The sequence below is a fragment of the Amaranthus tricolor genome, chromosome 12 (assembly GCF_026212465.1).
Source record: "Amaranthus tricolor cultivar Red isolate AtriRed21 chromosome 12, ASM2621246v1, whole genome shotgun sequence".
NCBI classification, from domain to species: Eukaryota; Viridiplantae; Streptophyta; class Magnoliopsida; order Caryophyllales; family Amaranthaceae; genus Amaranthus; species Amaranthus tricolor.
Window position 1 is genome coordinate 13,092,688 of NC_080058.1, and position 72,043 is coordinate 13,164,730.

Genomic DNA, 72,043 nt, shown 5'->3' on the forward strand with positions numbered 1-72,043 from the left:
GTCTTGTAAATTGTTCAAGTTGCTATACCACATTCAAATTAGACAAAGCAATCCAATTCAATAGCATGTGAATAAGCAATTAGAGAACCTATTTGCAACTAAGCATTCCAATTAACCCAATTCAATTCATATTCAAAAGCAAAGAGATTATCAAAGATGATTGTATTAATAAAAGAGAAAGACTTACAATCAATGACAAAAGAGGACACTAACTTACTCAAGATGAGTACTTTAACCGACAATGGCCATCTCCAACAAAAGCATGAGGAAGAATGAGTTTTAAAGATTTTCCCAATTTACAACCCTAATACAAATTCAGCTAAAGTTTCTTGATTGCAAAAACTACCCCTAAACTATTACAATCCATCCCTTTTATATTTGTTTACAAAAGTTTACTTGCATAAGAGGAGAAGAGAAGAAATCATTACTCTGATTTTCGCCATTTCTTCGTCAACCATGCTGCTTCGTTTATCCAATCGCATCCCCAAAAGTGAAGGCGGCAAGATTCAAATCATATAAAGCTGGGGCGCTCAGGTCACGGGCCGCGACTAAACTCACGAGCCGCGAGTTGCTGCTGTTTCATTTTCTGCTTTAATTCTTTCCCTCTTTCTTGATTCTAATACTAATAATATTAAAACCAATAATAATAATTAATAATAATAATAATAATAATAATAATAATAATAATAATAATAATAATAATAATAATAATAATAATAATAATAAATTATACTAATAATAATATTAATGATAATATATACATATATAGTAATAACAGTAGAAGATGGTAATATTAAGCTAATAAAAACTTTAATAAAAAGAAAATAAAGATAATAAAATAATATAAAAATAAAGCTCTATCTGCCTTCATTCATTTTGGAGTTAATTAAATCTATAATATGTAAGTTCTATGGATAATAATCAACATGGAAAAATACTTACAAACTGTGTCATTGTCGGTGCTGCGGGAGCGTACTGGGCTGCTGCGATGATACCTTGTGGTGTCATCCATCGACTAGCGATGGAGAGGAACCACAACATGTAATCCGCCGAAGTAGGTGCGCCTACAGCATCGATCGGCGCACCTTGGGCCAACAGCTTTAGCCTGTGATCCCAACGAGCTATATGGCGCCAGTTGATCTCCAACTAGTTCTTGGGTTCCTGACCCTTGCGTGAGCTGTGATGGAGATCCGCCACTGTGTCACAAGGCGACAGGATGCCCTGTACCATCCCAAATTGGCGCAGTACGCGCTCAGGGAGATGCACTTCGACTATGTCGAAGCATATCCAAGGTACAGATGCTCTCTACGCCCCCTACAATATCCCTGAGTGCTGAGGCAATGTTGCGTATGCCTCAACGGGATAAGGGTCCCATCGAAACTACACGTGAAAATGTAATTAATAAATTACACAATGTGATAGTTACAAGACTAGTAAGTGAAGCCTTTACCTGGTCAGCTCGAAGCAAATCCAATTGATTGCGGTAGAAGCCCACGCCAGATCCTGTGTGGGTCCTTGTACGTCTATCAAAGGACCACCACGATCCATACGGCATATGTGGGGGTGGAAGAATTGGTGGCGCAAATGCACCACGTCCCACAGTCCTCATTGGCTGCCTCATTGGCACCTTCAGGGAGGTGCGAGAAGTTCTGCGCAAGCCATGTTACGCGCAATCCACTCCCTTTGGATACTTTTGGGGGGCAGGGGGGGGGGGGGGGGGGGGGGGGGAGGTCGGACTCCTAAGACCCTGTGAACTATAGCCTTCACATTACCCATTTGACAACACCAATAGCCTTCAATTCTTCGATGACCTTATGTGGATGTATTTGCTCTGCTGTCCTACCATACAACTTCTTCAACTTCACATTCCCCATTTGAAGGTTGAAGTTACTTAACAAATGCCGCAAGCAAAACGTATGATGGGCATTTGGAGGTTGCCATTCCGGCTCCTCCATGGTTGCTAGAATGCCCGCATGTCTATCAGAATTAACAATTAAACCTGGACTATGCATCACATGCTTACGAACACACGCCATAAACCAAGACTACGCAGCTATGCATTCTTTCTCTACCAAAGAAAAGGCAAGCGAGAAGATTTCCTTGTTCCCATTTTGAGCAATCGCAATCAATAATGTATGGCGATACTTACCATACATGTGTGCTCCGTCAATGGCAATAAGGGGTTTGCAATACTTGAACCCCTCAATACTAGGTTTAAAAGCCCATAACACACGTTGGAAAGTTCTAATACTAGGACGGACGTACACACCAACATCATTATCTTCCTTAAAGAACCATTCAACTACAGTCCCGGGGTTAGAAACTTGCATTGCTTTCAAGAAGCGTGGAAGGAGAGGATAAGAGTTTTCCCATGTCCCATAGATGGAGAGAAGGGCTTGCTGTTTAGCACACCATGCCCGCTTAAAGGTCACTTCGACACCAAATTGGTCTTTCACCATTTGTCGCATCACAGAGACCTTAATTGATGGGTCTTCGGCAACACAATTTCTAATAACATTGTTAATCACGGAAGATGTCAAATGAATGTGTCCAGCTGACACATTTTCAGTACTTAATACACAACTCACATGCTTCCTTTTATATGTAACAATCTCCCATGAAGTTGAATAGGAGCTCTTCCTAGCCCTTAGCCTCCAAGCACACCCGCTCTTACACTTCAAGGTAAGCACTGTTTGATTTGAAGTCTCAGTTCGGCACTCAACGTTCCTATGAATATGATACAATCTAACAGCGTCCAACAAGGCATCTTTGTTATCAAACATCATACCCTTTTAAAACTCTCCTTCATCGGTGTAGGTTGTATTACATGCCCAAGACCTCCAAGAGTTGTCCTCAACGTGTTCATCTAGAGGGGAAACTAGTGCATAAGGTGTAGGAGCAACGATTGTTGGAATGTTGCCTAAGGTCATGTCATTAGCTAGAGCCTCCTCATCAACACCCACATCGTCCTCAGAAGAAGCTTCAACGAATTCATTACTCTCATTATTAACATCATCTCAAGGCTCATTTGTATCTTCTAAGTTAAAAGTATCATCATTTGAGACTTGAATTTGAAGTTGATTGGGTTCATTAGAAGGAGAAGAGGAAGATGGCATAATAGGATTTTGGGTTTCTTGGGTAGGAAAGGGGGTAAGAGAAGGAGCAGAAGAAGTTACATTCAGGAATGCATTTGTTTCTACAACATTGACATCTTGATTCCCTAGGGGTACCTCTTCTACATATAACTCTAAAGAAGGAATAGAGGTAGACTTTGAATACTCCCACATTGCATCTATAGCCTCCTCATCCTCAACCAAAAGGGCTAACAGTTCTCCATTCATATTGTATTTGAAACTTACATTAACAGTACTTCTTCTAGTGTCAATGCCAATCTTAGAGCATATAAGATGTTTAAATTCATTCAAATCCATGTTTGAGTTGCATGCAAACAATTTACGTCTTCCCCCAACATACTTAACATTGCTACTACTTAATCGAATTGAACAATTCCAAAAACATACAACAGTCACACGAAATGAAGCCATTTCTACAAGAATACGTACAAAATCAACATCACCATCAAGTTCATAAGAAAGCAAGTACATTGTTCAACAACCCTCACAACTAGAGTTCACAACATTTATAACAACACTTAAAAACAAGGCACATTGATTATTGACTGCATAAATATATATTGAAACAGTTATAAAAACGTCTTTGTTAAAAAGTACTATTATAATAAGTAAAATGAGTTTGTCATTTTAAAAGTAAAATTTTACTACGATTTTTAGATATCAAATTTAGTTTTTTTTGGGGACAAAATAATTTATACGACGAAAAATACAGGAATATTAACCACCTCATATTTGATGAATATGTGTAGGAAGTCATATTACTCTTACTTTGCCATGCGCACCTTAGGACTCATCTAAGTAAATCACTCATCATCTCACCCAAGTAGATAAAAATTAGAAATTAGGGTTCTTAAGGTTTTTATTTTTAGGTGAGACTACCTTGCCATACATTTTGGGATAAAATAAAAACGCACAAACCCTTCCCTCCTTCCCTCCTTTCTTTCCCTTGCCTGCTGGACCATCTTCTACCGGCTGCTGCGCCACCTGAACCACCGCCTCCTGGCTGCTTGCTTCCTCCTCCTCCAGCCGCCAGCAGCCACGGCTGAGACAACCAACCTGTGCAACCATCAAGCACACCATCACCATGAATTTCACTTATTTCTTCACCCTCTTCTAATTCCATCTTTATTTTGTTGGGGTAGAAGAATCCAAGTAGTCATCACCATCTTCCCTCCCTTTTGTGTTAAAGACTTTTTGGTAACTCTTCTTTTGGTGTTTGAAGTTGGATTATGAATTTTGATTGAAGAATTTCTCATCAAGGTAATCCACAAACTATTTTATTTAAGTATAAATTTAATGTTTTAAAGTAGTTTTATGTTCTTAAGTATAAGCAATGATTGTTTAATTTTGGTAGTAGTTTAGTATTTATGGTTTAATTTGGGTCTTTAATTCAAATTTAAGCATCAACTTGAGTATAATTGGAGTATATGAGTTCAATTGGTAATTGGGTTCTTGCTAGTGTTGATTAGTATTGGTTGTTTGGGTTATTTGATTTCTAGTATAAAACTTGGTATTTTGGATATTTAAAATTCAGTTCCGAAACTGAACTTTCTGTTTTGGCTATTTTGGGGCGGTTCTGATTGTTTTTGGATTCTGGTGTCTTCATAAGATTTTTAGAGCTCTGAATCACGGTCACGTGGGCACTTGAATAGCCCCAAAATGAGTTTGTATGAGGGAGTTATGTCCAAAATACTTGTACGCTGTCATTAGGCATGGCCACGGTCCGGGTTGGTCCGGTTCCGTTCCGGTTCCGGTTCCACCCGGTTCCGGTTCCATTTGGAACCTGTCGCGACCGGTTCCGGTTCCGGGCAGTTCCAAACGGTTCCTTGGCGGTTCATGAGGCGGTTCCGGCGGTTCCAACTCACGGGACGGGCGGGTCGGACCATCGGTTCCATTTTTATTTTTTCTTTAAATATTTATATAATAAAAAAATACTATAATATTACGGACGTACCTTTGATGATTACTTGATTATTAGCGAAATTCATTGCTTGTCAAGTTGTCATCGTTATTAAAATATTTACTAAAAAGAATGAAAAAAATAAATTAATAAGAAACGAATCAATGATAATGTCAATAAAGATGATTAATAAAAAAAGAGGGAGAAAATGGACTTGAACCTAGTACCCAAAGGAATACTAAGCTGCCTACGTATCCCGAAGAAATCAAAGCCCACGTAGTTCTTTGTCATACCTTTTATTTATAGTTGTTGAATGTTGATTTATCGTTGTCCGATTGATCCTATTGGTCTTCGTCACCATCATCTGGTTGGTTAGATACTTCCGCTGACTCTCCTCCTGACGATGATGCAGATGTATCCATCATCATCCATGGATCATCATCGTCGTCTTGATCATCATCGTTCCTTAGTCCTTGTGTTCGAATCTCCGCTTGATCCCAATCTTTCTTGCAAACACATATTTGAATACTATGTGGAGCAAGACGAGATCTCTTTTCGTCCAAAACTCTTCTACCTGCACTAAAAGCAGACTCCGACGCAATTTTTGACGCAGGAATTGCAAGGATATCATTTGCAATTCTCGATAAAATGGGAATTTTTACAGATTTTTCTTTCCACCACTCTAAAATATTATAGCTACCTTGGTCAATTTCAAAGTGGTGTTTAAGATAACTATCTAATTCTAAATATGAGGTGGAGGGTGAAGAAGAAGATGATCCTACAATACTATCATCTTGACTCATTATATTAGCTATTACCGAATTATAATAAGACGGACGTGCCAAAACGCTAGCACGCCTAGACGTATCGCGTTTTGGGTTATATACACTAGCGTAATAATCATAGAGTTCTGCTAAATATTTTTTACATGTTCCAACATAATTATGTACATCAGTAGGCGGGCGATCTAACGATTGGTAGTAAAATCCTATTACTTTAGTAAGGACTTCAGTTTTAAAACATAGGTCTAAAATGGTTGCAATTCCATAAATATAAGGAAAATCGGTAAAATATGTCTTCCATTTTTCCATCATATCTGCAAGAATCAGCTTCAAATATGGGTTAGTATCATCATGCGTATGTTTAAGGAGATGATAAAAAATAGTAATACACTCACTTATTACTAAGTGAACATTCGGTTCATAAGCATATGAAAAAATCTTAGTTGCGTGGTCATACGCTTCTAATATATTATGTACACCTATAGCTAATTCCCAAGTGTCATCAGCTATATAGCTATCTGTACACTCACTATACAGCTGTGTTATAACTGGACGATAAGCAATCGCCTTTCTTAATAAATCGTTGGTTGAGCCCCAACGTGTAGGAGTCTCTAATGACCAATACACTTTTTTTAGTTGATATTGGTCACATAATTGTTTATATCGTCTCTTTATCTTTCCAATCCTAAGCCACTTCACTATATCTCTAATTGGTTCTAATAAATCGCTTAATTGTTTTATACCTGCTTGGCAAGATAAGTTAACTATATGCGCACAACAACGTATGTGTAATAAGCTACCCCCAAGGATAAAACTAAATGCAGGTTCGTTATACAAAAGTTCTATACATTTAATGTTAGCGGTTGCATTATCAGTTGAACAACAAAATATCTTATCTAATAAGTTCCATTCTCTACATATCTCTACTAATCTATATTTGATGTTTTCACCGGTATATCTTTCTGGCATTGTCTCAAAAGCAATTATTCTTTTTTGAATAATCCAATTTTGATCTATCCAATGTGTTGTTACACACATATAAGATTCTAAATGTGGGGGAGCAGACCAAATGTCAGTTGTTATGCTAACCCTACCATTAAAAGATTTAAACATTTCAACTAATTCATAGCGCATTGATTCATATAATTTAATTGTGCGTCTTTTAAGAGTGCTCCTAGGGATTGCTCTATATTGTGGTTGCAAAGTTTTTCTAGTGTAGGGCTCGTATGCCCTACTTTCACCATAGTTAAATGGCAATTCATCACAAATTACATACTTAGAAAATTCATCAATCATATCATTACGATTATATTTAAAAGGCATACCTGTGCTGGGAATGTCCCACTGTCGGCTTCCACTTGTGGTCCCGCTGCCGCTTGCTGCATGAGTTTCTTTTGTGATTCCATGCTTCTTTGCCAAATGTTTGTTAAAAGATCCCGTACCACCACCTAACACGTATTCACAAAACACAATAAATAAATTTTTATAAAATATGAATATATAATGTATGTATAAAAAATTTAAAAAGTATTTACCTCTGGCGAAACTATATGAAACTAAGGGCTTTACTCCTTGACTTTCAAAAATTTGACAAGTGCATAAGAAAATATCTGGATTGTCGGTTGGTTCTTTTGTGAAATACGACCACACATGTGAAACAGCTCTACCACTAGGAGGTGGCATTGCCGGAAAAGGTTGTCTTACTGGTTCATCTTCATCTAAATAAATAATTTAAAATTATAAAACTATAATTAAATAAATAAATAATTTAAAATTTAATTAATTTGAAGAATAAAATTATAAAACTAACCGATAGTTTGGAAATTGACTCGTTTACCACGAGCTTGACTTTGTTGTTGTTCTTGTAGTTGTTCTTCATGTGATCTTGTTGATGACTGTCGAGATACATGTATCCCAATAGGGGTCGTTGGTTCCTCTTCTTGTTCTTCTTCTTCATCAATTTATATTTCTCTTTCCACTTCTTCTGCATAATTATGTAATTCTGGGCCGTACCCTTCTGGATAATTTGGTTCATAATTATAATTACTAATCGAAGGTGTTGTTGATACCGACGGAGTAGAAGTGGCCTTTCTTTTGGAGGAGCTGGAACCTCCCAATGATTTTGCCACTTTAGTAACTTTTTTTGAGGCTTTTTTCAAAAATGAAGACATGATTGATAATATTGAAATAATAATAGAATTAAGAAATAAATAAATCTTTAATAGACTAATTATGTAACTAACTAAATTAAGAAATAATTAAAAGACTAATTATGTCATTAAGAGAATAATTGCGTAATTAAAGAATTAAGTAGAGAGAGTAAGTAGAGAGAGTAGGAGAAGAGATGAGTTGTGAATGAAAATGATTGAAAGTGATGAGTATTTATAGGAAAAATGGCAACGGCTATATAACGGCTACTTTTCACGGTTCCGATTCCATGGAACCGTTAGGCCGGTTCACCCGGACCGGTCCCGGTTCCGGTTCCATGGAACCGTTGGACCAGTTCACCCGGACCGGTTCCGGTTCCGAACCGCGGTTTTTAGGTCCGGTTCATGAAGTTTTTTTCCGGCGGTTCCGCGGTTCGGGGCGGTTCGGAACCTGTCGCAAACAGTTCCGGTTCCGGATCCGGTTCCAAGCGGTTCGGGACCGGTTCGGTTCCGGGTAACCCGCCCCGTGGCCATGCCCAGCTGTCATGAAAATCGACAATGAGGTTTCTGCTTTGTTCTGTTCGAATCTGTTTGGCTATTGTTGAGATAGTTAGAGTCATTTCTGGGTTTTAGTGTCTTCATAATAATTGTAGACCTCTGAGTCAGGGTCGCGTAGCCACTTGAATCGCCCCAAAATGAGTTCGCATGAGGGAGTTATGTCCTAAATACTAGTAGGCTGTCATGAAAATCGACAATAACCAATCATGAGATTAATTGTTCAAATTGGGATCAATTTACGGTTATTATTCTTTCTTTATTGATTGGTATTGTTGAGTTATGGTCCTTAGTTGATTATTATGGGTGTTGGTACAAGTATCAAATTTGGGAATATAAGTATCAATTGGGTATTTGATTAGTTGATATTATTTGGATATAATATAAGTTGCATATTGGGATTTAAGATTGGTGAAAAATTAGTTTAACTCCATTGATAGTAACTCAAGTTCTTATATGTTGATGGTTCATGATGAATTGATTTATATTTATGTAATGATTGTTGATTTCAAAAGAAAATTTAATGATTTATTGTTTTGTTTATACTGAAATCGACATTATAAAAATGTCCATTTTGGGAATTGCAACGGATATTTATATCCGGATTGTTGTGAAATCCTATAGCTTGATAATAGGTAATGGTTATTCGGATCGGTCTCGAGCCCCCGATCCCGTTTCGTTCTTGCAAGAACCGTATTTTCGATGATGACGATCACCCGTGTTCTCAGGATTTAGATCAAGCCTACTTCATGACGGTCCATTATATTCCAACATTTTAAATTGTGAGTACATTATTGTTTTTAATGAGTTTTGAATAAATATGTTTGGTATATAAAGTTTTGTTTGTTTTGCAGTGAAAGCATATGTTTCATTTTTCATATTATTTCGCTATTAACTTGTAAAGTTATAGCCGTATTTGATTTGTTATGAACTAAAGGTTCATAGCCGTATTTATGTCGATATCAAACGGTCTTTTAAAAGAGTTTGGATTTGGATAAAACAATGTTTATAGATGGTTACCAAGTGAACAAGGAATTTGATTGGAGATGTTTGTTAATGACTTGTATATAAATGTAATAGTTTGTTGGATTACTCAACAATTCAATTGTTGACAGTTTATGATGGGGTCTATCTCTTACGGGGGATAGGTCCACTTTCAGGTTGCCAACTTTAGTGCGGATGGATGTGCTGTTCCTTTATGTGTCATGTGTTGCGATAGCGAGGACATCGTTTTTGGAAAGTTAACTTATCATGATATTTTGACAAATCATGTGTTGTAAAAATTTAAGAGTTTAGATACTCTATAATGTATTAACTTAGTTTATAACTGGTTTGTAATTAATTGTATTACAGTTATGTAAAGTTTTCAAATACTCTGATATTGGTTGTTGTGGCTATCGAGCCACAGATCGGATTCAACCCAGACTTCTATAAGTCTTCCGCTGTGCTTTGTAGACAATATTATTATATTGTTTACGCTGGTTTGGGCTGTTTCATATATATAATTTACAAATTTAGGGTTTGCATTCAAACATTCTCTACATTAAATTCAAGCATTTTCTACATTAATTTCATGAACAAACAACCTCATTATGAAGATCATGGCAAATAACAACTACATTTGACATATATGTAGAGTTTAAGTGTAAATGACCACTATAAATGACATACTTTTTAAAAACAAAAATTACTAAAAAATTTCTAATAAAAAGGTACCTTAATAAGTTGTAGATCACCAAGGAGTAGTAATTTGCAAGTTTATGAACCTGCATTTAGTTGAAAGTTCATGAAGAAACATAAACCTTAATTTTCAAAAAAAGATATAAAAAAACAAAAAAATTATTACCTGAAGTGAATGTAGGAAGATGACAGAACTAATTAGTAGTAGGAACTTGGAATTTGATGAGATTAATTGGAGGATTGAAGTTGATTTTAATGATGGAAATGAGAGGGAGATTTTCGTGGATTAGGGCTAATGCGAAATGAGGAAGGAGGAAGAAGACTGATGTATTTAGGCACGCCTAAAGTCGCTGTTAGTAACAGCGACATTAAGTTTTGACCAGTCAACCCTTAAGTCGTTGTTAGTAACAGCGACTTCACCGTTGACAAATTTTTGACCATTTGTAGGTTGGCATTAAGTCTGATGTAAGTTGACATTAAGTCTGATATAAGTTGGCATTAGTCTGATGTAAGTTAACATTAAATCTGATGTAAGTAGGCGTTTAGTATATTATAAGTACGTATTAATGATGATGTAAGTAGGCATTGAAACACAAAATCCTTAAAATGTAAAAGGATTTAATATACACAGAATCCTTGTCATAACACATACAAATAATAACAATAAAAGATATCACATAATTTAATACATCATAAATTTTCTTAATACACACAATTAAATTGTTTTTTATTCAATCAAAATGCAAGACCCACTCTTGCTTTTTACAACAACCTAGATCATTCCATACACACTACTTCTTTGAGATGGATTTTTTCTCAAATCATTAACAACCATTGAAGCCTATTCAATTCACAGTAGCAAATTGTGTAGATGTAAACTTGATCTTTTCTTTACCATCACACAAGAAGAGATGTGGTTTGCAATTAGTATATATGTCTTTGTCAACCCTGTGTATACAAAACAATCATAAAAACTAAGATTAAATGACATAAACAAATAATAATAAGAACAATCATTAATCTAATGACTAGGTACAATTGCTCAAAATCCAATTAGAAACATAGAATTAAATAAATACTAAAACACTACTGCACTAACTAAACACAACTTTAACCAGCATCAAAATCCTACTTTATTATGGTTAAATGCCTACTTACATAATCTTTATTGCCTACTTACAGTATGCTTAATACCCACTTACAATATAGTTAATGCCAACATACAGTATGCTTAATGCTTACTTGCGTCATCCTTAATGCCAACTTATATCATCCTTAATGCCAACTTACAGAATGCTTAATGCCTAGTAACAATATACTTAATGCCAACTCATAATATGCTTAATGCATACTTACTGTATACTTAATGCCAACTTATAGTATGCTTAATAGCTACTTACATCATTCTTAATGCCAACATATAGTATCCTTACATCAGACCTAATAAGTCATTATATCATACTTCATCCCAATTTACATCAGATTGAATACCAACTTATATAAGACCTAATACCAACTTATATGTGATTTAAAGTCAATTTACATTAGACCTAATGCCAGCTTACATCAACTTAATGCCAATTTAGATCAGACTCAATGTCAATTTATATTAGACTTAAAATCCACTTATATTAGACTTAATACCCACTTATATCAGAATTAATGTCAACTTACATTAGACTAATGCCAACTTGTAGCATTTATAATGCCAACCTATAACATATATAATGTCAACTTACAACAAACATAATCCCAACTTACATTAGATTTAATTGTCAGCTTACATCAACATAATGCCAACTTACATCGGACTCAATTCCAATTTATATTATACTTAAAATTCACTTATATCAGACTTAATACCCACTTATATCAGACATAATGTCAACTTACATCTGACTAATGCCAGCTTATAACAGTTATAGTGCCAACCTATAACATATATAATGTCAACAAACAATAAACATAATTCCAACTTACATCAGATTAAATGTCACTTTATGTCAGACCTAATGCCAACTTACATTATAATTAATGCCAACTTACATCAAACTCAATGCCAACTTATACTAAACTTAATACACACTTATATTAGACTTAATACCGATTTAACTTAGATTTAATGCCAATTTACATCATAACTAATGGCAACTTACATCATATCAAAAACACTAATATACATCAAAAGATTGAAAGTTCATGACTTCATGTTCTAATCATATTCACATTTTCAAGGCAATCGAACTACGAATAATTCTGTTTCAATCCTAACAATTCAGCAATTCAAAACTTCAACTAAAAATCAAATTGAAAAAGTTGGATTAAATTTAAATCCACCATATACATCACCAATACCTCCCCAAACAATAGTCATCAAATTTCTCTACTAACCCAAATTTTCTTTCAATACACTAAACCCAGAATTTCAACATTATATATAATCTTCATAAAACATAACTTGATAGAGAATATATACAAAAACAGAAAACGAAAAAATAATTCAACAAATAACTTGATAGTGAATATGTTTAATTATGTATTATTAAACAAATAATTACAAGAACAATCATAAATATGTTAATAATATCCTAAAAACGAATAAATGAATCAACGAATAAATGAATCAAACTTATTTACCTGTGAACAAAGAAGAATACAAAAGATGAAAAGATGAAATTAATTCAACAAGTAATGGCTTGAATTTTGAGAAAATATGAGAAGGAAAAGCTTGAGAATGAAGATTATAGGAAGAAGAAAGGTAAAAGAAAGATAAAAGAGGTTAATAAAGGCAAATTAGAACTAACATAAATAATGCACAAATAATGAGATGAACTTTTAGAAATTTACAATTTCAATTTTTAACGAAAACTCAACTTCTATTTTTTGTAAAAAAAATATTAAATAAGCTGGTTGATGAAAGATGGACTATCTTTCATGAGAATTTGTGTTTTTCCAAAAATAAAGTATTTCATAGGATAGTTGTTACAAAGCTAGAAAATAACATTGATAACGTACAAACTTTTGAAATTAAAAACTCCTTTATTTATCGATAAATCTATTGAGAAAAATGCTCAAGTATGAAAGTGTATTACATTTTTTTTGAAAGGATGAAAGTGTTATACATTTTATCATTCAAAATCAAAGTTCTACTGATCTTGGGTGTGTTTCTCCCATTTTTATTTTTGATCACTATTCATAATATTTTAATTTTATTCACATTTAACTTACTTTTTTCATGTGATTTATATATTTTTTCCGCTTTTCCCTGAAGTACTATTTTATGATTTTATCCCCTTTTCTTAATTTTTCCATTCAATTACCAATGGGGTACAATTTACATGTTACTTAAAAATACAATTTAGTTGTAACGGCGAAATGAAACTCACATACAATGTAGAAATTTGGAAAAATATCAGGACTAGATCAAGTTAGCCAGTAAAAGCTGATCTTTCAAACACAAAAATTCTCTCAAATTATGACATGTATCCAGGAGCACCTGTATTAACAAATTTGACATCTCTGCTTCACTTGGGTCTATATCTGAACTGGGTGATTCACCATCACATGCAAGGGTTTTCGCCCAGTTGTGGATCCGTAGAGTCAATGTCCAGAGATACGAAACTGCAGTGTGCGCAATGACACTCCATTCAATACTTGAAAGAAGAGAGGAAAGAGTGACAGGCAAGTCAAGTAGCACAGCTTTCGGTTCTAGAATGAGCAAAGGCATGTATTTACAGAAGCAACCGGAGAGCAGACCAACAAACTGCAGTGCCTGAAGAGCCAAAACAATACCAGTTTAGCAACATAAAATGATCAAGTAAAGTACATAAACATGAATATAAAGAGGTTTATGGACTTCAAAAATCTGATCTACTAGCACTGCAAGAGATCAATTGACGTTAATTACAAATATACTCTCAAAAACATGTCGATTGAAGTTGACGAAGATGAACACATGAGAACCAAGCTTAACCGTGAGAACCAAGTTACTTTTCAGCAAAAAAGCTGTTACTTTTCTGGCACAAAACTGTTAGCTTTGCCAAAAAATTGTTACTTCAAGACAAAAATAAACAACAAAAAACCATACAAAAAAGTTACTTTTTATATAAAAACATGGTACTTTTTGACAAAGATGTGTTACTTTCCAGACAATTTTTTTGCCCCAAAATAGAAATTTCAAAAAAACATATAAAAAAAGTTTTACATTATGCACAAAAGGTTACTTTTGGACAAGTCACAAAACAGCATCACTTTCTTGACAAAATTTTTTTTTCAGAAAAAAATATAAGATACATTGATAAAAAAAATGTTGGTTTATACATAAAAAGGTGTTAATTTTTGACAGAAATCCAAAATATTGCAGCAGTTTTCAGGCTGCATCATTATCAACAGCAACAACAACAATACCAGAGCCTTAATCCCAAAATATTGGCCACGAGTAGAAATCTTATAATGACCATTATGACAGAAACCCATCTTATGAAACAAAATTTCCACGAGCTCAAACGTTATGTCATCTTTCATAAGGCAAAAAGCTTCAACTGTGATTTTGATGCATCATTAGTATGCCAATAAATAGGGAAATTTCCTTAAAAATAACAAGTAGCATACCGTTGATGGATGTTTTGTTATGCAGCTGATTTCCAGCACATCAATTAGCCATTGTCTCCTTATACTTCCTTTGGAAGCCTTTAGCACTGCCATGAGTTCAACAAACAACTCCCACATTCCTGTGAACATCCAAAATTTAGCCATGCTCTAAGCAATTATCTCAAAAAGAAATTAAGAGTGATCATTTAACCAAAAGAAAACAAAAAAATGTCTAACCTTGTGATTGGGTGTTTAACATGCAACTTTTTAGTTTTGCAAGCTCAGTTAGTGGCAGAGAGCCAAATTTAACAAGTAGGGTTATCGTGAGTATCTTCTTACGTATTGCACCAAAATTCTCATCTCTTGGGACTAGATCACTAGGTGAAATCTGAGTAAAATACAATCATGAAAACTGATAAGTATGAGCACCAAAAATTATTTCAAATAAAAACTTCATTTCTTACGAATACCATGAAAAATATTATTAACGCAAACAAAAAATATACCTGTAAAAGATCTGATAACCAAACTTTTCTAGTTTTGCCCATGCAAGCAATTGACTCATTCCATTCCAGATAAGTCATACATTCTTGTTTTGAAAAAGAATCAATAGATTCTGCAGGCAATAATGCAAAAAGAATCTCCATGCATTTCTCCAACCCAGAAAGGTATTCAGAAGTATCAAGTGAATCATCGTTGAAACACTTAAATAGTCCTTTCCAACAGGACATCCGCAAAAACCTTTTCTGCCTTGTATTATACTTTTGGTATGAAGAATTTGGAGATACCAAGAACTCAGAGATGTCTTCTAGCAAAATTTGAGTTCTTGAGCTTGAGAAGATTCTTGATAGGTCTACTAGATTAAAGAGTAAACATGACTGTGTGACGAGATCAATAGTTCTGAACCTAGGCAAGCCTGTCAGTTCATCCAGCAACGAAATAAGTGAATCAAATTTATTAGCATGAGCTAGAGAGAAAAGCACACATTCTTTGACCAGGCTTGTCTTATCACACGATACTCTTTCAGGTAAGATCTCAGTAATATGAGCCTCATATTTCATACAGCGCTGGACAACTGTTCCCCAATAAAGGTTTGGCAATCTAGGGGCACTTGAAAGACACCTTAAAACAGAAGCTACCGTATTCACATCTGATGGATTTTTCTGCAATTATCATAAAAAATTGGTCGGTTAAAAAGAAATGAATACTAACACTTAATTTTTGAAAATATAAAGTCTAAAAATAACATGTTCAGTATTGGTTCTTTTAATACAAGTAATATTCTTTAGAAGATGTGTATATAACATAACTATTGTCCGTTTAATAAACGATCCCCGATTTCAAGGGTACATATGTCAATCTACACACTTCAATTACAATTTGATAATTGAGTTATATATCATTCGCGTCCCTTATAAGTACAAGCTTTAAAAATTTCATCACTATATAGAATTTCTATAATAAATGCCATGTGTTGCTATGTTTTGCCATGTTCTTAATTATGAAGATGAGATATGTGTGGGTGAGATGTCAGCATTTTCCTGGAATACTATATGTGTGTGTGAGAGATGAAGAATTCTATCAAGAAGCTCGATCATAATTCTAAAAAGAAAACCTCTATAATTATTCTACATTACAGAGAAAAACCTCCTTAAGTTCGGTGTTTTGGCATGCACTTGTGAAAATCAGCTATTTGAGAAACGTTATTGTTGCAAGTTTGTTTATCATTAAATGGATTTGATTCTCGAAAGAAAATATTATAATCCGACACCACATGAGGTTCCGGGGTCCGAGTCCGAGAATCCGAGTCGGAGCCAAGATTTGAATAAAGTCCGACATTTATTCGGAGCAAAGTTGGAGTAAGCGAAATCCGATCCGAGTTTGACTCATTGCCATCCCTAGTCAAAGATCTTCGTCTAAACAACTAAAGTTTGGATTATATAAATCCAATTTTTTTCTTAAAAAGTTAATTAAAAAAAAAGTATTACACGTACTGTCCTCTACAACTGCTTAAATATGACGTTTTTATGCAGAAAGCTGAATCAAGGGACTTACTCTGGAATAATCAATTTCCATCAGCCATGTAGAGAGCTTCACAACACTTGTATCCTTGGAAAAGCTTTGACTAACAGGCAAAGAGCTTGCCAATTCATCATGGTCTTCTTTAGATGATAGATGACTATAAAGAAATGTAATTGCCCATGATGCATACGCTTGAAGTTGACTGTCAGAAGAATCTTGCGCAACAAGAAACATATCTTGCAAGATTGCCAGCAGACCTTCTTCAAAACAAGAACATGCCAGTAGTGAAGCATTGATATGGGAAGACTCCTGAGACAAGAATGGAGAATAAACTTTCAGCAGATGAAACTCAATTAAAATACAGGCTCCCATATTTTATATAGTGCATAAAGCATACCTTTTTTTCAAAAAAGACAACAGGAACTTTAGAAGAACAGTGATGAGATATAATCCCAGTATCAGCGCCCATTGCATTAACCACGCCAAGGAAAGCACCTAAATGAACAAGGTGAGGATAGGTACCAGAGTATATCTTTTTAAACAATCCAAGCAAAGTTTTCACTCGCTGGACATCTAATGAGAGTAATCCTTCATCCAAAATAAAGGCAACCAAAGACCCTGCACCGACACAAGATGCCACTAGCCCATTGAAATGGAAAAAGTTGGAAGTTTTCTCCAATTGAAGCTTCAAAATGAGATCCTCATAACAAAAAAGCAAATCATCCAATTGCTTATCATGCATCAATTCTAATTTCCGACAAATTGATGCAACAGTTGGAAGTACTAAACAGGCCCCAATAGACAGCATCAAATTTGATTGTAAACGGCCAGAAGGTACAGTCTCTGCTGGTGCAATCCAGGATGTCAGCAGATCTTTAATATTGCATATTGCATCATATGATCCAGCTTTAGACAGTGCACCAACACACATACCCAAACCCATGATAAGGCCAGATACACCCCATGTATCATCCTCCACATCCTCGTCACTTTTTAAAATCAATCCAGAAGCCATCTGCGTATGCTTATCCTCCAAACCAGGGGCCTTGTATTCAGAAAGGGTCATCAAATGATCAGACGAAATATTAGTAAGTTGCCATATCATCAAGGATAAAGTCCTCACGATCATTCCCAAAAGAGCTTTCTCCTGTAGAACAAAGTTACCCTCATCTGATTCATTATCAGTGGCTACAACCCTGGTAAGAAGATCTTGACACGAATAACCCAAACCAATACCACAAGCCCCTTTTACAAGGCTATTTTTGCTGTCATGGGCCACCTAAAAAAAGAGAGTACAAAGGAGTCACTATAAACACGTACCATCTAATCTTTACCTGACATCCACTCAACTCAATGGAAACCCAAAAAGTTGTAGATTATGGTTAGATTTTGTTATTAATACTAGATAGGGCTTAATAATCCATCGCTATAAGCTGATTTATTATGGTTCATGTAGTTGGTCCCATATATTGGCAATAAGGCTTATGCATTGTTGTGATAGCAGACCACAAGCATACCAAGGTTGTCAAGTTTCCTTCATGATTAAAGAGATTTCACAGTCCATGCACTAAAATTTATCTGTGTTAACATTCACACTTGCTATAATAAACAAAGAAAGATTCTTGAATTAACATTCATACAAAAAATATTTGGAACCGTTCAGGTTCATAACAAAGGTTACATGTACAGATTGATTAGTCACTAGACAAAAAACTGAATGGCCAAAGGAGAAAAAATATTAACACAAACTTATGGTCATTCAAACAAGTGGCTGAAAATGATGGGTTTAAGCATGGAGCCTGGAGGCATGAATTATATACCTTAAGAAGTCCATTCACACATTGGTGTTTCTGTCGACGATCAGTTGAATGCAGGCAAGTTGAAATCATACCAACCGCAATTGCAGCTGGCCACTGGCGATGCTCATGTTCATACTGGAAAAGCCAGTTCAATAGGAACTTTGATGCCATGACTTTGACAGTATGAGCAGATGCTGGCAAGATCTAAGAACATTACAAGTTAAGTAAGATTTGATATATACCTGGTAATGGATAATCAAAACAAGATTCTTAGATTATGTAAATAAACTTGATTTTTATGAGCTCTAGACAAAAAACAATTCACAAGAAATATGCCTGAGGAGCAAAATGGAATCAAAAAAATTATAGAACAATAATCTTGACCAAATCTACAGAAACATAGAAATTACAAGCTTGATCTGAAACATTGAAAGTACTGTAAAGCTATATATTTTTTTATGCACATCGTATCACAATATAAAAATTATCTTTTGGGTTATATAATTATAAGAAAAAACGAAAGGCTAATATAATATAAAAATATAAAAAAGTACGATAAGAAAATTGGTGGATGGAATATCTTGTAGCTTTAAGACATTAAAATATCTTTGACAAACTTTTGGGGGTCTTTATTAGATCATTATGCACTTTTTTGGCTAAATACACCAGCACTCATATTTTATAATCCCCATATGAAATATAGAAAATATTGATAAGGATTATTCATCCAATGGCCAGAAATCACAATATCAAAACCTTAATCTTAAGATAGAAAACAAATGCTTCTTGTATCTATATGAGCTTTTAAAGAGGTTTCTCACTCACAAAAGGTCAAATCAATTAAGATTGATCTAAGCTCAATTTCACAATGAAGGAATCAGCTTACCATACATAAAGCACCCATTGAAAGAGCAATATTTTCAGCCACCCTAGGGATAGTCATACAATCTTCAGCAACCTTCATTATACTCTGAAATGCAAATCAGACTAATCAATAAGCCAACTTAGACAATGTTTACCCATTTTATAGTTTTGTCTCTCGGTTCATCCTTGTTTTTCTGTTGTGTGACTATGTGTGCAGTGTTCATGTATACGTGTGTGATTGATTAATTAAAAATATGATTAGTTTAGGAGTGTGTTAACCAATAAATTTAAAACACAACAAAAAACCTTCAATATTTTATTGGCAGCCTTTGACATTCTATCAGATGGAGTGGATGATGCTTTTACATCAATGATTGATGCATAATCCATCAGCCAATTTTTCATTAAGGTCTTCCATGAGTGAAGTGAAAGAAGGGCAATAACAACATTCCTTGACAGATACAAAGATGCAGCAACAGCCATCAGCATGTTGTAATATTCAGAAAATAAATCAACAGCAATCTGGAAACAATAAACAATTTATTAAGAGTATGAATAACAATAAAACAATAATACAATGTACTATCTAAAATTAATGCGCTTACATTTGATTTTCCTTTGTTGGCCTCTTTTTGATTGAATTGAAGGTAAAAGAGAGCGGTACCAGGCATCATCTTCAGAGTTTCTATCTTACCTGAGATAGCATTACGGAAATTATGCAACATATAAGATAGGATGTATATTGAAACAGGATCCAAGAAGAAAATGGTGTTACATCACTTTGTACAGTGAGCTAGCAGTTATAATCCAATTATTTTTTATTACGCTTTGATCAATTATAAAACAATGTTGCTCATCCTTATGAAAATATATCCATGTCACCACTATAATATCAAAATATCACCATGTGGAGGGATCAACGCATAAAAATCATATACATCATCCCCATTTCACCCATTTAATTTAAATCAATAGTTGATGATAACACTACAAAAAATTAAGTTAGCCCACACAATCATCATACTAAATAGCATTTTGGCATTTGGTTTATCCAGACCAATGAAAATCATATGAACACACAAGACACAACAATGCCAAAGCCTTAATCCCCACTACATGGGTCGGCTACATAAACCAAAAAAAATCAATTTACTTGAGGATCCCCACTCTGCATATTTCAAACTTAAGGATCCCCAAGTGTTACCTGAAGAGCAAAAAACACGAGGAAATGCCTCTAAAAGCTTCTCAAATTTGCTTCTTGGGGCTCTATTCTCCTTCACCAACCTTCTCCTAGTACTGTCACAAACCAAATAAGTAACTAAGCAAACAAAATTTAGAAAAGGAAAAAAATAGAGCAAAAGTCAATTAGTTAACAGAAATTGAAACTTCAAGCGTTCACAAACCTATGCTCATAATTTATAACCTTTCTCTCAAGTTTTTCAATCACTTGGAGAACATGAATATCTATTTCATGAATCAACAAGCTACAAACTTTGTCTCTGAAATTTGGGATACTCCTTTCAATTTGAAATACCTTTTTAAACAAAGTATCAATAAGAGGATAAGTAAGGAAAAAATCAAACAAAATACGTAAACCGTAATTACATGGTAAATCAGAGCAAATTGAACTCATTAAATATATCACACTAACCTCAAAATAATTTAGGGCCTCAAGAGCCATTATTCGAGCCTTTCTCCAAATAGGATTTATGCTAGAGCAATTTGAAATTACAATATCCCATAACATTTGCAACACGGTAATAGAAGCTTCGATGTAAGCTTCACAATCCATAGCACCCCACCTCAATAATAAGCATAAGCTGCATTGTGAAATGCCAAGAAATGAAACTCAGACATATATTCATAGTTCTCGATTGACACTGTTCATAGCTCTTGGGACAAGAAATAATTCTTCAATCAAACAATACTAGGCCCGAAAAAAAAGCAATGTCTTTAGACCAGCAATTAACATAGTCTTAAACCTTAAATTAATTGCATTGCACGACTTGAGAGCAAACGACTTGAGACCACCAAAAGACGGCTGGACACAAACAAGTGCAAAAGAGAATAAAGGCATACAAGTCGAGAGATAGTTTGTTTAAAAACATCAAATCAACATTTGAAGGTGAAAATGGAAGAAGATGTCTTCCTAGATACTTCGTGGGAACATATTGCAAATTGTCACCGCATCACCGAATCACAGTATCACAAACGTATTGTAACATATTTGAGCTTGCCACGATAGAGACAATCGAATAAATAGTATCGTAAACGTTATAGCAACTGTCGCCATTCCCACATCTAGCACTTACCAACACATGACATTTAAGTCGGTAAATGCATGAAAGTAGTTCAAACTTCAAACATGATGACTTGACAAGACTTGACACTAATTAAAAACAGGATTTTCTCTTTTACATCATTCCCACTTTTCCTCAGGAAGCCCGGTACTACCAATACTCTTGTTTTAATATCCTCTAAACAAAAACTACAACCAAGATCCCACTACCCCTTGATTCTTTTTCCTCTAAATCAAAAACCAAACCTCTCCACCAAATAGCTAATATGGAAACACACAGGGGAAAGATTACAGAACTTGAGAATTACTATCATAATGTCAATTTCAGTTTCAATTTCAAATATTTTAATTTTCAAATTGACAAGTTTCAATTTAACTATTTTAATTTTCTAATCAAATTTATTCCATAATTTGAACTTATTTTGATTAAAAAGTTGACAAGTACAGTTTAATTTACAAAAATTGGTTTAGTATAAAATTAATTTGATGATTTCTTTCTCCTTTAATTTATTTGCTTGATTTAAATCACCCCAAGTGAATTAACTTATATTCAATTATAAGCTAAAAGAATGAATATGATGGAGAACAATGGTCACTGAAACCATAAGAGGGGAGACGGAGCATGTTGGTGGGGAATAAGCTATAGAGTTGACGTCAAGGCAGGGGATGTGGTGGTGAAGGCAAATGGTTGGAATGTGGATCATGTGGGTCATGTTTTCTAAATGGAGAGCAGAGGTGAGCACATGAAGGGGAGAAAGAAATAATCAGAAAAAAGCTTCTTTAATAGAATGGTTAATAAGAGCTTAACATGGCATACTTGCTATACCGGTTCCTTCCGATCACCACATCATATTGAGAAAGAACCTCATATAGTTAACGTTATACAGAATAACCCATAGTTGAATCATTTTAAGCAGAACTTCTATAGTTGGAATCATTCTTGTCATTATTTCTTCAATGTTATGCCTATTGTCAACCGCTATAGTTTGTTCTTTTTATCCATGACAATATAGGGTCTTGTGTGATTCATTACACATCTACAAAGGGTAATGCTCCCTTCTGTTGAATACGACCATGATTGATGAAGATTACCATGCCATAGAGAATCAAGTTTGAAAAACATCACTTACAAAATACCAACACTTAACTAGTATTCTCTTTAGGACCTATATGTTGTACTTACCAAATAACCAATTCTTAGCCTTTTTACAAATTCAAGATTGTTGAATATCCCTCATGCTTTTCACAATCATCTTGATAAGGAACAATGTGTAAAATGAGGAGAAATTCGTGGAGGACAGCTTGACAATGATCAAGCTAGTGAGCCGCCCATTAGGTAACCCTTTTCACAATTTGGAAATAAAGAGCAATGCTACAATGTCTTATTCAAGTTGACAAAGAAGGCATTAAAAGTTTAGAAAAAAGTAAAAGCCATTCAATAATAAACCAACAGCCATCGAAACAAACTTACCTAACAGCAATTACAGGATCTGTAGAATACCCCTTTCCATCTATTGCAATGACATCCCATGCCGTATAAAAATCTAAAAATATAAATACTCATTTAATCGACAACCGAAAGCTTTTAGATATTAGACTATAAATAAAACAAAACAGATATACGACTACCTTCCCTAATACAAGAACTTCCGCATGTAAATTCTAGATCACTCATGAAAAAATACTACTAATAAATATTAGCATGGTTACCATATAGCTCTTCCGTTATAGATTATATTAAATTATAGTAAAGTTGGGTCTATAAATCATGTGCACTTAATTATGTTAAGTTATAGATGATGTTTAGTTAAGGGTTCAATGGAGAACAACCTTAGTTTTTACAAGATAGACATCCAAAAATTATGGCTATCAATTAAAAAGTTTGGGTTCAAAGGTCATGTTAAAGACTCTTAATCTTTGTGCAGGTACAATTATTGCTAAAACTACCTAACTCAAAGGTTTAAGAAATTTCAATTCATATATGTTCCTAACACGAACTAATATATTTAGAGTAGTTAGTACAAACAAATAGAGCATTGACAATGATGCCAAAGTTGAAAGATCAGATGTATCAAACTGTTTAAGCAAGATAGGTGACTATGCTCCATAGAGTTCCATTTATTGGGAATACGTTAATTGTTCATGTGCTACGAACACATACGATTTGAATTTAGCTAGTCATTTGAAAATTATACAGGTCTCAGAATAGTCTAGCTTGGGGGCAAAGTAAACTTACCAACTACATCAGCTTCACAAAGATAGCCAAGGCTTTGAAATCCTAGAGCTCGAACTGTAGAATCAGAGCACTCAATGCATGCCTATTCAATCAACTTAGAAAAAAAGCATTGAGATAAAGAAGCCAACAGGGAAAAGATAAAAGGGTTTAGCTTTTAAAGTGAAAATTATAGAGAAAAAAACTAAATATCCATACCGCCACAGACAGAATGAGCTGGACACCTCTTTCTGGATTTCTTCTGCATATATCACGAAGTGAAGCAGCCATACTTGTAGCAATAGAATGATTACAATTGAATTCAACAAAACATTCTGGCAGCAGGAAACTCTGTATGATACAAGAAGCATCAGAAATCATGAGAAGTTCCAGAATTTGCAAGACGTTTATTCAGAAAAACAAGTAAACATGAGAATCACCCTCCATCAGCAACATCATAAAGTAATATGATGCACTTATCTTATAACATGAAGTAATTATACACTATTAACAAAACAAACATAAGTAAGGCACTGTTAACACCATTTATCTAGCAAAGAAAATAATAGTCCTTCATTATATAACAGTTTAAACACTAGCCTTCTTGGCAGTTTTGTTCAGTTACAACATTATTGTTTTAGGTTTATGCACCCTCTTACTCACCTCGTCTCATGTTTTTCTCTGATCACATGAGTATCCTTAAATATTGTGCCAACTTCCTATGTTAGAACCTAATCCTAATGAAGCATTGAGAAAGTTGCATAATCAAATAAAATTATTTTCTCAGACTATATTTGTGAGTACATACATATGTTTAAAGAAAATAGAAGACTTAATGTGTTTGAAGAAAAAAACTAAATGTATGAAGTAGTCATGTAACATAAAGATAGAAAATTATAGCTTTGTTGTCTTAATGTATACCATATATCAAGGGAAACTTGAAAAGCTACATGTGCCATTGATAAGCAATTACATAAGATGGTAAAGGTTGAAGAAAAGCATTATGAGGAAGATTTGTAGCATCACTACCTCATTTAAAAGCCACAAATAAGGCAAAGGTTGAAGAAAAGGATTATGATGAGTCGGATAGAATCTTTCGAGATTAAGGCTCTGAAATTGTTGAAATAAGAAAACAAACTTCCATTGGTTTATATTCTGAAACCAATCATATAGTGGACAACTAGTTGCACCTTATTAGCTAAAAAACTATATGCTATTTGCTTTCTACCAAATCTAATCCCCGACCCATCATTAATATTGCTCATTCTCATTGACAGGTAAGAATCATAGCTTATCAAAAATATTCCTTTCTTCGTGCTTTCTACTCTATTGACCCAATCACACTATGTCAACTTGAGTGCACTATCAAGTTGGAAAATAATCAACAAAACCCTCCAACCAAATTCATGCTTGACCATAGAAATTTGCCTCTCCCAAACAAATATTTCATTGACCCTTTCTACCAAATTTTACATATTTATTCACATCCAAAAAATTGAATAAAAAACCTCCTCAAAGAGCTACGCACTTACATGAATTCTAAAATATCATAGATCCTCTTATGTTAGCTACATAATTTTAGTTGGATGCTTCAAAACATTATTTGGTGGAAAAGAACAATGACAAAACATTCTTACACGCAGAGTCCCAAACACCCTATCATTCATCTCCCAAGCCTTGCAAAGCAAACGAAGTGCAGTTGCGTACAATATCCTGTAGATTAAGTAAACTATCAGGACAAGTGTAATTTGAGCTTTGTGAAAACGAAAAACATAATAGTAATTACATAGCAACAGATCCAAGACAACAATAAGAAATAACATGATATATAAAGTATCAAACTAAACTTATTTTTGAAAAACCTTCGGGTCAAAGGAAGAAAACCCATCCAAAACAGCCTAGAATATCCAAGAAATTGGAGAAGTGGGAGCAACAAAGATATCAGATATGTTTTCCTTTTTCTTTGATTTTTAATCACTTGTAAATTTAGGTATCCTTTCACATTGGCCCAATACCACTAAAATGGCTCCAACCAAGAATAAGGGGCGAAACAGAAAAAGAGGTCATTTTCAATTGATCCTTTCTTGCAAACACTATTTATTGCTTCATATATACAAGAAGGATGCATTTTGATAAGCCATTTTACTTTACTTATTCTTTACATAATAATTGAGTTTCATGAGTTCCTAAGGACATATATGCGCGACCAACAGAAAATTTTCTATTTTGGAAGAACAATTTACTTATAAATGTAAGCCACAAACTGTAACCAAGAAATTCACTTTCGATGTAGCAATAATTTAATGAACATCTTACGGATTTGATTCCCTCTGCAGCATTGGTAATATGGTTTGGAATATCAATGGTAGCATTGCAGAGTCAAAAGCAAGTGAAGATATCATTTTCAAAAGTTTCAACTGCAATTGTTCAAAACATTCTAAAAATTGTTTTAAGGTCGTATCTACAAAATTGAAAAACAAGTTATAGCTATAGGCTTCAAGACACTCACCAACATATCTTTACCACATTTAACATTACACCTTAGTAAATTGCAGTAATACAGAACAGCTAGAAACAGTGCAACATCGAGTTTAGGGTCCATCTGGCTTAGGCTAGCTAATGTTTCCACTGCATAGCTTCCTAAAGACTGATGTATAACCAGACTTCCAGCAAGTGAATCCATTAAAAAAGGGATCTCTACATGAATTAAAAAAAGAAAAATCTTGTTATACAAGCAAAAGTAGATTTTACAATCACCACTTCAGTTCAATATTTTACCAGCTGACATGACTTCTTGAGATGAGATTGAATCGCAAGATTTATTCTTCTCAGCAATTGACAAAGCATATTTCCCTAGTTGAGATATCCAAAATTTTGATCCACTTTCTGGTATATTCCCATTGGTAGAATATATGTTTAGATAATAAGAATGGGGGGATAAATCCTGCAAAGAAGGAAATACATGTACTGATTTCATCAGGAACAATATTAGTCATTACTCTTTCCTCCAACACCATGCCTAATATTTTTACTTATGTTGTTTTGAACAAGCATTATCATACCATAGAATCTTAAGCTAAAGTATTCTTTCTTAATTGTGATGAGGAATAAATATGTATAGAAAGCCAATGATAGAGTCTCACATATACAAAACAAGGAATAAGGATATAAAACTGAAGCCTGCCAGACATTAAAAGAGCAATTTATACAAAATATTTAAAAACATTACAGTAAAAAATCAAATCCATCTCTAAAAAAGCGTCAAAAAGGAACATGAATCCTTGACCAAGGAAAGCCAAACCAAGTACCATAAAATTCTTTATTTTAAAGTACAATGTCAAAAGGCCTATAGTGCAGCGGTGGTAGAGATTGTTTAAGTTGTTTATATTTTATGGGAAAACCAATTGCAGTTGTAGGAGATTTTTTTAATTCAACGAATATTTTAATTATTATGCCAAACCAAATATGAGGTTAGACCTGTAACACTAAAACAACACTAAATTAATTTATGTTTCCTAATCCTAACACAATTAAGGGCATTGTTATATGTAGTCCTAATTATTGCATACCTTTTCTCACTGGGTATAAGTTTAGAAATGTATGACAGAATCACACACCAACATTCTTAATGTTTCCACTTTTCACTTCCTTATATGCAACCCTTAGGAAGTACATAGTTTTTTCCTTTTAAGTAAAATGTATCATACACATAAGAAGATGGGGTTTAAAGAAAAATAAGCTAAACACTCTACGCACCTTTTCTTATTGGCATTGCAATATAGGAAGCTGGTCACAGAAAGGAACTTTGAACTTCAGAGCATAAAATAAGAAAACATACTTAAATCTAATTTATTTTGAATTTTCCACCATGCCTTACAACCAAGCATGAACTATCACTCCCCTCTTCCATTTATCTTCTTTCATACCTGAAAAGAACTTAACAACCTCTCACCTCCAATTTTCAAGTATATACATTTAAAATAGCACGTGCTAATTGCTAACGTAGTAGAGGACACAATGTGGTGGAATGAGGAAGTAAAGATCACAATAAAAAAAAAAACACAACGAATGTTATTCAGCATTAAGAAAATGTAGGAGTGAGAAAAATATTGCAAAATACAAAAAGTCGAAACCAATACAAAATAAGCATATGTGAGGCGAAGTTAACAGTGCACAAATAGGTAAGAAACAAGTTGGACTCGAGAAGAGGAAAAATAAATCTTTAAATTAAGGGGACAATGCTTTCATGCATCACAAGAACCTCTTACCTACCATTTACTAATTCACTCACCTCCAAATCTTTCAAATATGAATTTGTCAATCGTCACTGAAACGTTAAATTTGCAATATTTCCATTTATGATTTGGTGCCCATTTTTCCACACACTAACAGAAATATTCCTTTACCCTTTTTTATTACAACTCCTTATCACTCTAAGTTTCTCACTTCGCCATAATCAACACAACACTGAAATTTTATTTTTTTTATTTGTTGATAAGGAAAAACTTCCACTGATGCAGAAATATGTCACACATTAATGGGATGATGAATCCCAAGAAGCAAATAAAGATAGCTACAATATTATATTCGAATCACTTCTATATAATTATCAAGAGAGCAATGTTTAAATAATCCATGTGCCTTACCCCAAAGTGACACCAAAAAGACCACCTTCTCCTAGCACCTCTACATTGAAGAAGTCAATCATCGAAAATTCTCCTATTCTTTTCTAACCATATAGACCATAGAATGTTAAAGGAAAAAAGCACCCACATCTTCTTAAGATCATTATGCCTTCCCAAACCACAATGATTAATCAAAAGAAAAACTCCAATCCTTCTCGTAGCACAACCCATTCTTTACCCCTGATCTTAAACAACCTTTGTCATAGTTCTCTTGCTATCTTGTAATGGAGAAGATAATGATCTCACAACATAAAATACACCAATAAGGATTTAATGCCTCAAAAGTTCTCCTTAACATAAGGTTATCCATCGTGTTCAACTTTCCTTTGGCTACGAGCTATGATACCCGAATCGCGAAACGAAGCCCCATTTTACGATTGGGAACGCCCGTCCCGAATCACGAGTCAAACGTGACCCAGATCGCTATCAATTCCGTTATGTTCAATTGGAACACTTATAGAGTGAAACTTATTGTTCTTAGCTGAGAAACTGAGGAAAAAAAAAGAAGCTTACCATTGCTTTAACGGAGAAAAGAAAAAAAAACGGAAGAAGATGAATAGATGCGCCACCTAAAATTAGGTTTAAAAATGTACACTTTTGTTGGGATGGACAAGACACATAGTAGTTTTAATTAATTAAAAATAAAAGAGGTAAAGAAGAGGGCCCACTACTTTACAATACTTTATTGTGCTTTTTACTATATTAAATTAAACTTGTACTACTACTTTTTATTTGACTGGTAGTTATTATTATAACTTTTAATCAAAAACAAAACACACTTGTCTTTTAACCCTTTTTCTCTTTTTAATGTATTACTATGATTTTGTATTTTGCTTTAACCTTTTTTTTACTTTTGTTGTTGCTTTTCCTTTTTTTTTTACTGTTAGTATTTCAATTGTATTATTTTTTTTATTTTCAATTTTTAAAATCTAATTATTTAGAGTAAATTATAATACTAAAAATATTCATTATTTCGGAGCCACCTTGGATAGCATCCCGCGTACCCGTTCCCGTCTCACGTCCCCAACCTTACGGCGTTCCGGGGCATAGGCTACGAACCACAAAAAATAAGCGCAAGAGATCTATGGGGACCTTAGCTTTCTAAATTCATTTAGCCAAAGGAAAGAAAGAGATATATGGGAATGGAAAACCAAGTTTGCATAAAAAGAAGCACAAGCGAAGGATTTTGATGAGTCAAGGATCCAAATTATTGAATCAGATTCAACTATCGGATTAAAATTTTGAAGAATATCTAATAGCTCAACCTCTGACTGCAAATCCCTCTCTAATGGTTCATGCCTAAAGGATAAGTTCCAGGCAATTTGATTGTTGACTCCCTCCAACGAATAAAATTCCATTATCAGAGAGTTGTGTTTTGATGAAAGATGATATAATCTAAGAAAAATTTCTTTAATAGAGTGTGCCCCAAATATCTTTCCTTTGTTTTGAAAATTGGTGAATATTATTGTAGAAATTAAAGGGACATCAAATGACCTCTCCGGTATCAGCAAAACCCATAAGGAAAAATTCATTGTAGCCAAAGGATGTAGGGAACCCTTTAATACAAGCAGACCAACACCATAAGTGGACTAGCCACTGAAGACACCTAAATCAAACACCACAAAGTACAGGCACAAAACACTTAGACCTATAAGGCAATACACCTGAAAGAGCCACAAGCGGCTTACAAAAAACATCAACACAATTAGTTCTAACATTAACAACCAAATGTTCTGGAAAAGGCCCAATATACACAACTAGGCCTCAAACAGCACCAAGAAGACATCTAAACCTATGGAAGCCCTAACCCTAGCACAACAGCCCCGCCATCTTGGATGCCCACCATACACCATCACGCCTACCATCAGATTCACCGTCCAAAGCAATCCTTAGCCACCGACCAAACCAGCAGGACTGCTCAACCGAAGTTTATCAAGGCAACGCATTGTCGTTGAGCAACAAACTACCACCAAGAAGCCGTATCCCCCCAACTACACGCGCCCTGCACACCTACCCCACCGAACCAAACAAAGAGCAGTGAGAACACATAACCAAATCAAACCCTGACAACCTAAAGAGAGGGCGTCCAACACCATCAGATCCTTACCAAGTGGGAGTGGCTGACACCACCAAGCCCATAACGAGGAGGCAATCAACACTATCAGAACCTCAAACACCAGATGTTAATGGATAATAAGGCGGATATCTCCACAACCACTTTCCTAATGACACCATATTTTTGCCCTCAAATTCCTTACAGCCAGTCCCCCTTGGTTAATAGGAAGCTTAATTTTATCCCAGCCGATCAAATGGCCCCTTTTTTAACCTCTCATTAATTCCGAAAGAGAATCCCTCATCATCCTTTACAAGCTTTCGACTTGGGTCTTATATAGGGACAAAAAATAGATAGGAATATTGCTCAAACATGATTTAACAATTGAAATCCTCTCTCTAAAAGAAAGCATCACCTTTTCCACCCATCAAATATCCTCGACACTTTCTCAATCATCGGGGCCCAAAAAACCTTAGAATGAGAACTGATGCCAATCAAAAGTCCTACGTATTCAATAGGAAATGCTGCAACTTGGTAGCCTGTCTATTAATCTCAAACTCCCCCACTTTAGTCCCTTTAACGAAAGCATTTTGTTCTATGGAAATCATCTCTGAGATGACAGTGCTTAATCTTTTCCCCAATACTGATATCAGAGATACTCCTCGAATCTTCCTTCTTTGGAATTAGATGAATGAAGTTCAAATTCATGCTTTGACTTATCTCCATGATTTCGTAAAACTCCATAAAAAATCTCATTACATTAACCCATCCCCAACATCTTTTAAAGAACTCCATAACCTAGTGATTTATCTCCCTCCAACTCAAACACTGCAGCATGGATTTCCTCAAGCTTGAACGGTCTTTCTTTCTAGCCCTGTCACACTATCTTGACAAATTAGGACCCATTCTAACCCCTCAAAAAAAGGTCTACATTAATCTTCTGAAAATAACCACTTGTAATAGCTTGAAATTTCTTTCTGAATGTGATCATCCTTTGGCACAGAATTATACTCGATCTTTATTTCCCAAATTGAATTTCTACTCCTGCCATTGACAAAGTGACAAAACTGAAGAATAGCTTAGAGTTTGCATCCCCTTTCGTTGCTTATCGTAAATTTAGCCTTTGTTGTCTCCCCTTTTACATCGTATTTTTATGTACCAATTAATCTCTCCAACTTTCCCTTTCTAATATCTCATCCCGGCTCAACATGTTTTACATCTCTTGAATATCCATTTTGTCCACCTTTTCCTTTAAGGCTTGTAGCTTCTATCTTAGATCCCCAAATACTTCTTCGTTCCAAATTTTTAGTCGTTTTGAGGCGCCCCATGATTTTATATCCCTCCTATCCCCCTTCTTAAAATTCTTCCCACTATTTTCCCCCTGTTTTTTGAATTTTTAGATGCTCAAGCACATGCTTTGAATCCGAAAAAAGTAGGTCCCCACTTTAAATCTTTGTATTCTAATAGGATGGGAAAATGATCAGACGTTACTCTCAATGTCAATGATAAGAAAGTTCTGGAAATGTTCAAGTCCACCCATATCGTGCTAATAATCTATCAATCCTAGTATCCTAATTGTTATGTCTCGGTCACCAGAAACCGACCATGTAAAACCCCATTTTCAACAAGATAATCGAACAATTTGAACTCCCTTATCACTTCATCAAAATGGTATCAGACTAATCGTTATTTGTGTACCCTTTATCTTTTCTGAAGCATTTCTTGTAACACTGAAATTTGCACCCTTTATCCGTCTAGGAGAACAAGGACCCCATAAATTAATCAACTCATCAAAAAACAGATGTCTCCCCTAGGCTTTACAAAAATCCATTCCTTGTAAGTTCCAAGAGGCGAAAATAGAAAAAGACCCCATCAATATTTCTTTAATTGTCGCCAATCTGGATCCCATATGATCCTAATCCCTTCTAAAGCGTCTACTGCTTGCAAACAGTCTCTATCTTTCTTCCCATATAGTTCTGATATCAAGAGTTGTCACCTTGTTTAATTTTATTTCTTGCAACATAACTAAGTTTGGTCTCAACCTTTTAAGTAAACTCCTATATCTTTTTCCTTTTCTCTCATCTTCTACAACCCCCTTACAGTCCACGAAATCATTTTCATCTATCTATTCTACAACACCCTCCCCTCTTGTTCCTCGATGCACCATAATTGATTGATTGAACAAGACAACATTGAAATTTCAAACAAAAAAATTGGTTTTAGTTTGTAGTTTTCTATTGCAGTAAGCTCAAAATTCTTTACAATACGGGATGCAGGCGTGTTTTTAATCTTTAACCCTTGCTTATGTACCTCAGGTATTCAATGCTAGCCAACATAGGCGAAGCCACACCGGGGGCCGGTGGAGGCTCGACCCCCCTTGCCGAAAATGCGACTCTTTGTAATTTTGGCTTTGGCCCCCCGTTACTAATATATTATATAATTTAAGCGGTGCATAATTGTAATAAAAATTACTATAGGTCAATGATTGGGATAACATATTTGTAATCTAAGGTTAATGGATCAAACCCAAATTTGAACTACATTTTTTAGTATACTAATAAATTTAATTAATACTAATGTCATTACTATTTATCTTTCATAATTTCACATTCATCCTTTTTTAGTATGTGTGCTTATATTTTTGTTATCTTAATTTAAATAGTGTTTTTTTAAAACTTAGAAGGCAAATATATTGTCAAAAACACTTGGTTTTTTTTAAAAGGGGTAATTATAGGAAAGCTTCAACTATAATTGTTATATATAATTTTTGCTACGATTCAAGTTCATTTCAGTCTATATGATTAATTTTCATAGTTTAACTAGTTTATATATAATAAATAATTTGCTAGTATATTGACAATTTGGCCCCCCTTACTCGAAATCCTAGCTTCGCCCCTGCTAGCCAATCATAGTCCATAGTTTTCTGCCTGTTCATGCTATAGCTAAAGTGAGCATTAAGAAAGGAAAAATGTAAGAGATAACCATATTTCCATGATTTTTGTTGAATTCCATCTTGCAAGTGACTAAGTCCCATAATTTTGCCAAAAGTTTGCACTCCAAATTTCAAACAAAAGTTAAAAAGGTTGCTACCGCCTATGATTGCTAATCGTACCCTTAATCAACCTTAAAACAAAATTAACTTCGATACTTCCCTTGAAATCCCATATGGAAACCAACAAGCTTCCCTTCACCTTTCCTCATCTTTCTTCTCTTCTTAGAAAATAGATAAACACTTAAAAGATCATATAAATTTTGAAAATACTAGATATATCGCCCAATGGAGCAAGAAAGGATGATAGAAATGTACAAGTTAGTTGTAATTGTAACTGTAAAGGCTTGAGAAGCAGTGCATCACACAAACATGCTTGATAAAATCAAAACTGAAAATAGACAAAGATGATACGTAAATCTGAAGAAAGAAGAAAAATACCTGAAGCCATAAGTGTTGCAGAAGCCTAAAGATAATAGTGTCGAGCTTACTAACATATAAAGAATCTCTTTGCACATGTAGTTCATCACTTGATGATGTCAAAGATAGTTCATCTCTCTTCGTAGACGAATGACTTACAAAAAGACTTTCCAAAAGTATAATTAACTGAGATACTGATTGCTTCACAGTTCGTGAAGGAGAAGACATCAAGTTGATCATGGGAAAAAGGAACAAAGACACTTCACTTCGCGTACATGCAACTCCAGCCACGATATTCCCTACAAGAGAAAGGCCATTTAAGAAATTGATTGAAAAGTACCCGAGACACTTGTCACTCGGTCATGGATAGGACACTTAGACACAAATTTAATTCAAATTCTTGGTATTTTTATATTAAATAGCCAAGTTTGACACTTGGATACGTATCCAAATCAGCATGGGTGAAGTCAAAGTAACATGGCACCTGGAACTTGTAAACGAAAAAAAAGGCACTATAGAAGGGAAATTTATTGAAAATTTATGTTTATAGGTCGAGCAATAGTTTCACTCCACATGGGGGTTGGCGCATCCTACTTTCAATGTCTTTAGTATTTACTAAGAAAAACTATATTTAACTTTTGTTAGAGTCATAAATCATGCCATGGTACTCAACTTAACATTTGTGGTCAATCCACCTGTAGCCCATCAAGTTTTTAGCAAGCACCTTATCAAGGAATAGAACTATATATAAAAAAAAAAAGGAATTTTAATTTATATCAATCAACAAAGTAGAAAACTAGTCTTGGAAAAAGGTGCCAAAGTAATAAACAATACTCCCACGATTACGTTTTCAATATAATATCCTTATACCAATTTTAGCTTTTATGTTCGAGAAACTCTTCAATAAAAGGTTAAAGTGGGCTCATAAGGAAAATTAACAGCCACGTCAACGCATTGCGACAGTATTGTAAAGGTATTTAAGTTATCGAGACAAATGTATAGGCCATGACAACCGCGAAATCACAGGGAGAAAGTGGTCTCACGAGTTCGTTTGCGACTTCAACTATAACCGTAGTGTGTTCAAAAAAATAAACATATATCAAACAAGTTGAAGTAGGTTAGGGCCTATGTTTAAAGCCTATAAATATTTCACGTGGATGGACAGATCAATAATAAAAGTACAAACACATGATATGAAACTTCAGCTTGATTTATGAAAGATGAAAATATCCACATCTACATTATCAATATCAATTCCAGAGTGTAAAATAGTACAAACATGTATTTTGTTTTTAAAATTTTAATTAAGCATCTTATGTGCCATGTATGCTTGACTCACACACAACCTTGTGCTAGATTCTGACCATATTCCAATAAGTGGGCCTTACATGTTACACAATGACCAAGTGTTTTGTTGATAAAATTAAGCTATTAATACTAATAATGAAGTTACACTATAAAACGCTGAAAATAAATAATAGGATCAAGCATTTGAGAAGGAAGCTAAAAAGCTAGAAATACAATATTGGATTATCTAATCCATAGAAGCGCAAAACGCAGATCACTATATCGATTGTCGGATGGAAATGTTCTAACAAAATCGAACGGAAACGCGACTTTGAACGCCGATGGGAGCGATCCGGTTTGTTAAAGTGGAGGACTCACAACCACCCAAATTAGGTTTCCAAAGAAGAGAAAAAGAACAAAGGAGAGAAAAAAAGGAAATGGAAAACTTAATATACAATTTGATGTAATCTTCATATTTCAATTTTTCTTGTTATTTACTTGTATTTATCTTTCTTTTCTCCATGACTTTCTTTTTCACATAGCTCTTCACATGACTTTCTTTGCCAATTTTTTTGATTCTTTTTCTCTCTTCAACAGTTGGGTTATGAGTATGCGACTTTTTGAATTTTTTTCTGTCTTATATTTTATAGTATAATTCAAAAAGGAAAGTGCTCTTTACTTTTCAGTCCTGGAAATCGATGCAGCCTTGGAAACTTTACAGCTTTTGCTTTTTGTGGTCCTACTTTCAAGATATTGAGGATAACTTTGACTACTCCTTAAAGTCCCATTGAATTTAAAGTAAGAGTACTTGTTCTTCTACTACTTTGTTTCTATGTTTCTTATTTTCCGAACCTACTTTTTTTCCTTTTTCCCGTACTGTTTGTTTACCTTTTTGCATTTTCTCATTTTTATTTTCAAAAATCTTTTTAATATTTTCTTTTCACTCTTTCTTTTACTATTTTAATTAAGTGAAATATAACATTTGTCGTTTCTTATGTTTTCGAAACTCTAAATTAACATATTTATTCCATTTTCGTTTCTCGTATTGTATCAAATTTCGTTTCTAGTAACATTGGTTTGATCCTTGAACCCTCCCTTCAGGCTTACTCTATAATTATGTATACAGTATATTCCTTTCCTTTCACTTGTTCTCCAAGTTTGTTCTCAAATAAACTCTTGTATAATTTCTATTATATCACCATTCACCATAAAATTTATTCACTGCATTATTCCTTCTATTCTCCTGTTGCAAAACAACCAACTGTGTGATTCCCATCAAGCTCCTTGCAAGGTCAATATGCAGCAACATACCAAGTGCACTTAAGTTTCCCTTAATTTTCTATCGTTTTAACCTCGCATTTACTCCTTATAAAATTGAGCTAAAAATCTAACTTCATCAGCCCATTTTTCAAGATTGACTTCTTTTCAGTCATCCAATCTATAGCAATACTAAGATTGAGTTTCAGAACCAAAGCTCATGAAATCATGATCTTAACCCAAATTGCGACAACTAGTTGGCGCAGTAGAACTTCCATTGACAGACGATTGCTCTTGGTGGTGATTCATATGTGGATTTGCAAAATGCATTTACTCACATTCAAAGTGAAGATATATAAGTGATAACTTAAATATTCGACTTTATCCCTACTAAACAATAAATTTGCCACAAACTCCGACATCCAGGATGGACAATTGTCAATGAAATTCAATGTGGGTAAAATCTAGAAATAGGTTTTTGCATGTTCACAGAAACCTGGTGGGTTTAGAGCAAGATAACCAGAAAAAATTACCATGGGGCTCACATGCTGAAAACTCTGCCAAATTTGCTCAAGGCATTGGTTAGCCTAACATTATAAAAAACAATAAGGTGGTTGCTTGGATAATAACAATGTGATTGTACACAAAAGAGGATACTTAAAAGATTGATACGAATAGTTCTATAAAGAAAAAAAGGAATAATTTGTTGATTTCATATGGAGAGGCACTACAAAGGAGGCACAATCATCATTTAAAAATATGTAGCAAACTATAATGAAGAGAAAGATAAAATATTCTCACCATCTTGAATCCTCCATTTAAGAATGAATGCCATAAACTCAAGGGCATATAATTTTTCACCTTCAAGTTTCAATTGGGCGATAAGAACAAAGAGAGACGATATAAGAGAGGAAAGTTGAGGGGCATAGTGCAATTTAAGCTCATTCTGGAAACACAAAACTCGTCTTGATAGTACAAGAACTGGCCTGCATTCAATACTACGCTTTTCAAACTCCAAGCACAATGTGAGAAGAGCATCCGATAGTTTCACCCCAATCATTTGAGCTTCAGTTACCATCTATAAATACAACTTAAATATTAGAAAACCAAACAAAAATAAAGAACTTCTCTCATGAATAAATTGCAAACAAACATCAATAAATATTACTAGTATTACTCTCTGTATAGAAATCATTTTAAAATTAGGACAAATGGAACACAATGAAGTGAAACTAAAAGTTCTTAATAATTAATAAAGAATTGAAGAAGCAGCAATGCTTCTCCACTCCCTTCCTCACTCACCACTTTCTAGTTGCTTGCCACCTCCCAACTCTCAGTTTTAGCTAATGGAAATTAAGGCACATAACTATTGTATGGATGTCAAATAAATAATCTATAATTTCTCCTTGCTCCCACCAAAACCCTTATCGTATGCTTCCTCTGCATCTTTTACTTGCACCCAACGACAATTGCACAAGTATTAAGGTAGTGCATATTATTTAGGATTATATCAATATTTTCCTTGCTTACAATAGGATAAGGAGCTAATGGTGGGGCATTAAAATAGATAAATAAAAGCTCATATGTAAAAATTATGATTAGTTTTGTTTAATAGTTGAGAAAATATCAATATTGCCCTTGTTTAAGGTTTATATGGTAGGCCACACAAATGAAGTGAAATGGGCAATAAAGTAATTTTTACCATAAAGTGAAAGGTGCAAGTAAAAGAGAACTGTCAAATAAGAAAAATGGTGCAAGTAAAAAACTGAAGGAAGTATAAAACAGAGTGTGCATGGTAAAATGTTGGAGGTAGGATGCACCAACACACATCTTTTTTTACCACTTTTTATTTTCCCTATTTTCTTTTCTTTTTTTTAGTTAACTAGCTACAGTAACAAACAAAACAATATAATTAACTTAAGTAATGACACTCCTGAAGCATGATTCCCTTGCAAATTTGAAATTAGAAGTCGAATATTTTTTTAATTAGAAAAAGTCCTCCAATAAGCTAGTTTAAAGAGGTGAGACAAAAGAAGAAATGAAACATACTGATCCTGTCTTCACCAAGTATTGCAAAACTACGATATATGCATCAACCATAACCTCGGCGAAAAAAAGTACTTTCCCAATATCCTGCACAAATAAAACATGCAAAAGAAATTTTGGTTACAATTCTTTCAAAATACGAGATCGATAAATTTAACTCCAATGTCATTAAATGGCTCCCACCTACGCAAACTTTGAGAAGTTCAAATGTATGTCAACTTATCCTTGTTAGTGATAAAAAAGAGATCAAGTGCATCAAACGTTATTAATGTTACAAGAAATTCAAGCTCTATCGGACTTACCTCCATATCTCTAAGAACAAAACAACATAGACAACAAATCAGCATCTCAAAAAGTGGACTTAATCCATTAACCAAGGAGCAACAAAGAGATGTCAATGAAGATATGACAAGACTCAAAAATGACGACAACGAAGAATCGGAAGAACATGTTCTCACAACGGAAAACATCAATAATGGCCTCAAGTAGTTACAAACTTCACTAATCCCACGTTGCTTGCCATGTAACACAAATGATACAACTTGTTGCACAAGTTCAGATTGAGTCTCTGAACGACATGATAAAACCTGAAAAAGAATACACTTCACAAGTCAAGATCTTGAAAATTTCAACAAAATAAAATAAATTTTCGATAACATAAGTTCACAAAATCTGTGGCAAATCTTGACAAATTTAGTAAAGGGGAGCCAAAGTATTCTAACAACATGTTTTGTGCTCATCAAATGGATAACTTTTCAAACGTGGTTAATCAGGATTTAAAACCTTTTCACCTAGTCTTATTTCATCTTCTTTTCCAATTGGATACTTCCATAATATTTGATCAAATAATTACTTTACTTTACTTTATCAATAATTACTTTACTTTATCATTGCAAAATTACTAATTTTTAGTTGAGTTCAATAAATCTTCTTCTTGACTAGATTTATTTTATAAATTATTTTAAAGTCACTTGTAGTATTTATTCTTGCTTGCATATTTTTCAAGTATATTTACATGGTAGCATCGAATTTTCATGAAACACGATTGGTAACATTTTGTAAGATTTTTCCACATGGTAGCATTCAATTTATGCACTATCTAACTGACGTAGCATTATCAGTTAAATTCTTGCCTATTTTCGTTTAAATAACCATTTTGACGTTTCTACTCTAACTAAGTGTTGGTTGTTGTGTTTATAATTTGCCCTAAATCATTTTTATGCAGCAATACAGCTAGCTTTCTTCCCTAAATGATTTTTTCAACCATTTTCACCATCTTCAAGCACCATATTCTTCCCTGACATTAGCGATGCCCAGATCTTCAATTAACACACTAGTGAATGCGACAGAGGTATTAGTGCTTGAAATGCATCTTAAATGTAATGTGTATAAATGCTTTTGAACTTTATAATCCTAGTGAATTAAATCAAGTGAACATTATGGCTTATGTAACAGTATGTTAAGACTAGCCGGACCCGAGAAAAATGGTCCCTTAATTATGTATGTAGTAAAAAAGAGACAAGTGTGTTGATCGGTGTGGATAATGACGAAGAATTGAATGAAGATGATTTGCACGTGGAAGAAATAGTGGAGGATGAGGAAGCAGAGGTAATAAACATTTCCTTAAATTCAGTAGTAAGTATTACAAACCCAAAGACAATGAAAATATTGGATAAGGTGGGAAAACATGAATTGATAGTAATGATTGATCCAAGAGCAACAAAAAATTTTATATCCACACTAGTCGTACAACGTTTTGGGATTCAATGTGAAGACTGTGATAAACCAGGAGTTTTACTCGGCAATGGTGAAGAAATCGTGGGTAAGCGGGTCTGTCGAAATGTCGAACTTGTGACTCAGGGGCTGACTTTGATTCAAGATTTTCTTTCATTAGATTTGGGAAATTCTGACTTGATTCTTGGTGTGCAACGATTGGAAACTATGGGTCCGGTAACAACTAATTGGAAGACAGACCATGAAGTTCGATTGGCACGGACAGAAAGTAATGTTGATTGGAGACCCGTCTTAAAAACGTTCAAAAATTTCATTAAAGACCATGCTTAAGGTGTTAAAAAGGGAAGGTGGAGGCATTTTAGTGGAGTTTAATGGGATCAAAAATTGTGTCAGTGAAGCAATAGTACCGTCTGATTTGCAAGATTTATTTGCTTACTATACTGATTTGTTCCAACAACAACTGCAATTGCCTCCACATAGAGTACAAGATCACGCCATCACCCTTAAAGAAAAACCCGATCCCATCAACGTGAGTCCTTATCGGTATCCTTATAGTCAGAAGAATGAGATAGAAAGATCAGTGCATGATATGTTAAAAGCAGGAATCATACAACCCTCTGTGAGCCCGTTTTCTAAACCTGTCATCTTAGTTAAAAAGAAGGATGAGTCTTGGAGGTTCTGCGTCGACTATAGGGCCTTCAAAAAGGCAATGGTTCATGATAGATGAACTATTGGGTGAGCTTCATGGAGCAACAACGTTTACCAAGTTGGACCATAAATCCGGACATCATCAGATTAGAATGAAGGCACAAGACGTACACAAAACTACTTTCAGAACTCACGAGGGACACTATGAGTTCCTTGTCATGCCTTTTGGGTTGACGAATGCTCCATTTACGTTCCAGACATTAATGAATAAAATATTTCAGTCATACCTCCAGAAATTTGTATTAGTATTTTTTGACGATATACTTATATAAAGTAAAGGGAAGACCGAACACAGAGCTCATGTGGAACAAGCCTTCCAATGCCTTCGACGGCATAAACTAGTGGTTAACGGGGGAATATGTGAATTTGCGGTAAATAGGGTTTCCTATTTGGGTCACATAATTTCGACGTCCGGTGTATCGATGGATGAAGAAAAAATAGCAACAATGAAGACATGGCCAACTCCAAAGAGCCTTAAAGAATTGAGGGAATTCTTAGGACTAACGGCGTACTATCGGAGGTTCGTAAACGGATATGCACAATTGACAAGAGTCCTTACAAACTAACTCAAGATAGACTCCTTCGCTTGAAATGACGAAGCAGATGACATTTTTCAGCATCTTAAGACAGTCATGACTCAAGCGCCCGTTTTAGCTATGCCCAATTTTCAGAAGACATTTATGCTAAAGACCGATGCTTCCCAATATGGATTAGGGGTTGTTCTAATGCAACATAAACATCCGATTGCATATTATAGTAATACTCTAGGCAAACGAGCTAGCAACAAACCTATCTATGAGAAGGAACTTATGGCTATAGTATTTGCGGTTCTAAAGTGAAAGCATTACTTACTTGGGCGGCGGTTCAAAGTGACAATTGATCAACAAAGTTTAAAACATTTTTAAGAGCAACGAGAGGTCAATGGGGATTATCAAAAATGGTTAATTAAGCTGATAGGGTTCGACTTTGCTATCCAGTACAATCCGGGACGAAGCAACCAAGTGGCAGATTCATTATCACGGGTTCATCAAGGGGTTATGGCGTTGGGCGCATTGTTGAGTTCTAATGGCATAGATTGGTAATTATTGCAAGAAAAAGTCAAAAAGGGTACTACTTTAGTTTGGATTCATGAGGCTGTTTTGAAAGGAGAGCAGGTTCCTATCAGTTTCACCATTGATCATGGCAGGTTACTCTATAAAGAGAGATACGTTTTAGCTCGATCATCTCCCTTCATTCCAGTCTTGCTTCGAGAGTATCATGACTCACTTTTGGGAGGTCATGCGGGAGAATTAAAAACTCATCTATGTTTGGCTGCCGAGTGGTATTGGGAAGGTATTCGACGGCAAGTTACCAACTATGTCCGAGAATTTCAAAAATGCCAAAGAGCCAAAGCTTAGAATCAAAGTCCGGCAGGGTTGCTACAAAATCTTCCAATTCCAGCTAAGTATGGGAGCATGTCACCATGGATATCATAGAAGGTTTGCCATTATCCAAAGGGGTTGATACTGTTTTGGTGGTCATTGATCGATTGACAAAGTTTGGGCGTTATATAGCACTTCGACATCCTTACACAACTCTTAAAGTGGCGGCCAAATTTGTGAAGGAAGTAGTAGGATTGCATGGGTTTTCGACGTCTATTGTTTCTAATAGAGACAAGGTTTTCATGAGTATCTTTTGGAGGGAAAAGTTTCGGCTGCAACAAACTCATTTACTAAGAAGCACTGCGTTACATCCGCAAACAGACGGCCAATCTGAGATCGTGAATAAGATGGTGGAAACTTACCTACATTGCTTTGCTAATGAACCAAAGAAATGGGCAAAGTGGTTACATAGGGCCGAGTTTAGCTACAACATGTCTCTTCACCTTTCCATTAAAATGTCTCCTTTTCAAGCTCTATATGGGAGAGTACCACCCCATGTGGTTGGAATCGGGCATAGTCAAATGACTGTAGATTCCTTGGAGCACTTGTTACAAGAACGTGATGCATGTTAGATTAGCTACAATTCAATATAGCAAAGGCTCAACAAAGAATGAAATATTATGCCGATATGAAACGAAAGGATGTGTCTTACGAAGAAGGAGAGTGGGTGTATCTAAAGGTCCAACCTCATAGACAAAAAACGTGGGCTAGTTGCATTAATGAAAAGCTAAGCTTGCGTTTTTATGGACCTTATAAGATCTTGCAAAAGGTTGGACGAGTGGCATACAAGTTAGAGCTTCCTAAGGATTGTCAAATCCACCCAGTATTCCATGTATCTCAGTTGAAAAAGGTAGAAGGAATAGACGAAACAGCAACTGCACCCCCTCCTTTGAGGGTTGATTTGGAACTTTTGGTGCAGCCTGCAGATATTCTACAAGTGCGCCAGCTGCAATCCCGTCCACACAAGGTGTTGGTATTATGGGAAGGATTGCATGCCTTTGAAGCAACATGGGAAGATGTCACTAAAGTCTTCACAGCCTTTCCTAATACACAACTTGAAGACAAGGTACTTAATTGGGCCGGGGGTATTGTAACAACCAAGGCACCGGAGATAATCAAGACGTAGCAAAGAAGGGGGAAAAGAAGTGAATAGGTGATATGTTAGTTAGGGGCTGAGTGGCAAAAATATATAGAAATAAATACTTTTGATTATTTCTGTTATTTTGTTCTTATAGTATTTTTTTAGTTGGACTCTTATCTTTGTTAGTTGGGCTCAAGTGTCTTAGGCTTTGGGTGTCTATAAATAGGAATAGCCTCTCATTGTATAGTCTTGTCTTGTACTTTGAATAAGAATTCAGAAATTGAGGAGTTTACACAACACTCGAAGTTTGTGTGGGAGTTTACATAGCACTAATGGTTGTGTGATCAAACATTCTGTTTTCTCATTTGTTAGTTTGTGTGTATTCTGTTGATCTTGAGACAGGGAGTATCTTATAGTACTTAAGGAACCTTTTGTCAGAAATGCCAACAATTTGAATGAAAACAAAATTGATACAACATTTGAGAGCGTTGATGACTTCAATTTCTACCTATGTAGCTTTCATTGGAGTGTTAGTTGAAGATCCAGGTATCACTAATGTTAGGAAGAATATGGTGCTTGAAGACGATGAAAATGGTTGAAAAACTGTTTAGGGAAGAAAGCTAGCTTATAAAGACAACAACGAAGAAATGTCAAAATGTTGAATTAAACAAAAATATGCAAGAATTTAAATGATAATGATACATAAATTAGATAGTACATAAACCGGATGATATCATGTCGAAAAATGCTATTACTCAGCGTTTCATAATTCGATGCGTATAATTTCCCAATAAGTTTTAATGAACCCAAAATGGGTAATTTATTATTTTCCAGCACTAGTTAGTTCAAAACATTCGTGAATTTAAGAAAAACAAGTGACGGAATAAATACAATATGTGAATAAATAAAGATTAAAGAACTACAATAACAAGTAGAAAACAGAATGCACAAACCTTAACAAAATGATGATTCTCCGGGGAATCAGAAAAACTTTCCGAATCAAAACTATGATTTTGGAAACCAAATCGAACCAAGAACCCAATTGCTTTAACAAAGATAGTAACAAAACGCGGTGGGCAACCTTCAAGTGCAGATTGAAACTCAATCATGGCATAAGAAAAATCAATTTTATGGTCCTTAACGAGTCGACATAGTTCACGCACAGATTGTTCGACCACATCAATGGAAATTGAATGAAGACACTGCGTAATAGCTTCTCTTTCTGGGTAGTCCAATTCTGAATTAGAATTCACAATTGATAGTGATGAACGAAGTTTATCGAAGATTTGGATCACAGCAAATCGTTGAAGAGAGGGTTGAGGAACCCTAATTCGGACCAACAATGAAGTGTATTTATCCATTGAAGAAGTTTATGCAGTCAGTAAGAAACTGCGAAGACTGAAGTGCGATGTTTTCGTTTGATTTTCGGGTACTTCAATAGACTTTGAAGAGGGAAGAATAGAGCGATATTTATAGTGCTTTGGATGGTCAACGAAAATAAGACCACTTGAAAGTTGAAACTCTTGAAATTTTGCTAGCCAATTTTATAACGTAAACAAATAATTTGATTTTTGTTAAAAGGTAGGAGTAGTATAATGGATTGATAAATTTTTAAATCTTTCTTGTAGTATCTAGGTATTGAAGAATCTTGCACATATATATAGTGCGAGATGCCTACAATATTACAATAGAACTACTATTCATAAAGATAGCATTCCGCATACCGATGGATTCACATGAATTGTCATATCACTTGTAATACTCTCCCTTGAATGCATTATATATATGTGAAAATTTTATTATGACATTCATAGCCCTAAACTGCCTCATTAAAACCCTTTATCAAAAAAAAAACTCAGTGGGATAAAGACCTGATCAAAGGAAAAAAGAGTACAGTGAGCATATTTCTCCCCCTAAAGCTAACATATGTCTCGAAATCGGCACATTTCAATCTTGCGTACTAAATACTCGAATTTCCTTGACGAAAGTGATTTTGTAAATACATATCCAATTTGTGACTTGGTCATATATGGATCAGATAGATATCCTGCATCAGCATATCTAGTAAGTATAGCATCATTTCCTGACTGGAAAAAAAAAATCTAAGGTCTATAGTTCCCTTTAGGTATCGAAATAGATGTTTTATCTCATTCTAATGTCTTTTTGTTGGTGCATTACTATACCTAGCTAATAAATTTACAGAAAATGCTATATCAGGTCTTGTATTATTTGCTAAGTACATTAAAGCACCAATGGCATTCAAGTATGGCACTTCAGGGCCTAAAATTTCTTCGTTTTCTTCTTGTGGACGGAATGGGTCATCCTTTATATTTAGTGATCGTATCACCATTGGGGAACTTAGTGGATGAGCCTTGTCCATGTAAAATTGTTTTAAAACTTTCTCAGTATAATTGCTCTGATGGACAAATATTCCACTTTTTAAATGTTCAATTTGTAGTCCAAGGAGAAATTTAGTTTTTCCTAAATTCTTCATCTCAAATTCCCTCATTAAATATTGAGCTGTTATTTCAATTTCTTTTGGAGTTCCAATTAGATTTAAGTCATCTACATGCACAGCAATTATTACGAAACCGAATTGAGATCGTTTGATGAATACATATGGACTAATTTGGTTGTTTTTGAATCTTGCTTTCATAAGGTATTCACTCAAACGATTATACCACATTCGCCCAGATTGCTTTAATCCATACAATGATCTCTTTAATTTTATAAAAAACATTTCTCTAGGTACATTCTTTATTGGTAAGTTTAGTCCTTCAGGGACCTTCATATAGATGTCTGTGTCAAGTAACCCATATAAATATGCAGTTATGACATCCATCAATCTCATGTGTAAGCATTGAGAAACTGTTAAACTTACCAAAAATCTGAGTGTGGTTGCATCAACTACTGGGAAATATGTTTCTTCATAATCAATTCGTGACATTTGAGAAAAACCTTAGGCTACAAGTCTTACCTTGTATCTGACAATTTCATTTTTCTCATTTCTTTTTCTTACAAATACCCATTTGAAGCCTACGGGTTTTATGCCTTTTGGAGTTTGTAAAATTTACCCAAAAACCTCTCTTTTTTCTAATGATTTTAACTTTGCCTCAATTGCTTCTTTCCATCTTGGCATTCATTTATCGACATTGGTTCTAGGTCATTTTCATCATTTATTATATCAATAGCTATGGAATAAGCAAAGGATTCATTTGGAATGATCCTTTTTTGATTCCATTTTTTCTTGGAGAAAATATAATTTATTGAGGTTTCATTATTTTCATTTTATTCTTTTTCATTATCGGAGATATCTTGATTTTCTTCTTTATTCTCACTTTCATTTTGAGTATCATTTGGTGCACCTTCTTGTTTTCTCAATTTTCTTGGTTTTAAATCTTTTGAACCAAGTGGTCTTCCACGCTTTCTTTTTACAACAATTTCATCACTTTTTGCCTTTTCATTAGGAAAATCTATTCGAGCAGAAGTATTTGCTACTGGTATATGTGATTTTGTAACTTTCTTAGTATCTGTGAATGCATCAGGTAATTGGTTAGCAACATTTTGTAGATGAACAATTCGTTGTACTTCTTGTTCACATGATTTTGTTTTTGGGTCTAAATATTCTAAATGCGTTGCTTTCCAAATAAGTTTCATATTTCTTTTTTGTAAGTCCACATTCTTTCCCCATAAGGATGAGAATATTGTCTCGTTAAAGTGGCAATCAGCAAATCTAGCTTAAAATTGATCACCAGTTAATGGTTCAAGATATCGAATGATTGATGGAGATTCAAAACCGACATATATTCTCATTCTTCTTTATGGACCCATTTTTGTACGTTGAGGGGGATCAATAGGCACATATACAGTGCATCCAAAGATTTTTAGATGTGAAATATTAGGTTCATGACCCACTACTAATTGCATTGGCAAATATTTATGATAAGTTGTAGGTCTTAGCCTAATCAATGATGTTGCATGTAATATTGCATAAACCAAGTCCGATGATGGTAATTTTGATTTCATTAGAAGTGGTCTTACAATTCATTGCAATCTCTTAATTAAGGATTCAGTAAGACCATTTTGTGTGTGAACATGTGGCACAAGGTGTTCCACTTTAATTCCAATTGACATGCAATAATCATTAAAAGTTTGAGATGTGAATTTGCCGGCGTTGTCCAATCTAATACTTTTTATTGTATAATCAGGAAAATGGTTTTTCAATTGGATGATTTGTGCAAGTAGTTTTGCAAATGCATTGTTTCCACTTAATAGAAGGCTTACATGTGACCATCTTGTGGAAGCGTCTATTAAGACCATAAAGTACCTAAAAGGTCCACATGGAGGATTAATTGGTCCACGTATATCTCCTTGAATTCTTTCAAGAAATATAGGAGATTCAGTAACAATCTTTTTTACTGATGGTCTAGTAATAAATTTTCCAAGAGAACAAGAGGTGCATAAGAGCCTGTTTGACTGGGGAATCTTAATATTTCTTAGTGGATGCCCCACTGAATTTTCTATTATTTTATGCATCATCCTAGTGCCAAGATGACCTAAGCGGTCATGCCATAGAGTGAATAGCTCTTTATTGTCTAATCTTATCACATTTATTTCAATCAGGCGTATATGAGTGAGATATAACCCTGATGAATATGTTGGCATACTTTTAAGGATAATTTTTGTGCCATTAATTTCTGTTGTAAGGCATAAGAATTGTTTCTCATTTATGGTTTTAGTTTCCATATGGTAACCATTCTGGCTTATTGCCTTGAAACTGATAAGATTTCTTCGAGATTTACTCGAGTATAGTGCATTATTTATTACTAATTTTGTCCCCATAGGGAGTTTGATGCATGCTCTTCCAGTGCCTTCAATTAATTTTGCTATTCCTCATATGGTATTGACATTTCCCTGAAGCAATTTTAAGTTTGAAAAATGGCATTCACTCATGCAATGTTCTTTTCTTCTATTATAAAACAAAATTAATATTATGTATGATTACTTCTATATTTAACTAAAAACTGCCCACCATAGCTCAAACAATTAATCTTCTAAATTTTCACTCTTGTTTTGATAAGCAAATTAAAAAATAGATAAAGTAATTTATTTGAAGTAACAATAAACAAATATTAAAAATATTTTCTTTCATCTATGAATATCATAAAAAAAACTAAATTTGAAAAAACAAATCAAATTGAAAAAAAATAAAGGTGAAAATGAACAAAATTATGCTCTCACTTATAGCATCCATAAAATTATTACAAGTGATATGGCAATTCATGTGAATGCATTGGTATGTGAAATGCTATCTTCATGAATAGTAGTTTTGTTGTAATATTGTAGGCATCTTGCACTATATATGTGTGCAAGATTCTTCATTACCTAGATACTACAAGAAGGATTTAAAAGTTTATCAATCCATTATACTACTTTTCTCCTTATATTCTCCCTACCTTTTAACACGTTATCAACACCAAGTTTTCGCTTTCAATAAAAATTCAAGAAGAAAATAATGGCTGATCTCAAAAAGAGAGAATTCAATGCCTTGGAATTAACAGAAACAATTTTAGACAATGGGCTTCAAAATGTCAAATTATATCTAAAAGGAAAAAGTTTATTATACACAATAATTGAACTTAATCCCGCCGACAAAGGAAAGGGTATTGAAAGAGATCCCATAAAACTTGAGGAAGATAAGGCAAAAGCTGCATCAATTTTGAGACATCATTTAACCGACAGTCTCAAACACGAATACACCAATTATGAGGACCTAAAGTTACTTTGGGAATAACTAAATGAATTATTTGGCCATAATAAAAGTGTACTTCTCCCAAAGGCCATCAATGAATGGCGAGAGTTAAGATTTCAAGATTTCAAATCAATTAGTGATTATAATTCAGCCCTTCATCTGATAAAATCAAAATTAGTCTATTGTGGACAACTAATAACAGATGAAGAAGTGATAGAAAAAACATTATCAACTTGTCACGCAAATAGCATTTTGTTACAACAACAATATCGTGAAAGACATTTCAAGAAATATCATGAATTGCTGAAAACACTTCTTGCTGCGGAAAAAAATAATGAATTATTATTTAAAAATCACAACAGGAGACCTGTAGGGTCTATGTCCTTTAATGAGACAAATATGATTGAGAGGAATGAGCGCCATCGAGGTCGTGGGAACTATTTCATAAGAGGTAGAGGTCATGGAAAATATCACGAAAAAAGTGGCATGAATACTTTTGAACAAGGAAATTTCTATGGTCGTGGTCGTGGTCGTGGTCGTGGTCACGGACTTGTCCATGGCCGCGGACGTAGCCACATTTATGAAAGAAATATATTTGCCTCCCGAAATGATAATTTTAAAACAAATCCAGAAACACAAAAGCACATGTAATAGATGTGGCATGACTGGACATTGGGGGTGAACTTGTTGTACCACCAAACATTTAGTGGATTTATATCAAGTTTCCAAGAAAAACAAAGGAAAAAGGGCAAAAGCAAATTTTGTAAATGAAGCAAGTACGTCTGGGCCCATCTTAATAGTCTCCAATTTCTTTAATGAGGATGTGAACCTCTAAATACTTGATCCCCAAGAAGAAGATAATTACATCTTTTGAGATGATTAGATGTATTTTCTATTTCTCTAACTTGTTTTCCTTTTTTTAATTTAATAAGTTGTAATTCTCTACTTATGTTTTTGTCTTGAGTATTCTGGCTTTATATTAATAATATAATTTTTTTTTCTCTTCTCTTAGAAAAGGAAATGTCAGTAAATGGATCAACATTTCATTGCCTCTTGGACAGTGGAGCAACACATGACAATCTTTGGTGACTTCATCGCGAAGATTGCTTGTATCTTGTCCGGATTAGCCTTTATTCCTCTTTCGTCAACAAGGAAGCCGAGGCACTTGCCGCCAGTGACCCCAAAAACACATTTCTCTGGATTGAGGCGCATTCTGTTTGCGCGGAGGGTTTCAAATGTCTCATGAAGGTGTTTGGCGTGGTCCTTAACTCTCTTGCTTTTGGCTATCATGTCATCAACGTATACCTCTAGATTTCTGCCTATTTGATCCTTGAATATCTTATTGACCATTTGTTGGTAAGTTGCCCCTGCATTTTTCAGGTCGAAGGCATCACCATGTAGCAATATACCCCCGTGGGAGTGATAAAAACGGTGTGTGGTCTATCTTTCGCGGCTAGCGGAATTTTGTGATATCCGACATTGGCATCCATGAAGCTTAATAAAGCATCACCAGCGGTAGAATCAACCAACTTGTCTATCTTAGGTAGCGGGTAGTCATCCTTCGGGTAAGCTTTGTTCAAATCTGTGAAGTCCACACACATCCTCCACTTCCCAGATGGCTTCTTCACAAGGACCACATTAGCTAACCAGTCCGAGTATTTGCATTCTTTTATGAACCCGGCTTTTAGCAGCCGATCTACTTCTTCCCTAGCAGCCCGCGCCCTCTCTACACCTTGATGTCGTAGCTTTTGCTTAACCGGCTTGTAGCCGGGTTTGATGTCGAGGTGATGTGAAGCTACCTATGCTGGGATCCCAGGCATTCTTCGACAGTGTATGTGAACACCTCCTGGTATTGTCGAATAACAGCTAGTAGATTCTCCCTTACAAGTCCGACTAGATTCTTTCCTATGCGCATTTAATCTGCGTCCTAGATGGCAACTTCTTCAAATCCTTCTACATGTTGAGGCTGAGTTGTTTTACGGGTGTCATCATCGGCCACATTCAATACCGACTCTACCTATTCTGCTTTTCTCTTCCAACTTTCGTTCTCCCTTTCACTGCCCACAGCCCCCATTTTGAGTGAATTAACCTGGCATTCTCTTGAGATCTTTTGATCCCCATACAAGATTCCGACTTTGCCATCTTCTTTTTCATATTGGATGAGCAATTGGTGTGTGGATATGACAGCTTTAACTTTATTAATGAGGGGAAGATCCATGATGATGTTGTAGGGAAATGGAATGTCGACTACAGTGAAGTGAACCGACAAGGTTCGGCCATTTCCCTTTTCTCTGAATATGACCGGTAGGACTATAGTACCAGATGGGCACACTCGGCTCCCTCCAAATTCGACCAGTGGTCGCTCCAGCTTTTCTAAGTGTTCAAGGCAGTACTTGAGCTGTTTCAAACAGTCCATGGTTATCAAGTCTGTAGTACTGCCGGTATCTACTAGGACCCTTCTAACGTTCATGAGGCCGAATTTGATTGTAAGTACAATTGGGTCGGAATGGGGATGCTGAATGGGTTGGCTAACTTCTCCAAATATCATCTTTGGTCCGTCAACTGCTCGTTTTTCTTCCGCGGTCATAGTTTTCAGGATATGAACGCTATTCTTGATTGACCGGTTATTGGGGTATTATTCCAAATAACCCCTTTATATCATGTGGATTATTTCTTCGGTGGCCTCGAACTGTTGATCACTCCCGTCCGAACGCCTTACATTCCTCTGACGATTATCTTCCCAACAGCCTCGGGCTGGCTGTTATCACGTTTCAAATATCTGTCTAACTTGCCCTCATCGGCCAATTTATCTAAAGCTTTCTTCAATTAACGACATTGAGACAAAGTGTGACCGTGCTCTTTGTGATACTCGCACCAAAAATCCATGTTTCTCCTATTCTGGGAGGTGGACACCTTAGGTGGGACGGGTAATTGTTCCCTGATCGAATAAAATATATCCTTTTGGCTTCCATCGATACGGGATTCTCCGCTTTTCATTGCTTCATACGTAGGGTAATCCTGCGCTTGCCTTCTGCCTTCTGCCGGTTAGGCGTTCGTTCTTGCGATCTTCTCATTTTGTTCCAGGAGCTTCGGCATAGGTAGAGATGTCGTGTTCCAGGAGCTTCCATTTCAACTTTGGTGTTCTAACGCCATTGATTAAAGCCGAGACCGTGGCAGCGTCATTGGCTCCAGGTATTGATAAAACTTTTTCGTGGAATCTCTAAACGTATGAAATGACAGATTCTCCTTCCTTTTGTATCATAGACATGAGTGGAGATTGGATTTCCTTTGTCTCTTGGCAGCAACAAAGTGATCAAGGAAAACAGACTCGAGAGATGCGAAGCTATCTACACTTCCAGGTGGTAGGGCCGTGTACTAGTTTAGGACCAACCCCGAAGGGTAGTAGGAAAAAACTTACATAGCATAGCCTCGCATGTTGTACTGACCGCCATGTGGACGAGATACGATGCGATATGTTCAGCGGGATCATCGGACCCATCAAAAGGCTTCACCGCACCTTAACCTTGTTCAGGTTAGGAACAGATAGTATTCGGGCTGATACCAGCGTTTTGAAGATGACGGGGGCAGAATGGGGTTCTACCCTCCCGTATTCTCCTTGACAAAGGGGGTTGTGATAAGATTCATCTAATATTTGTTTTCCTACCCTTTTTGAATTAAGGTAGGTCCTCGCATCTTGCGCTTTCAACTTCCTCTTGTTATTAATATGGCGGACATCAAACCTTGAGTGTTCAGGAGCCCGACTAGGTTCCTGGTAAGTCACCTATTTAGGAATCCGATTAGGATCCGGGGTAGAAGAATTCAGTGGACAGCGACTCCCCAACGTCACTTGCTGAGCCCTGTGTTCGTGGACGTATTCCTATTGATAGGGGGACTCCTGACTTTCTGCTACATCCTCTATCCAGAAGTCCTGACCCTGGTGTTGATTTTGCTGGTTGAAGATTGGAAACTGCTCTATTTGTCAACGAGCAGAATGCCGAATATTCTACTATGGGGGTTGCAGGATATTCAGCAGAGTTCGAACTGCCTGTTGCAGCGATTCTTGAAAATGGGTCGTGATAGTTGCGGAAAAAGCATCCAAGGCTGCAGGGTGACGAAGTTCGGTGGATGGACAGTGTTCAGAGTCGACTTTTGATCATGAACCGAATTGACTGAATGATGTTCTGATTGTCGTGTATTAGCTCAAGTATTTCGTTTGGAATTCATGGCTTTTTGTCCTGACTTAGAACGTAAGGTGTATTTTTCGGGTCCCCACAGACAGCGCCAATTGTTTCTGCCTCTTAAACGAGTCAACTTAATTCACGAAGGAAGGGGTTTGTATGTGAAGATGGATCCTGTTGTGGAAGGATCCGAATAGCTTTAATCGGGTTCGACTGGCGACCTACAAAACGAACAGAGCTACTTGTCCTGGGGCGGTTTCCCGGAAAGCCCCTCTGACGCTCAAGCCAGTGGTTGGAAATGTGAAGCAAAAAAGGAATGCGAGTAGTTGGGAGAGTTTTAGAGAGAAAAAAAACATACCATAAATGGTAATAAATGAGGGTATTTATAGGGCAATAAATGACCTTAGGTGACTGATCAAGGGGCATTTTGGTAACTTTGCTCTTCAAGGTGGGCCTTCTGATGGTTTGACTGACTCTTAAGATCATTGGGCCCTTTGGCTTGGCCCATCAAATTGGGATTGGTTGACCCAATAATGAAAATTTGAAAAAAATAAGATAATTTAACAACTTTATTCAAAAAACAAGCTTCAAACTTTATTCCCAAAATAAGCGTCCTTACCTCCGAACCTAGGCTTGGTGTATACTCGCACTTATTAACAGCGAGTATAATGAAATGGTCAAAATTTTAGTCAAAGTTTATTTCGCTGTTACTAACAGCGACATTATGTTTGACCAGTCAAACAATAGTCGCTGTTAGTAACAGCGAAATAAACTTTGACCAGGTTTGACTTTTGTTGATCTTTTTTTTTGTATGATTTAAACTAACCGTTGTAAAATTGAAAAAAAGTCGTTATGAAGTTGAAAATAGCCGTTGTTATTATGTTCTATAAATAACTCCATCATCTCCCTATTTCATTGTATCCAAACTCCATCATTCTTGTTCTAGTTAATCTATTTTGAAGGTAACATTTTATGCTAGTATTATTCTCAATTTATAAATGTTAATATTATTTTTGAAGGTTTACTTATGTTACTATATCATAGGTGTTCCGTAGATGTCACAGGAGCATTCTATTGAAGAGCTTCTTGATTGTGGTTATGAAGTTGAGATTAATACAGATTGGAGCGACGTCGATCCTGGCCGTGATTTTGTTGCTTGTCCTTTCTATTTGGATGAAGGATTCGGATGCACGTACTTTAGGTGGGTTGCTCGAAGGCTACCAAATCACTTGAGAAAGAAAAACAAGAGCTCAAAGATGAGGTATTGAACCTCAAGAGACAAATAGATGATATGGAACATAGGAAAGAAGAGACTGAAAGAATTATGCGAAAGTTGAAGAAGCAATATTAGTTAACGGCGGTGGTTTAACTTAACGAATGAACTATTTAATTTGATATGGATTCGTTGAACATGAATGAAATTGTGTTGAATTTTCGAGAGCATTTTCCCTATTTGAATATAATTGTCTGTTTGTTTTTGATTAAATTCATATTGCATTCTTGGCGGAATGATTCATCGCCGAAAAATCTGAGTACTTAACATCATTTCATTCATAATAAACGTGTGATAATACGATAAAAATATATACATCTACATATATATTACAAATTATACACAAAAGTCCAAATGTTACAAATATTGAATATGTACAAATGTTCAATATGTACAAAATGTCACTAATGTTCAATATATACAAACAATATACTAATGTTAATCCTCCTCCTGTACCCTGTCTAACTATGACGGTTTACAACGCCTCCTACGATAGTAAGAGGCCGTCGCATGACGCTCGGGTAGGGGAGGTGATTGATACTGTGATGTTCCAGCACCCTGTGAGGACCCGGCACCATAGTCGGGGCATGTTAAGTCTACCTCCTCAAGATGAACGTCCGCATGATGAGGAGATGACCCCTGCTCGTCCATAGCGGTGTCGGGCACAGCGACTTCTGGAATGAAGTGCTGAAACTGTGTCCCTAGGACTATGCCTTGGGCAATCTCCCGTACAGGCTCCTCTTGGGAGGAGCTGATGACAAATGCAATGCCCTGTGCCTGCATTAAGACTGAAGTATTAATGAAATGTATAACATGTAAGTTCTATGGATAATAATCAACGTTGAAGAATACTTACAAAGTGTGTCATCGTTGGTGCTGCGGGAGCGCACTGGGCTGTCGCGATGATAGCTCGTGGTGTCATCCATCGACGAGTGATGGAGAGGAACCACGGCATGTAATTCGCCGAAGTAGGTGCGCCTACAGCCTCGATCGGCGCACCTTGGGCTAGCAGCTCCAGCCTGTGATCCCAACGAGCTATATGGCGCCAGTTGATCTCCAACCAATTCTTGGGCTCCCGACCCTTGTGTGAGCTGTGATGGAGATCCGCCACTGTGTCCTAAGGCGGCGAGATGCCCTGTACCATCCCAAATTGACGCAGTACGCGTTCAGGGAGATGCACTTCGACTATGTCAAAGCATATCAAAGGTACAGAGGCTCTCTACGCCCTTGACAAGATCCCTGAGTGCTGAGGCAATGCAGCGTATGCCTCAGCGGGGTAAGGGTCCCATCAAAACTACACGTGAAAATGTAATTAATAAATTACGCAATATGATAGTTACAAGACAAGTTGTAGTGAAGTTTTTACCTGGTCAACTCGAAGTAGATCGAGTTGATTGCGGTAGAACCCCACGCCCGATCCTATGTGGGTCCTTGTATGTCTTTCAAAGGACCATCGCGATCCATACGACACATGTAAGGGTGGAAGAATTGGTAGCGCAAATGCACCACGTCCCACACTCCTCATCAGTTGCCCGATAAGAATGTGCTCCCACGCCCAAAGCTATGAATTACAGATATAAGTAAGTAAATGAAACACAAAAACAAGTTAAGAAATAAAGCGTTAACATGTAAAGTTAGTATTACCTAGAGAATAATCAGAGGCCCAGCGATCTCCTTCACGTTCTCCCGTGAAGCTTCACACAGTCTTCTGTACAGATAAGCTAGGGCCTGGAGCTGCTGGATCCATCTCTACTGCAATTCCATAATAACTAAGTTGTAGTTATTATTATACGTAAAAAGACTTAAGAAATACTCAAATTGTTTACTTATGTTATTTATTTGTTTCATAGTGTTTATGTTTATATACTCAAATATAGATACTGTTTACCTTGATGTGCAAGTTCTAGTGTTGTGACCTTCACTACCACACCGTCGACAAGCGTTGCGTCTCCTTGATCCTTCGTCATTCTCGTTGGTGATCCTCCTTGACTTAGGTCTTCCTAGTCTACGAATGTGATCTGGATCGTGTATCACCTCAACACCGGCGTATTGAGGCCATGACCTCTTATCAATCAACGACATGAATATGGATTCATATGTATTAACATAGCTCTGGGTAGTGTAGCAGAAGTCCACAAAACGCTCATACGATAAATGTCTTTTAATACAAACGGCAAGAACATGAGAACAAGGTAAGTGATATATGGAGGGTTTGTTACAAGTGCATTTCCTCTCTCTCATATCCACACTTTGTATTTTACCACCCTTGGCGGATCCTCTATTACCACGTTCAATCTTAACTTGAAAAAGGCCTCGTCTACAGTCAAATGCGACGATCTCATAGAAGTTTTCTTTCTCAGTGTTACAGGTGATAATTCTTGTGGCATGTGAAGTGTACTTACTTCCCCCAATTAGCCATGTGTTTTCATTCTCACGTCTTTTAACAAAATATTCATTAACACGGTAGAAGGTGAACTCCACAAGAGTAGTTATAGGCAAGAAACGTACACCGTTCATCACGTTATTGAATACTTCGGCTAAGCTGGTATTAGTAACAACATACCTATACCCTCCATCATGACATATAGACCATTTACACATATCACCCACTTGATCAATGCAAAAAAGAGCTTCTCGATTAGCAACATCAATAGCCTTCAATCCCTCGATGACCTTATGTGGTTGTCTTTGCTCTGCTGTCCTTCCATACATCTTCTTCAGCTTCACATTACCCATTTCACGGTTGAAGTTACTTAACAAATGCCGCAAGCAAAACCTATGATGGGCATTTGGAGGTTGCCATTTCGGCTCCTTCGTGGTTGCTAGAATGCCCGCATGTCTATCGGAAATAACACATAAACCCGGAATATGCATCACATGCTTACGAACACACGCCATAAACCAAGACCACGCGGCTATGTATTCTTTCTCTACCAAAGCAAATGCAAGCGGGAAGATTCCCTTGTTCTCATCTTGAGCAATCACAGTTAACAACGTATGGCGATACTTACAATACAAATGTGTATTGTCAATCGCAATAAGGGGTTTGCAATACTTGAACCCCTCAATACTAGGTTTAAAAGCCCAGAACACACGTTGGAAAGTTCTAATACTAGGACGGACCTACACACCAACATCATTATCTTCCTTAAAGAACCACTCAACTACAGTTCCGGGGTTAGAAACTTGCATTGCTTTCAAGAAGCGTAGAAGAAGAGGATAAGAATCTTCCCATGTCCCATAGATGGAGAGAAGGGCTTGCTCTTTAGCACACCATGCCCGCTTATAGGTCACTTCGACACCAAATTGGTCTTTCATCATTTGTCGCACCACAGAGACCTTAATTGATGGGTCTTCAACAACACAATTTCTAATAAGATTGTTAATCACGGAAGATGTCAAATGAATGTGTCCAGCTGACACATTTTCAGTACTTAATACACAACCCCCATGCTTCCCTTTATATGTAACAATCTCCCATGAAGGTGAATAGGAGCTCTTCTTAGCCCGAAGCCTCCAAGCACACCCTCTCTTACACTTCAAGGTGAGCACGGTTTGATTTGAAGTCTCAGTACGGTACTCAACATTCTTACGAATATGATACAATCTAACAGCATCCAACAACGCATCCTTGTTATCAAACATCATACCCTTTTGAAACTCTCCTTCTTCGGTGTAGGTTGTATCACAAACCCAAGACCTCTAAGAGTTGTCCTCAACGTGTTCATATAGAGGGGGAACTAGTGCATAAGGTGTAGTAGCAATGATTGTTGGAATGTTGCCTAAGCTCATGTCATTAGCTAGAGCCTCCTCGTCAACACACACATCGTCCTCAAAAGGAGCTTCAACGAATTCATTACTCTCACTATTAACATCACCCCAAGGGTCATTTGTATCTTCTAAGTTAAAAGTATCATCATTTGAGACTTGAATTTGAAGTTGATTGGGTTCATTAGAAGGAGAAAAGGAAGATGGCCTAATGGGATTTTGGGTTTCTTGGGTAGGGAAGGGCGTATGAAAAGGAGCAGAAGAAGTTACATTTAGGAATGCATTTGTTTCTACAACATTGACATCTTGATTCCCTAGGGGTACCTCTTCTACATATAACTCTAAAGAAGGAATAGAGGTAGACTTTGAGTACTCCCACATTGCATCTATAGCCTCCTCATCCTCAACCGGAAGATCTAACAATTCTCCACTCATATTGTACTTAAAACTTACATTAACAGTACTTATTGTAGTGTCAATGCCAATCTTAGAGCATATAAGATGTTTAAATTCATTTAAATCCATGTTTGAGCTGCATGCAAACAGTTTACGTCTTCCCCCAACATACTTGACATTGCTACTACTTGATCGAATCGAACCATTCTAAAAACATACAACAGTCGCACGAAATGAAGCCATTTCTACAACAATACGTACAAAATCAACATCACCATCAAGTTCATAAATATATACTACATAACAACATTGATTAAATTTAGGTTTTGCATTCAAACATTCTCTAAATTAAACTCAAATTTAGGGTTTGCATTCAAACATTCTCTACATTAAACTAAAACATTTTCTACACTAAATTCATGAACAAACAACCTAAATATGAAGATCATGGCAAATAACAAGTACATTTGACATATTCATAGAGTTTGATATTATATGACCACTATAAATGACATACATTTTAAAAACAACAAGAACCAAAAAATTTACAATAAAAAGGTACCTCAATAAGCTGTAGATCAACAAGAAGTAGTAAATTGCAAGTTTATGAACCTACATTTATGTGAAAGTTGATTAAGAATTTGTGAACCCTAATTTTTCGAAAAAAGATAATAAATACAAAAAACTAGTACCTTAAGTGAATGTAGGAAGATGACACAACTAATAAGTAGTAGAAACTTGGAATTTGATGAGATTAATTGAAGCATTGAAGTTGATTTTAATGGTGGAAAGAAGAGGGAGAATGAGGAAGTAAACTAAAATGAGGAAGAACGAGAACTGGAAAATTCAACACACATGAAGTCGCTGTTACTAATAACGACTTGACCTTGTTGACCTGTCAAACATTAGGTCGCTGTTAGTAACAGCGACATATCCCTTGACTAAAATTTTGACCATTTGTATTAATTCGCTGTTAGTAAGTGCGAGTATACACCAAGCCTAGATTTGGAGGCAATGATGCTTATTTTGGGAATAAAGTTTGAACGAAGCTTGTTTTTTGAATAAAGTTGTCAAATAATCTTATTTTTTTTACCCAATAATAGTGTTATTTGGAGGCTTTAACTATTATGATGTTACCTAAATCATCTCCATATTTGGTTTTATTTTTTAAATTGCAATTAAATCAATCTCCACATATAGATGATAGTGTTCTAGCTTGAACAACAACTATGTTGAAAACTTATTTCTTAAGACGTCTAATCATCATCATCATATCCAGTGTATCCACTTTATATGAACAATGATCAGGATCTGAGAAGGAAAGAAGACCACAATTCATATCCATAAAGGAGAATGCTGCCAAAGAGTTCTCAGTTCAAGAAAGATCTTAGAAAGAGATCTCAAGACAGCTAATAAAAAACTTAACTCTCACTTTACCATAAAATAAAGGAAAAATTGTCCTGAGAAATTCCACTTATTGCTCATTTACTATGAATAATCCCTACTATTGATTATTTCTAAATAATTCAATCTTTGTATATTTTTTTGTTGACATTACTCGTTGCCACATTTTAACCAGTTACTATAAGTACCTACCACCAAAGAGGACTAGGGGTACGCCAACAAAGAAGTATAAGGAGAAAGAAAAAGTAAGTGCAACGGCTAGTAGGTACCTACAATAATCAGCAAAAAATATACAAAGATTATTAAATTATTTAGAAAGGTGGGTAATATGTAGGATTATTCAGGATAATTTTCCTAAAGTAAATTATTTCCCCATATATTTCCACTGTGGATGCATCTTTTTATCTATATTATATATGTACAATAAACCAATAAGTTACATAACGGTTTATGAGTACATATAAATCGCTATATGACATAGCGATTCATATATTTATGTAAATAATTTTATTTGAAAACTCAATTAGTAAACAGATACGTTACATAGCGGTGTGACTTAACACAAACTGCTATGTCTTTTAGAGATTAATTTTAAATTTAACTACTATGACATATATTGGTTTGTATATATGGTAAGGCTAAGGTTAAAATTTAAAGTTGTAGCACCCCAAATCATTATATCATATCATACAATAATATAAAAAAGTTGGAAAATTTAAAGTGTTAAACTATTGAAGCTCTGACAAGTGAAATAATCTTATTGGTTTCTTATTGGTTACATGACAAATTAATTTGGAAATAGTAAAAATTTAAATAATTATAAGTTAACAATGGTATAATTTATTAACATATTTAAAAGCTATGTCAAATCATAATACAATGTTATAAAAGAGTTGGAAAATTTCAAGTGTCAGATTATTAGAGCTCTGACAAATGAAATAATCTTATTGGTTTCTTATTGGTTATATGGCAAATTAATTTTGAAAAATGGTAAAAAATTAAATAAGTATAAGTTTACAATAGTATAATTTATTAACATATTTAAAAGCTATGTTAAATTAGGTGAATAATAATGTGACATTCATAGACTTTATTAAAATATTATTTTAAATCATATCATATCATATCATACAGTGTTATAAAAGAGTTGGAAAATTCCAAGTGTTAGATTATTAAAGCTCTGACAAATGAAATAATTTTATTGGTTTCTTATTGGTTACATGGAAATTTAATTTGAAAAATAGTAAATATTTAGATAATTATAAGTTTACAATGAGTATAATTTATTAACATATTTATAAGCTACATTAAATTAGGTAAATAATAATATGACATTCAAACACTCTATTAATATATTTATTTTTAAATCATATCATATCATATAATACAATGTTATAAAAGACTTGAAAATTTTCACTATCATACGAGTGTCAGATTATTAGAGCTCTAACAAATAAAATAATCTTATTGGTTTCTTATTGGTTACATGGAAAATTAATTTCGGAAATAGTAAAAATTTAAATAATTATAAGTTTACAATAGGTATAATTTATTAGCATATTTAAAAGCTATATTGAATTAGATAAATAATATGTGACATTCAAACACTTTATTAATAAATTATTATTTTAAAATTAAAAAATCATACAATGTTATAAAAAAGTTGGACAATTCTAAGTATTAGATTAGTAAAGCTCTGACAAATGGAATAATCTTATTGGTTTGTTATTGATTACATGGCAAATTAATTTAGAAAATAATAAAAATTTAAATAATTATAAGTTTTCAATGGGTATAATTTATTAACATATTTAAAAGCTATGCTGAATTTGATAAATAATAATGTGACATTCAAATATTTAATTAAAATATTATTATTTTTAAAATTTAAAAATATTAAAAAATAATAAAAAGAATTTTTTTAAATTAATGAAAAAGCTTTCACATTCAAAATTTCAACGTTAAATTTTTGAAAAAAAGATAAATAATACAATGTAATTAAAAGATTGAAAAATGATAAATAACATCATATAAGGAGTCTTGCCAAATGAGTTAATGTGATATGTTAGAATTAATTATGTGAGTCATGCGTTTAATAATAAATGATTTTTATAAAAACTAACAAGGAGACGTTCAAATCAAGTTATTTATACTAGCGATTCTTAATGCAATTTATATTTAATAATAGTGAACATGTAACTAACTAATATATTTTATGATGTAATAAGAATTGTTAATAGAAACATATGGTGCAATGCATAAATGTAGAATGTATATTGCATTCACTTAGTGCCATATATTGTACTGAATTATATATAGTGCAATGCGTTTGATATCAAGCATGTACATATTTATTCTTAATTATGTTTATTCATATACATGCATACTCAATTATATGTTCATTCTTATTTTATTTATCTATTAATTAACGAATCTAAAAATTTTGAAAATATATATTCATTTTGAAACTTGAAAATAAATACTTATAATATTTTTTAAATATAAATTATATGAATCATCAAACTAACAGATTGACGTGTACTAGTTATCTATAATACCTACATTAAAGTCAAAATAGTAACTAGATAACACGTCACTTCATATGCTTGAAGCGTAACATTTGCTTTTTTATTTTACCTGTTAAACTTTATGACATTGTCTTCGTGTAACCGCGTACAAATGCCTGACCTTATCTTTGACATAAAGACGCTTATTTTAAAAATTAAAATTTTCCGAACCTAAATTTAGGAATTTTTTTGATAATAAGCTTAATTTTTTTCAAATTTCTAAAATGTGCTTGTGTATCATCCATAAGCCCATGTCTTAGCCCAAGCAAAGCATACCATTAATTTAAACCACTTAAGCATAAGGGCAATGCTGCCTTAACATCCAAAACAACAAAACAAACTACATCTTAGTGTTCTGATAACATCCAATACCAAACTTGAGCAAAGTAGATCACAACAACCCTTCACCAACCAATTTATCCGGGTCGATCTCGCTTGCAAACATGCCAACACCATCTTGAGGCTGCCTGTTACCTGTATGAAATCTTTGCGACATTTCAGCCATCTTCCCAACAAAGATTCTGTTCATCTCTTCAACCTTAGCTTTAGCCTTCTCAAACTCTACCAGTGCAGCCTCTAATGACTTCCTTTGGTGCAGAGCTGAAGCCTTCTCCACAAAAGGAACTAACCACTCTACGTTCACACCCAACGACAGTAAATCCGACATTGTTGAAGTCAGATAATTAGCTCGGTCATCAGTTAATGTCTTTCCCGTGTTTGTTTCAAGAATGTGTATTAGTTTCGCTAAAGCACTCAGTGCAGTGGCCAAAAAGTCGGAACTATGTAAGTTAATCCCTTTCACAACATCTCCATGCTTTGCCCACACTTTTTTCAAAATAGGAAGGTGATCAGTATGGACATCTATCCCTTGGAACTTTGGGGTGACAGAAACTCCCTTTTCAACAGGCTGCAAATAATTTTGTGCAAACATATATAATTATCAATTGTACAAAATCTCGTATTTTCATAAAGATCGAAATCCTGATATTACCTGAACTACATGAGGAGTTCCGGTATCTATCTGAACTCTAGCAGCCACCGATCTCTCTGGTTCCACTGATGCTTTATGTGAATCACGTCGCATCTCGTTGCCCATAGAATTTCTATGGGGAAACATGTTGTCTTTGCCGATATAGTTCCTATAAAAAATAAACAGGTATCTAGTGATGGGAATCCATATTATAATCTTTCTAAAACATAGCATTTCTGGAGTTGATGAAATTTTGAATGAATTACTAAGTGCTACCTTCAAAAATTAATGTATTTGATAAAACAGCATATGATATGAACAGATATGAACATATTGAACAAGAATTGGGTGTGTATTTGAGGATTTTTTTTAATCAAGAACCAAAAAAAAATTAAATACAGAACAAAGAAACAACATCAGTTATAACATGCAAAATAGGCTTTAGAGACGAATTTTAGACAAAAATAGCCTTACTTATCCTTATATTAATATCTTAATAATGCTTATAGTCCTCATATCTTCTACTTCATTTTAATATTTTTATATTTTTTATGATCCCCACATATTTTCTACTAACTTTATAATAACATTTTTAATTTGTTGTGGTCCTTATATTTTTTTTCACTAACTTTCTTTTTATATTTTCTTTAATATTTATTGTACTCACTTTTCACCCATCAAATTTATTATTCAATAAAATAATATATCCACTACCTAAAAGAGTCTATTTTTCTTAATTCTCGTGAACAATCATCGTGAGAACTTCATTAAGAAATGAAGGAAGTATGATTTATGAAAGTACCAATAATTAAACATGCATATTATGATGATAATTAAGGCACGATTTATGATAGTTAATGAGAAAACTAAAAGGTGAAAAAAGATTCTTATACAAGACATTCAATTAATGAAGCATTGCCTTGATCGAACATTGGATTCGATTTTTGACTCTTGATGTTTCTTGAAGTTGTTTATTGTGCATTAATCCTTAGCCTTAATTATGTAATATTCATTGATATACAAACTTTTATAAATAGAGGTCCCATAGGCCATTGTAACACATCCACAAAATACCGCATGCTTAAAAACATTACCTATATCTCTTTTCTATTGTAATTCTCCATATTTGAGAGTTCTTTGAACTCTTTTGATAATATAAGTGAGATACTACACACCGGAGGACGTAGCTTAAATTCGATGAACCTCGTTAATTCTTTTGCGTCATTATATTGCATAATTATCTCCTACAAATATTGTCTCCATTGATAGTGTAAATTGTTTGTCACAAGACTTTATACATTCAATATTGGTGATATTAGAGATTGGAACACGTTGTTTGATCTCTAATATACCATTGTTTTCAACCTCAGAAATCCTTCACCATAAGATAAGCTGGGCAAGCTATTTTGAAGGATTGTGTTTGCATTGATTGGATAACAGAGCGAACTGAAGAAAAAGGATTCGGAAGGAGGAACTCCTTCATATTTTAAACAAAATAAATCCTTCTAACATGAGAAAGATTTGCATGGAAAACTTATGCCTCAACAAATGAACGCTAGGAAATACTTTCTTCGTTCTTTTTACTTCCACCATTTGCTTTCTCACACCACTTAATGCACGAATCTACTCATTAATATCTATAATTATGCATATTAAACAATCATGAAAAAGAGAAATTAATAAACTTTGAATCAAGACGATTTATGACTATATTCTAACTTAAAGATTATTGAAAATATGAAAGTCAATTTGAAGTCAACTATAACGCAATTAAAAAAAGAACGGACGAAGTATTTAAAGGTACACAATATTTTAGCGTGCAGAACTTCAATAACTACAATATTTACCTTTCAAAATCAAGAGGCGATCGAAAACCCGGTGGAGCTTGGGAAATCAACGTTGGGGGTGACCATAGCATGATAGGAAAGTTTGAACATGACAAAATAGGTCGAAAATTACTACAACCATCGATTACTCTTACTCCTAGTTGAAAAATCTTAATTTCTTCTTCAGATTGGACATCCATTTGATACACCCAACCCCTAAACGAATAGATCGGGAAAGCATCATCAGAGAACACAATACAATTCCCAAGTTGACGACCAGGGAAATTGCTAGTTTTTGCAAAGAACCCATAAACTCTAGACAAAAATAACACTTGTTTATCATCAGCAAAACTCTGAACCTTAATCCATACACCCATTTTTCCACGATTCGATAACATGTATACTTTAAACTTATCCATCTCTCTAACAACCAAATACAGATTCTCATCTAATGTTGACCCAACTAACCGTTTTCGCCACCCATTATACGCACCTGCATTTGAGATTACGAAAGAAACTAGAGTTTTTTGAACAGAAATTTGATCATTTGCCATCTGATAAAGCTTACCTTGCCAATCAACTGCATAAATCAGTCCTTTAAAATTGATAATATCATCGAATTCATCAACCCCATGATACGAAACATCAACCCAATGAGGATCATCTTCTTGATTAGAAGAAGGGTACCCGCCTAATCTACCATTGTGCAAAACAAAGATTGAGCAATCATCGATGGACGGAACTCGATGGTCGGAAAAAACCAACACTTTGTCGATGGTAGACAGAGATGATGCGCAATTGAGGTTATGAGAAGGTGCAATGTGGTACGACTGAGCCAAAACAGAGAAGTGAAAATTGTCTAAATTAATTTGATTTGGAAATGGGGTTCGAAAGAAAGGGTGGAGTAATTGCATGTTACCTTTGAAGATCTCGACAGAGCTAACCATCCATGGAGTAGGGGAAGAGCTAGAGCTTGATGAATGGGCATGGAGGAGTAAAATGGAAGAAGAAAAGAGAGTTGAAGAATGGGATGCATAATCACTAAAGGGTAAGAGAGCAGAGATGGATAAAGAGTAATACCATTTCTTGCATACAGATTTGAAGTTGCAGAAATCTGAGAATTGTTTGAGGTTTTTGGCTATTGATCTGAGAAGCTCAAGAGGGAGGTCTCCCCAGTTTGTTTTTCTAGTGTGTAAGTGTTGCTGCATGTTAAACTCACAAGACTCAAGTTCTTCTGTAAATTTAGATCATTTTTCTAAACATGAAAATATAGAGACAAGATAGATACTCCATTAGAATTTAGATAGGTAGGTGATTGGTCATGACTGATGAGAAGTACAGTTGCAGACCCCTTGAAATTGAAAATAGAGTTTTTTGAAATTTTATGAAAATTCGTGATTTATGTAAGTCCACCACTCATGAAATAAGATAAGAAACACAGTTTTGGGTTTTAACCAATTTGCTATTGAATTTCAGTATATCAAATGAGTTACGACTACGGATGACAATGGCTATTGGACTCGATTCGGATTCATATTTGTTTTCACGGATCTGGGTCCTAAAAAAAGACCCGTCGGATCTATGTCGAATTCGAATCCGTTTAAATTTCACGGGTCCAAATTCGAAGCTGAGAAAAATACCTAAACTTATACCCGCGGATTTAAAGGATCCATTATTTTTATATATTAAATTATTAAATATATATAATCTTCTAACTACTATCCATCCTAATTCATATTTCTATTTTTTTTAGCTAAATCTCTATTTCCCTTATTCCCTGCCAGGCTCCCCGTTCCCACTGACCCAGTCCCACTTTCATTTCGTCTCACACAGGCCACGCCGCCACGGTGACTCAGTCCCCCACCATTACATAACTACTCATGTTCTCTCATCAACCTTATGCTCCTCCATTTTTACGCCCCCACCTCTAATAAAGAAACAAACTAGACTTTATCACCAATTTATACCATCTTCCCAATATTCTCTATCCAATCTTAAAATGCCAGCTTTTGTATCTATGATCAATCACAATTAATAAATATAGCATAATTTTTCTTTATTTTGGCTCACCACTTTTTACAAATCATTTTCATTTTGATTGAGTTCATTTATTGTCAATTGTATTTTTATAAAAATGCTGGCCTTTTGATTTTTTTTATTTACTCTTGATTCTCAACAATCTGTATTTGCTTGCTGATCAATTCACTGGTTAATCGGTAAGTATTAATTTTTAATTGTATTTCTCTCTCAAAAATTCAATGTTTTTAATTTTGTCATGTTGAATAATTTAAGTGTCTGGATTATGTTGTTTATCATTGTTAATTCAAAAATAGCTAGTGATGGATTGTGATATATATTATCATCAATAGTCTATAAATATAGCTTTATTGCAATCTCAAAATCATTTAAAAATACAAAAAAAAGCAAAAATAAGTCAGACCCATTTTGGACCCGGATCCGGTACTGGATCCACGGATCCGGATCTAGGTCTTGCAAAACTGGACACGCGAACCCGGGTCCGAATCTGGATCCTGTTCTTGAAAACGGATCTGGATTCGGGTCCATCTGGACCCGGTCCAGATCCGACCCATTGTCATCCCTAGTTATAACTTAATAACTATTTATAACAACATAAGTCTAGGGTTCCCATAATTATAGGAATACACTAACCTACTAACAGCTACTAACTTGGTATAATAAAGGACTTGCTAACTAAATAAAGCTATTATTAGTAATATTCGATTTATTTTCTAACACTCCCTCTGAAGTTGGATGGTAGGATCTCTAACTCCCCACTTGCACAAAGTTTCTTTGAATGGAAGTGCTTCAAACGCTTTTGTCAGAATATCAGCTAACTGGTCCTTCAATTGCACAAACGGTAGACTGATTATTTTCGCCTCTAGATTATCCTTGATAAAATGTCTGTCTACTTCAACATGTTTAGTTCGGTCATGTTGTACTGAAATTTCTGAGATACTAATAGCTACATCATTATCACAAATAATTGCACAACTCTTCTTTAGAGGAAAGCCAAGTTCAGTTAAAAGTTTACGTAACCACAAAGCCTCAGTGAAGCCTTTCACAATGCCTCTAAATTCAGCCTCAGCACTGGATGTTGCAACAACTTTTTGTTTGTTGCTTTTTCAATTTACCAGATTCCCTCCTACCAAGGAAAAATATCATGAAATAGACTTCATGCTGTCACGATCTCCTGCGCGATCTGCATCTGTATAGACCTAAAGATCCAAATGCCCATTTTTATAAAAAAAAAAAAAAAACCACACCTATTCCTGGAGTACCTTTCAGATATTTTAATATTCTATAAACTGCCTCCATATGCTGCTCTTGAGGTTTATGCATAAACCTGCTACCCACTCTTACTACATACGAGATATCCGGACGTGTTTGTGAGAGATAAATAAGCTTCCCAACCAATTTCTGGTACCTACTTTGATCTGTGAGAATACCATCTTTACTGGTCTGCAACCCCTGATTTACCATCATAGGAGTCTCAATAGGCTTACAGCCCAACATTTTAGTCTCTGTTAATAGGTCAAGAACTTATTTCTTTTGAGAGGTAAAGATACCTAATTCTGATCGAAGTACCTTTATTCGGAAGAAGTATTTAAGTTCTCCAAGATCCATCATTTCAAATTCTTGGAACAACCTTCTTCTCAATTGACTATTTTCCTCTCCGTCATATCCAGTAATAATCATATCATCTACATAAATGATAAGACATGTAATTAATTTACCTCGTCGTTTCAGAAAGAGAGTGTGATTAGAGTTACTTTGTTTGAAGCCAAATTTCTTTATAGCTAATGTAAACTTTCCAAACCAAGCTCTCAGAGATTGTTTCAAGCCATACAAATCTTTCTTTAATTTGCAGCCTTCTCCTTTCAGGAAATACTTAGAAAAACTAGGTAGGGCTTCCATGTAGACTTCCTTAGTGAGTTCACCATGTAAGAAGGCATTTTTAACATCGAATTGATGGAAAGGCCAATCTCTATTAGCAGTGACCGAGAACAGAACCCCTATAGTATCAAATTTTGCCACTGGTGAAAAGGTTTTTGAATAGTCAATCCCATATGTCTGGGTATACCCCTTCGTAACAAGTCGAGCTTTGTATCTCTCAATTGTCCCATCTACTTTATACTTGATTGTATATACCCATCTACACCCCACATCACTCTTCCTTGGTGGTAATCTACACTTTCCCACGTACTATTTTTTTGAATAGCTTCGATCTCCTCTTCCATGGACTTTTTCTAATGCTCGTTTTTAAGAGCTTGTTCAACTGAGTTTGGAGCTTCACCGGAATATAAAGAAGTGTTGAAAGCTTTAGCATTTAAGGAGAGTCTATCATTACCATGACACTTTATTGGATATCTTGATTTATGATCTTCATGCTCTGGATCATATCTGTTTGAAGGAATGCTTGTTGTGCTCCAAGGGGGCAACTGGTACCTGGTATTTGTTCTTTGTGCCACTGGAATCACTAATTCTTCATGTATTTCAGAGTTAGTTTCGACTATATTTTCAAATTATTTACACACCTCAGGAGTAGGAGCTCAATCTCAGATACCTCAGGAGTAGGAAGCTCAGGCTCAGGACGCTCAAACAACACTTCAAAAGTAGTAAGAGAAAGATCATGTTCTTGGACAATAGGACCTTCAGTGGTATCGCTCACTTGCTTTAGAGAACCTTCAGAATTAATCAGTTATGGACTTGTTAACCAACTTAGATCGTCAATTGGTCTCTCCCACTGACATCGAAGGTGGTTATAAAAGTACTCGGTTTCAACAAACTCACAATCCATGGTGGCATAGACTCGTTTTTGGACAAGATTAAAACAACTATATCCTTTTGGATGGACCCCATATCCCACAAAGGCACACTTGAGTTCTGGAGGTGCTAGCTTATGTTGAGATTGTTTAGGTAAATGAATATAGACTGTACACCCAAAGATTCGTGGAGGTAGAGAATGGGAAGAAGGTATAGGTTTATGAGTTCCAAGTGAATCAAGGGGTGTTTGATACTCAAGTTTCTTTGTGGGTAACCTATTGGTCAAATAAGTAGTCATAGTCATTTCAAGAAAAGTTCGATTTTTCTACTTAGCAACTCTATTTTGCTGGGGTGTGTAAGGGAAAGTGGTTTAATGTATAAGACCCTTTTGAGAGAAAAAAGATTTCATATTAGTATTAACATATTTTTTACCATTATCAGATCGAAGACTTTTAGGTTTAGTTTGAAATTGACTGTAAATCATGTTGTAAAAATTAACAAAAGTTTTAAACACCTCAGATTTTTTCTTAAGAAAGTAAACCCAACACATTCTAGTACAATCATCAATAAATAGAATATAATAAGAGAAATTATGAGACGTGAATTGAGGAGCAGGACCCCAGACATCAAAATGAAAAAGCACAAAAAGTTTATCAGTCTTATTAAAACTACTAGGATATGAATGTTTGTGACTTTTTGCCAAAATACAAGGCTCACAAGAAAATCTAAGTTCAAACTAGCTAACGAAGGAAAAAGAAGTTTGAGATACCCCAACGAAGGATGTCTTAGACGACAATGCCAAGTCCATGCCTAACTTTCTAATGATCCATGAGCAAGAGCTGCGTTGCCTTATTGAACGTCCTCATCCAAATGATAGAGACCATCTTTCTTAGTAACACGTGCAATAATCCTTCTTGTTTGAGCATCCTATACAACACAAGAATCAGAGGTTAAGAGAACAGTGCAATTAAGTTCTTTAGTCATATGACTAACAGAAAATAATTTGTTAGACAAATTAGGTATGAAAAGACAATTTCATTAAGACAAATTAGGATAAATTTTAACAGTTTCGGTCCCTTCAACATTCACAAGTTCTCCATTTGTTGGCGCCACGATAAAAAATCCAACTATGGATTTAGGACGATAAGAATGTGGTGTGTAAGTTGTTTGCTGAGCCAGAGCAAGGGATAAAGTACTTAAAGTACTTGGAAATTGGGTACAATAACATGGGGCACTTGAAATTAATGGGGTCATGCGTGTGAGGCTAGTGTTTTTCTGGTTTTGTAAAAAAGCTTTGTTAAAATAATGTCCCTCTCTCTTATTAAGTGAGGCGTGATTATAAGGAGAGTGAGGGCCCTCCTCTTCCCCATGAAAAATCATAGCATTTTACCCCCTCTTCTTGTTGAGTGTGCCGCCATCATGAGGAGAGGGAGAGGTGGTCTCCAATTCCTCATTAAAT

General features: G+C 35.0%; 3 protein-coding genes across 4 annotated transcripts; all 3 read right to left on the reverse strand.

The window, feature by feature from the left end:
• Window positions 1–13,131: 13,131 nt before the first annotated feature.
• On the reverse strand, window positions 13,132–45,140 carry LOC130797220 (protein RST1). 2 transcript variants are annotated; one of them, XM_057659717.1, is made up of 25 exons: window positions 44,619–45,140; window positions 39,024–39,308; window positions 38,725–38,808; window positions 37,477–37,753; window positions 34,153–34,430; window positions 26,763–26,928; window positions 26,494–26,681; window positions 26,301–26,401; window positions 25,622–25,697; window positions 24,204–24,335; window positions 24,009–24,090; window positions 23,244–23,316; window positions 21,125–21,293; window positions 20,877–21,007; window positions 20,678–20,769; window positions 20,079–20,167; window positions 19,780–19,995; window positions 19,496–19,579; window positions 18,631–18,813; window positions 17,208–18,089; window positions 16,844–17,119; window positions 15,295–15,951; window positions 15,026–15,176; window positions 14,810–14,928; window positions 13,132–13,970 (listed from the first exon to the last, which is right to left on the reverse strand). In XM_057659717.1, the coding sequence occupies exons 1-25, from the start codon at window positions 45,024–45,026 to the stop codon at window positions 13,617–13,619; spliced, it is 5,553 nt and encodes a 1,850-aa protein (XP_057515700.1). In that variant the 5' UTR covers window positions 45,027–45,140; the 3' UTR covers window positions 13,132–13,616. The 2 variants fall into 2 exon arrangements, with proteins under 2 accessions (XP_057515700.1, XP_057515701.1); XM_057659718.1 differs by lacking the exons at window positions 25,622–25,697; window positions 26,301–26,401 and having other exon boundaries at window positions 44,619–45,118.
• Window positions 45,141–51,434: 6,294 nt separating this feature from the next.
• On the reverse strand, window positions 51,435–52,004 carry LOC130828592 (uncharacterized). The gene has a single exon (XM_057694556.1). The coding sequence runs from the start codon at window positions 52,002–52,004 to the stop codon at window positions 51,435–51,437; it is 570 nt and encodes a 189-aa protein (XP_057550539.1).
• Window positions 52,005–63,173: 11,169 nt separating this feature from the next.
• On the reverse strand, window positions 63,174–67,221 carry LOC130796754 (uncharacterized). Its single transcript, XM_057659132.1, has 3 exons — window positions 65,821–67,221; window positions 63,995–64,142; window positions 63,174–63,910 (listed from the first exon to the last, which is right to left on the reverse strand). Exons 1-3 carry the CDS (start codon window positions 67,005–67,007, stop codon window positions 63,395–63,397), a joined length of 1,851 nt encoding a protein of 616 aa, XP_057515115.1. The 5' UTR covers window positions 67,008–67,221; the 3' UTR covers window positions 63,174–63,394.
• Between the last annotated feature and the right edge of the window lie 4,822 nt (window positions 67,222–72,043).

What these genes read in the sequence shown, in the direction of transcription:
- LOC130796754 (XM_057659132.1), bottom strand. Translation starts at nt 67,007, where the DNA reads ATGCAGCAACACTTACACACTAGAAAAACAAACTGGGGAGACCTCCCT. An exon ending in TCGCCTCTTGATTTTGAAAG is followed by an intron (nt 64,143 to 65,820) that starts GTAAATATTGTA and finishes TATTTTTTATAG; the next exon opens with GAACTATATCGGCAAAGACA. An exon ending in GAACTCCTCATGTAGTTCAG is followed by an intron (nt 63,911 to 63,994) that starts GTAATATCAGGA and finishes AATTATTTGCAG; the next exon opens with CCTGTTGAAAAGGGAGTTTC.
- LOC130797220 (XM_057659717.1), bottom strand. Translation starts at nt 45,026, where the DNA reads ATGGATAAATACACTTCATTGTTGGTCCGAATTAGGGTTCCTCAACCC. An exon ending in TGCAACACTTATGGCTTCAG is followed by an intron (nt 26,929 to 34,152) that starts GTATTTTTCTTC and finishes CCTTCTTTGCAG; the next exon opens with GATTTATCCCCCCATTCTTA. An exon ending in CCAACAAAGGAAAATCAAAT is followed by an intron (nt 19,996 to 20,078) that starts GTAAGCGCATTA and finishes TATTGTTTCCAG; the next exon opens with ATTGCTGTTGATTTATTTTC.
- LOC130828592 (XM_057694556.1), bottom strand. Translation starts at nt 52,004, where the DNA reads ATGACCGCGGAAGAAAAACGAGCAGTTGACGGACCAAAGATGATATTT.